The sequence below is a fragment of the Nymphaea colorata genome, chromosome 11, assembly GCF_008831285.2.
Source record: "Nymphaea colorata isolate Beijing-Zhang1983 chromosome 11, ASM883128v2, whole genome shotgun sequence".
In the NCBI taxonomy this organism is placed as follows: Eukaryota; Viridiplantae; Streptophyta; class Magnoliopsida; order Nymphaeales; family Nymphaeaceae; genus Nymphaea; species Nymphaea colorata.
Window position 1 is genome coordinate 10,546,356 of NC_045148.1, and position 67,700 is coordinate 10,614,055.

A 67,700-nucleotide genomic window follows, 5' to 3' on the forward strand; every position below is an offset into this window, starting at 1 on the left:
TTTCCCAAGCTAGCGGAAATGGCTAAGAAAGCCAAGCAAATGGTAGGTGGTCCTTCCGGGCAAGAGGAAGATGCCTCTAGCCATGGAGAGCAGCTAGGAGGAGATTCGGTTGAAATTCAAACCTTCAACCTAGACCGAGTCTCCCTTCTAGAAAGTGAGCTTGCCTTGGTAAGATGTGAGATGGCTAGACTTAAGGAGTTTGACGAAATTAAGTCCATGCTCTAAACCCTAACCGCATCCCAAGCCCCTACCATCACTTTTGGAGATCCAATCGTCCAAGGCCCGAATCCCATCCTCAGTTATCAAGGGCCTAATCCTATAGTTGACTACCACCATCTTAACCCTACCTTTGGTTTAGAGAGAGGCCTTTTAGGGTCAAATCTTATTTTCCCTAACAAGGCCTACACCACTGGTGCCCAAACCACAACCTCTCTTGTCGGGACCAGCCAACAAGGGGCAAGAGTCAACCCAGAACCTTCCCCCTTTGCCTTTTCCAGCCTCCCAAATCGGCCTCCACCAATGCCACAACCCGGGCCAACTAAGGAGAACTTTGTACTGCCACCACCACCCATCCAGGATCCTCCCAACCATAGAAGAACATGGGCAGATGAAGATGAAGAGTACTAGGGAACTAGGGAAAACCATAACCAAAATCAGAATTAGAGGCGTTTCCCTACGGTTAAGTTTGAGTTTCCCCGCTTCAGTGGGTTAGGAATTAAGGAATGGATATACAAGTTGAAGCCGTACTTTTTGTGCCAACATGTTCCCCATGACAAATGGATTATTACAGCCGAAATGTACTTTGAGGGAGAAGCAATGAGCTGGTACCTCTGGTACAGGCACAATCACTCTATGGTGACATGGGAATAACTTAAGGCCGACTTATTGGTCCGTTTCGGAGAGTCAACTCACATCGACTATGATGTAGAGTTGAAGAATTTGCAACAAACCACCACGGTACAAGAGTATCAATGTCAGTTTGAAAAGTTATCTAGCATGGTGAATTGGACCCAAAGTGCCTTAGTTGGAGCCTTCATTGGTGGGCTCAAAGAGGAAGATAGATATGCAGACTTATAGACACACATAATTGGTGGAATGTTTTAACATCGCACGTTCTATTGAGGCCAGGAATAAAAGGAAAAGTGCATTGTACCGGCTCAACCAAAATTTTGAGGCCAGCACCTCTAGGCCAAACTCCGCCAGAGCTTTTCCTACTAGAAGAGAAGTGCCACGGACCTTCAATCGGGAAGAAAATAGGCCTACTTTCTGTGAAAGGGTCCCGATCACCTACATTACAAGGAAAGAGCGGGAAGAGATGATTAAAAACAACAAATGCTTTAACTGCAAGGATAAGTGGCACAAAGGCCACGTTTGCAAGGAATTTCGAGCCTATGAGGTGATAGACAATGACGAAGATGATGAACCTCAAAACGAGAATGAGGAAACTCCTAACCCAGAACCGGAAACACCCACAAAACCGGCTATTGAAGATGGTACATGCCATTCAATGATGGACCCTAACAGGCCCAATGCTATGAAGGTCATAGGGAAAATAAAAGGCAAGAAAATGATCGTATTACTGGACTCTGGAGCCACACATAACTTCATGAGTCTTGAAACAGCTGAAGTCATCGATCATCCCCTTACAGAACAGACCCCTCTTACAGTTGTCGTGGGTAATGATTCATGTTTGTCTTGCACTCACTTGTGCAAAAGTGTAGAGTTGGTGATGCAGAAGTCACCTTTTGTTGTAGATATTTTAGTTTTGCCTTTGAAAGGAATAGACGTTGTCTTGGGAGTCAAATGGTTGGAAACACTTGAAGTAATCTCTTGGGACTTCAAGAATATGAAGATGACGTTTGCCAAGGAGGGAGGTGACGTTCCGTCACCCTCACCGCGGTCAGTACAATGGTGGCACCCAAGGCCGCCCTAAAAGCCATAGAAGCCCAACAACCAGCGTACTGGGTTGTGGCAATGGCAACTGATGTACCGGTAACCAATCCGGAATAAAAAAAAGAATGTCCGATAAGGTGCAACGGGTACTTGATGAATTCAAGGGCGTATTTGATGAGCCTAAAGGATTGTCCCTGAAATGATCATATGACCACATGATAGTATTGAACAACGGGTCAGAACCGGTCAATGTTAGACCATACCGCTATGGCTACCACCAAAAAGCTGAGATCAGAAGACTTGTCAAAGAAATATTAGGAAATGGAATAATTCAATGAGCAGTAGCCCCTTTTTCTCACCAGTTCTATTGGTGAAGAAAAAAGATAATATGTGGCGGTTCTATGTTGATTATAGGGCCCTTAATGAGACGACAGTGAAAGACAGACACCCTATCCCTGTAATAGATGAGTTGCTTGACGAATTAACGGGCGCAACCATCTTCTCGAAATTGGATCTCAGGGCAATATACACCAGATCATAATCTACGAAGGAGATATAGAAAAAACTGCTTTCAGGACTCATGATGGCCATTACGAATTTCTTGTAATGCCATTCGGGTTAACAAACACACCAGCGACATTCCAACGGTGTATGAACGATACTTTCAGAAGCCATCTACGTGATTTTTTGTTAGTCTTCTTCGATGATATTTTGGTTTATAGTCACTCGGTGGAAGAGCATGTCAGGCATCTTACCAAGGTCTTATCCATCCTAAGGGCTAACACACTCTACGCAAAAAGGTCCAAATGCAGTTTTGAACAAACGTCCATTGGATACTTGGGGCATATCGTGTCCTAAGAGGGGGTTAGGGCAGACTCCGAAAAGTTGCAAGCCATGAATGCATGGCCACTGCCCAAGGATCTCAAGGGCTTGAGAGGCTTCCTCGGTCTCACAGGATACTACAAACATTTCATACAAAGATATGGACTTATTGTCACCCCATTGACTCAAATGGACCGAAAAAGCAAGAGAAGCCTTTGAGCAACTGAAATCGGCACTCATGTCTGCACCTGTATTAATGTTGCCCGATTTCAACAAAGAGTTTGTGGTTGAAACTGACGCCTGTGACACGAGAATTGGAGCGGTACTTAGTCAAGAAAAACATCATATGGCTGACATGTCCAAAGCCTTGACCAACCATGCCAAACCTCTGTCCACATATGAAAAGGAATATTGGCCATTGTTCTGACAGTTGAAAAATGGAGGTCATATCTTATTGGTCGTCGGTTTACAGTGAGAACGGATCACAACAGCCTCAGACACATGCTGAAACAGAGGGTGTCCATGCCAAGTCAATAAAAGTGGTTGGCTAAGTTACTGGGATACAATTTCAGCATAGAATACAAACGTAGTCTGGAGGACAATGCAGTAGACGCTTTCTCTCGACTGAGTGAGCAACTGAACACTCCGTCGATGATAGAAATAGACCTATGGGATAGAATATCAAATGAGCAAATGAATGATGAGGGGCTCCGTCTGATAAGAACCTCCATTACCCAAAATCCAGGGTCTATTCCCCATTACACCATGAAGGGGAACGTGCTTCAAAGAAAGAATAGGGCAGTCATTCCCACTGGATTGACCCTTAAAGAAGATCTGTTGCATCACTTTCACTCAACACCTTCAGCGGGTCATGAAGGGGTTGCAAAGATTTTACAGAAGATAAAGACCTAGTTTTGGTGGCAGGGCATGAAATCATATGTCCAATGTTTCGTAAAAGAATACACAGTATGCCAACGTGAGAAATACGATACCATCAAACCGCCAGGCCACTTGAACCCCCTTCCAGTTCCTACGAAACCATGGGTTGACGTAACCATGGTCTTCATCGATACTATGCCCAAGTCAGAAGGCAAGGAAGCGATAATGGTCGTTGTGGACCACTTCACAAAGTACAGTCACTTCGCCCCTTTGCCTAGGATGTATCAGGGACCTCTAGTAGCATCTGTCTACCATGATTACGTCGGGAAGTTTCATGGTATCCCACAGAGCATAGTATGTGACAGAGACTCTATATTCCTTAGCTCTTTCTGGAAGGAATATATGAAGAACATGGAGACTACTTTGCAGTATAGTACTGCCCATCATCCCCAAACGGATGGGCAGACTGAGATAGTTAATAGATCCCTAGAAACCTATCTCATATGTTTTGCCAGGAAAGGCCCAGCACTTGGGCAAAGTACCTATCTGGGCCGAATGGTCCTATAACACAAGCTGGCACACATCTACCGGGATCACCCTATACGAGGCTTTATATGGTTTCCCTCTTCCATTGCTTCCAAGATATGAGGGAGGAACGGTAATAGAAGACGGGGTTGACTGTGAGCTGTAGTTCTGTGAAGAAGTTTTGGTTTCATTAAAAGAGAGCATTATTAGAGCCCAAAACAGGATGAAACAGACATATGATAAGGGACTCAAGGATAGAGAATTTAATGAAGGGGACTATGTCTAGTTGAAGAAGCTGCCCATCAAACAAAAGTCATTACTCAGGTCCAATCGGTCAGGTGGACCGAATGTAACGTTATTCTGTTTTTGGGCAGGTCGGGTTGGATCGGGACCCAGACCCGAAATCCTTGGCGTGAAGGGCCCGATGCGAGAGCCCTTCTCCCTCGCCTTTCCCTCTTCTCCCCCATCTTTTTCCTGGATGCCTCTCGTGCTAGCACAGAGAAGAAGAAGAATACGGTGGTGGTGCAGGGCAGTGACGAGGACGGCGGCGGTGGCGCAGGTAAGCCTCTCTATCTCTCTGCCTCTTCTTCCTTCCTCGCCCTTCTTCTCCTCCTCCCCCTTGCATAGACTTTTCCCTCGCCGTCAGCACCCTCTCTCTGGTTGTCTCCCTCTTTTTTCTCGTGCTCCTCACTTGCACCTCCCTCTACGGTCTCTCTTACTCCCTCTGTCCGTTTCTCCCCAACTTTCCGAACCTTCTCTACTTGCCCTCTCTTCTCTCACTACACTTCCTCTCCATACCGCCAGCCTCCTCCCACTCACAGCTCTCAGCTCTTGTGCTCTCTCTCTCAGTCCCAGCTTCCCTCTCCCTTGTTGTTCCCTGCCTCCCCCAACAAAATCAATCCCTTAGCCGAACTCCTCCTCTTGAGCATAGTTTTACTTTTCTCAGTAGTTGTGGCTGTTGGATTGGAATTGCAGTTTGGGTTTGCATCTTTCTCTTCATAGCAGCGAATAGAAGGCGTTGTGGTGGCGGCATTGCATGATTTTAGCCGTTTGAGGACCTCTCTAACTCGTGAGGTGGCTGCCGGAATGATTGCAGTAGTCTAGACTCTTGTTTTGGATGAGCAAGGCGTAATTGAGTCTATTTTATTGTATATTTTTCTTTGAAACACGTATAATTATTGTTTGAGCATGCTAGAAGGCAGAATTGATGATTTGGGATGCATGTTAGCGACTTTGCTTTTTAGGGAAAGTGTAGGATTATGTTGGAGAAGCATTGATTCATGTCTATAATGATCATTTAAGTATAATGGGTTAATTTTTGAAGCAATAGGGAAGCATGGTAGAGATTTGATGTGGGTGAGAAGATTTAGAATCATTTTGATGAGCATGTGGCACAAGCTTTTGTCAACGGGCGTATTGCGGTGTTAGTTGGAGAAAAACATGTAAATTGGGTGTATTTGTGGGGAAGACGCTTTAACTATAGAAATCATTTAAGAATGTGTTAAGGATGGATTGATCGAAGCATTGGATTTTGACGTTTGGTGGCAATGTCAAGAGGTTAGGAGGAGGCCTATTGGAGGGCTTGTAGGTCGACACTACCCGTCGACACCTTCTTGAGGCAATGACATGTACCTCAATGATTTTGTTTTATGTTTGTTTGGACCGTAAAGGTAACTAGTAGGAATCTTATCTTTGCTTATGTCTGCAGGTACACCGGGCACGTCCCGTCGACCTTGAGCAACCAGTTTCGAAGGTCGAGATATTTTGAAGAGTTTTGTAGGTGCACAACAGGTATGGCAGCATTCCAGGCAAATTCATGTCTGGGCAAATGTGTGAATGTGTGTTCCTAGGATCGTGGGATCCTAGGATTTTGATGTGATTGATGGATTGTTTTGTGAACGAATGTGTGTATGCATGTATGATTTGTTTTGAAAGGCTATTAGAAGCATGTTTTGAAAATGTTACGCATTTGCATGTGCATGCTAGAATTGATAACTGTTTAGGACATATGAGGTGGGGTATCGAGTCGAGTGTCTCCTCGACCCCAATTGTGCATTAGAAAGCATCCTAGAATGATAACTGCATAGGACAGCTACGAGCCAATCAGAGATCGAGACTACTCTTTGTGGTTTGGCTAAGTTTTTCAAAGAGGTGACTGATATGATTATTGATGTGAAGGTTGTGTTTTGTTGCATATACATTGCCGCGGACAATGATGCAAATGAATGAATTGGAGGGTAATTGTACCTGTATTGTATGACGACTAGTTATGACTGTTAAATGTTATATGTAGACCTCGTGTGGAGGAAATTGGGGGTGTGGGTGCATTCGTGAAGTGAACCAACCTCGTGAGCTAGCCAGTCATTTTGTGATTGTGCATTTGTAATGATAATAATGTAAGAATAAGGCATGAGAGACCAGTGGGTTATGGCAATGTGTTTGGAAGATGTCCCGCTTTCGCCACTGGTCTCACCTGTTTGGAGCGCAGGCGGTGCAAGACCCCAGGGTACTGTTGTGTGTTGTGGTTGGAGCGTTTGGCTCCCGCCTTCCCAACTTGGGTGTCCTAGGGAAAGCTAAGTATCTCTCCGTGGAATTCACACACCCATGGATGAGTGCTCTACCGCTGTAGCGGATGAATGGATTCATACTGTTATGGAATGTCACGGGGGTTGTTTCTCGGCTATGGGCCGCCCATGGTGTGCACGTGCCTGTGTTTGCACCTACAGGAACTGTCAATTCACTAAAGTTAATGAAAATGAAAGTATGTAATTGAAATGTGTGTGAACGAATGTATGTGATTGATGGGCTTGAGTGGCCTTTTCATGTGGTGGTCTATGTTAGGGGTTTTCTTGGCAAATGATGTGCCTATGCCCTGACACGACATGACGATAGATTGTTTTTATGATTGTTCTCAGATTTGAGCCCGATCTAAGAGGGTTTGGAATTTTTCTGACTTGTTGTCATACTGTGAAGGCTAAGCCTTCTGTTGTTTCATTTTTTTTCAGGTTTTGGTGGACCAGGGGCAACAGATTGAGCAGATGGTTTTACTCGCATCTTACTAGAGAGGTTTTGGGTCTTTTGTAGTGTCGGCGCGTCTTATTTTGATTGTATTGATGTCTTGTTTTTGTTAGACATCAATTATATGTTTTGGGGCATTTTTGTCATACTCTTAGGTATGATTTTGTATGAATCAAAATTGTTATATGAATGAAAGTTCACTCCATTGTTTTGAATGGCATAGCTCCTTCTTTTGAATCGTTGTGTCATCACACTTCAATGTTTTATGTTAGAAAAAAAAAATGTCTTTGAGTGTCAAAAAGGTTGGGGTGTGACACCAAGCCTTCTCATCTGCTCTACCTCCATAGCTGTTATACTCCAGGGAGCGGCTTGCCGCTGTTTTTCCCTTGGGGCCACTTGCAGATTGCCGAGATCCCCTCGGCCGGTAACTCCCTTGCTTCCCCTTTAGTTTTTGGGGCGGCAATATTTGTTTTATTGCTTTTGTATTTACTGCTTTAACCCAGCACAAGTCATCGCTACCCCACGCGGTTCCTCAGAGGCCTAAGGCCAAAGACACAACTGCAGGACAGCCAGCTACCTACTGGATATCTGGGTGTGCTTTGTATGGTGTGCATGTGTATGTTGAGTGAGTTCTAAGTGTATTGTGAGTGTATTTTTGTAACCGTTAGCGTTTGTAAAGCATATATCTCCTAGTTGTTGTAGTAGGTTAAACTTTTGAGATTTGAGAAAACTTACCTGTATCCCTGTCCTAAGGGATTTGTGCTGGGATGTCTGTCCAACCGAATAGATTTTCTGTAATTAACTTCCTTAGGTTCCAGTTTTAAATAGACTCGAACTCGAAGATCCTGGCTACTAAGAATGATCTTAGCCTAAAATTGGTCTAAGTCGGGGGGGGGTAAATCCTAACAATTTCCAACTCCACACTGCAGTGGCTGCCTATCACCCTTTTAGTCTATTGTTCGATTACAGTTGCCCATGAAGGCTTTCCAATAGGCGATCTTTTATAATATAAAATTGTGCACGAAGGCTTTCTCTCTCCATCAGGTGTGTGCTTGGGTGTGGAAACACACACAGACATAACATATAATATACACACACACACAGAGAGAGAGAGAGAGAGAGAGAGAGAGAGAGAGAGAGAGAGAGAGAGAGAGGTTTTAAACTTAGATACACATTGAACTTTACTGCTCAGTCATCATTTGAGGACAGTTATTCACATGTGGGAGTTGACATTGCTCTCTGAAAACTGAAAAGGCTACACGCTTACACCGGCTCGAGAAAATGCGCTCCTTGTTGACAAGCAGCAGCGATACTGCAATCTTGCGAACGGAAAGCACCATTGGACGCACCGTGCTTCTCTTTGTACAATTTCAACACCCCAGTAAGTGATCATGCACGTTGAACTGTATTCATATCCAAATCGAGGCTTACTTTTCAGTTTTCTTCATCAGAGAAAAATCCTTAATACATTCTTGACATGCCAAACTGAACTGCACCAATTTTCCCAGAAGTAGCAGCAACAGCCATTCCACTCAGCTGTGATCTGGCTTCGAAGTAGTTAGCTTCTCTAACAATTCGGTCCCCACCAACCTCAGACTTCGCAGCTTTTGAGAGGTAGAATGGCAACGCATTCATGTTTATGGCTATGCCATCTGCAGCTCTTGTAACTACTGTATTATTTGAAAGGCCCTGCTGTTTGGTTGCAGTATACTCCATCTCTTGCTTGGCTTTGTCTTTTTCGCCGTATTCTAATCTGCCTACTGCCTGGAGACCATGAGAGACTGGACCTGCATATTGAGGTGGAAATACAGTGCTTCTAACCAGCCTTCTTAGGTCGTATGGATCCTTTGCGCTCCCATTTTCGTAGGGGAAAACCGGTCCAACAACTTTCCCAGGTTTAGCTGCACCATCAGAACAAAGTTTATTATCCTAGAATAACCACGACTGACGGTTTTGACCATATGGAAAATTAAGCCTACAATGCGTTTTTTACATTTTACCAGGTAAAATTTCCATATTGTTTTGTTTTAGCATTTCAAAACTATTGGAAATGTTCCAAATTTTTCAAGTCATTCAAATTCCATTCACACCATATACTTATTATCTAATCCAGATTTTGCCTAAAACATTGTTTTGTCTCTCCATAATTTCATGACACCCGACTATCTTATGTGCTGTTTACCTTGCACATTTCTCTGTGGAATCTGCGAGGTTCTAGATAAAACGGTAGACATTCGGGCTGCATCCATAAAATTCTTGGAAGGTGCATCTCGGCCTTCTGCACATCGATCTCTATATGAAGCCATAGGTGCTTGTTCCTTTGAAGCTGTTGATGCTGAATGAACAGTAGATCTGCAAGTAAAGCAACGTCGATCTTTATCTTTGTCGTCAAAATCTCAACTAGTGAAAAAGAACAAGGCCCAGTGATCAAGCTTGCAACAAAACATGGATCATTGCAGGGGCACATACAAACGTATGAGCAGCATGTGGTTCTTTAGGAGCACAGCGTCTTTAAAGCCCTCCTATATAATCAAATCTACATACCTTGGGAGAGAGACATGCTTCCTTTCTAAAGGAATCACAGGTGCGCTTTTACCACCATTTTCTTCAAGATGAGCAAATTCCTTCTTGAACTGGTCAATGGCACTGTATGCCAGACAATTCAGGCATCATGACCATTAGAACAACATATTTTGCAGTAGTGTTTCAGAAACAGAAAAAGGGGTATGCAAAGACCTGGGGTATAGAAAGGTAGCCCTCTCAGTTCCGCTCATGTAATCCTTCAGAAGTTGAGGATGGTATTCCAGGATTTCACGGAATATAAGATCTCGAATATCCTCTTTTGTTACTCGGCGCCTTTCAAACTCAAACTCCATTTTCGTGATTGGCTGGCAGGATGGTTCTCTTTCTAGTTTTGCTAGGCCTTCAAAGTATGGATCTGCTAAAGCCTGTCCAGCCAAGAGCATCATTAGACTGAAAACAAACAAAAGAGAAAAACTTGACATGCTGTAGAACAAACAGGGACCATTTAGAAAATGCATTCAAACAGAACCTGCAAAAAACAATGCTCACTACATGCTTGTATCGATTGTCATGTGAGTTGAACATTAGGTTACCTCTTCTGCAGTTGGCCGATCCTTGGGGTCAAAAGCCAACAGTCTTTCCAGTAACTTGAGGGCCAAGGGATCAGCATTAGGGAACTTCTGTGCAAAAGGCACCGGGTGTTTTTTCCGCATGGTACTCAAGTACCTACGTGCCTTCTCATTTCGAACCTGGAAAGGCACCAAAGACCATATGAGTACGTCTGATCAAACCAGTTCTATACTATATAGTGCCAGGAGGTACCCGAGTTATTGTATCTAGGGAAGGTGTCCCAAGCAGGTCTGTCATCAAATCTAGCTGGTGAACAACATTTTTCCCAGGGAAAAGAGGTTTTCCTGTTAAAACCTCAGCAAATATGCAACCTATGCTCCAGATATCAATGGCAGGAGTATACTGCAGGAAAGAAACATATCATCATATGTCATGTCAAGTATAGAGAACACATGCATTTTGAATACGCTAACAAAATTGAGCACCAATTTCAATACAGGTACTTGAATGAGACATGAATCTCAACTTGGAGAAGCATTCAACATGCCTTACTGAAGAAGTATCTCTTGATCACTAGACAATAGTTTATAGAAGTTCTGAATAGTTAGAAATGTAGTAGTTTATAAAGCAAGAGGGTTCATGCAATAGAGGATAATAGTACTATTACAAATGATTTACATAAAAGACCACAAGACATGCATTGTAAACTACATGTGTATGAAATAGTAAGGGAACAGAACTTTGAGGTGGAAAATCAAATCCATGATGTAACTGATGGTCAGAAATCATAAATTCCAGAACTACAGGAAGACAACCGAACATTGATTGACAATGCTAAAAAATCTTTTGGAAATCAGGAAAGACATTATCATATTCAAAGTACAAAGGAGGCCATGCAGCCTTCACGCATGCCTTGGTGGGGAACGTCAGCGTACTTTGAAACAGGATAACTTTTAATATAAGTTCCATACCAATGCCCACAATCTATATATTATGATTGAAGACAACCACACAATGACTGAAAATGTTAAAATTCTTCCAGAAATCAGAAAAGACATTATCACATATTCAAAGTACAAGAAGGCCATGCAGCTTCCATGCATGCCTTGGTGGAGCACGTCAGCATGCTTTGAAACAGGATAACTTTCAATATAAATTCTATACCAATGCCCACAATCTATCTATTACGATTCCTCTCGAAAACAACACAAGAATAATTGGCTTAAAACTGCGGAAGTTTGTAGTTTCAAAAGCTAAAAAGTAGTAACGATGAGTTCAATGTGTGCTTCAGTAGGATTGATTCGTACAGATAACTTAAAAAGACTTGAGAATCTGATAATATGCAGTAATTTTAGCCTATCTATGGCTATGCTTGCCATGTCTATGTTCATAGTGACTACTGACGAGACTTACTCTGATATCACTAAAAGTATTTCGATCTTAACAATTCTTTCCTGATTCCCACAATCACAGTTGGTACTACTTCATTTCATGACAGAAGTAAGATATTTTCTCCATCAGCCATACTTTGAAAAAGGAAACTTCAACTGTCTTGTAAAAGGAAACTTCAGCATCCCCAAACTACCCTATCGTAAAGGAAGCTTCAGAAGTCCACCAGAAAGGATGGCATCAAAGTAGGGTATACAAGGAATTAAAATAACATAAAAAATGACTGCTTGTTTGACATCACAAAAAAAAAAGAGTAATAAATTTTTACTTAAAAGAAATATATCCAGTGTGGGATACTATGAGGAAGCTCCAAATATGAATGTCTAAGAAGATGGAAGAAAAGCTACTTTATATGCATTTACATCTAAGAAGCACACTAGATCATACCTTGGAGAAAAAGGATCCACATAGTTCTGGAGCTCTATACCACCTTGTTGCAACATAATCCTGTAAAAGTTTTAAAGTTTCTGTTTAAGATTCACCAATCAAAATAAAGAACCTAATGAAAGTAAAAAAGGAGTAGCAGAGACTAGAAGATAAATGCAAATGGAAAGTAAGGCAAATTGCAGTACAATGTCCAGAACATACCGTCCAGAATATTGTTGTTGGTGTATCATTAAATGCAACTCTAGCCAATCCAAAGTCACAGATTTTGAGTTTGCAGTTTGCATTTGCCAATATATTCTTTGGTTTCAAATCTCTATGATAAACATTTGCTGAAACAAAAACAAAGCACCACATCAGAAAACACCACCACCACCCAGGAACAAGATCATCAGCAAAAAACATGTAAAGAACCCTTCATCAATAAGTGCAATGGTACAAACTAGGACAACGAACTACTAAATACAACAGGAAGTTGCTCTAATTATTAAGGAAATAAACACCAGACTTGAGTTCCACTAACAGATTAACCCAAAAAAAATGTAGATGTGAGAAAACATGAAAACAAAATTATGATCAGAAACCTCAATTAGACGAAATTATGTCCAACTTTTTATCCTTTTCCATTTAACCAATCAACAATTCAACAGATTAATTTCAATTTTTTCCCATCACTGACTGTCATATTTTACATTTTCCAAGTCATTTCCTTTCATTGTCTGATAATTGGTTATGAACTACTTCCATGCACTTTCTGATTCAGCTTTTATTGAATGTTAACAAGGTTACTGCATCCTAATTATGCTGCATAACATGGTGGCTCTACTCTACAATATATGTTGCATGGCTAATGACAAGTGTCAGTGTTGACTCTCCACATTAGTTTTGTGCATGGAGTTTAAAAACACACTCACATGCATAGAGTGAGAAAGCAAAGTTAATCCTCCCATGTTGTGGAAAAAATTCCTAGAGATTGTATTATTGCAATCAGGCGCCCGCACACACACACACACACAAACACACAGAAAAGTGGCACACACACACACACACACACACACTAATTATGTCCAACTTTTATCCTTTTCCATTTAACCAATCAACAATTCAACAGATTAACTTCAATTTTTTCCCATCACTGACTGTCATATTTTACATTTTCCAAGTCATTTCCTTTCATTGTCTGATAATTGGTTATGAACTACTTAAATGCACTTTCTGATTCAGCTTTTATTGAATGTTAACAAGGTTACTGCATCCTAATTATGCTCCATAACATGGTGGCTCTACTCTACAATATATGTTGCATGGCTAATGACAAGTATCAGTGTTGACTCTCCACATTAGTTTTGTGCATGGAGTTTAAAAACACACTCACATGCATAGAGTGAGAAAGCAAAGTTAATCCTCCCATGTTGTGGAAAAAATTCCTAAAGATTGTATTATTTCAATCAGGTGCGCACACACACACACACTACCCTAACATGACAGTGAAGAACGAGATAACCACACTAACATGACAGTGAAGAACGAGATAACCACACCAACGGAACCATATTCAGGAATAAAAAGGACTATTTTGAAAAAATAAGCACTGTAAGCATATCAAAGGTCAGACTTCAAAGCTCTAATAACAGTACAAGAAACCCACAGGGCCATATGCAAGAATCTACACCTAAACTATCAAAAGGTGGTCAATGTATGTTTACCTGTGTGGATGTACTTCAATGCACGAAGCAGCTGATATAGAAAGAACTGAAAATGTGCTTTCGTCAAGTCATCGTTCGCCTTGATAACTTGGTGAAGATCCGACTCCATGAGCTCAAAAACAACGAAAACATCCTTAAAGTCTCTTCCTGATGGTGGCAGCAAGATGTGCTTAATTTCAACAATATCAGGGTGTCGAAGAAGCCTAAGTAGCTTGATCTCCCGTAATATTCGTGTTGCATCAGAGATGTGCTCAAAAATGTTATGTATCTTCTTTATTGCCACCTTTTCCCCCGTATGTGTGTCAATGGCAGAACACACAACCCCATAGCTTCCTTTTCCAATGACTTCTTGAATTTTGTATCTGTTGGCATCTCCATACTCTGTGAAGAAGTCCATCTCCACAGTACTCTAAGGTGATGAAAACCAGCCAGATCAGCCACAAGGAAATGGTAGCAAAGTCATTTATTCTTCAATAGTATCATTCAATGTTGTGACAGTTTCTGTTGTGCATCGGATGCCTAAATACTACAGGATATGAGCCCATATTGGCCATCATGAAAATAACATTCGCTTATTCCTTTGATTAAAGTTTGTTTCTTAAACAGTTAAATTCATCAAAGTTTTAAAAAATTACAACTCTAACACCTAATATGGTCTGATACGGTGTTTATCAAGTCCATATTGGCCGATAAATGAAAGGGGCCAAATCAGGCCCCATTTTTTTGCCATTTGAAGACAAAACCATGTACGCCAATATGCACCACTTTAACAACATTGGTACAGCAGAATTTTTTTCTTTTTTAAAAAAAAGGAAAGCAAAGATGAAATCAAAAAGCACACCAAGGAGGAGCAAAAGTTAATAGAAGTATAACCATGGTTCGTAATGTTACCCTATTGCTGCTTGTTGGGTTATTTATTTTAGGAATCAATTGGTAATTGTGACAAAACAGGATAACACAAAATCCAGTATAATTAGGAAGAAACTTAATGAACTTCACTGACAGTATGAGTCATCATTCATCAGGCATAGACGGCTACCGCCCGTACATCACCAATGGCATCGGCCGCGGGAGTCATCCTGACTAGGACGAGTGAAAGACTATAACCTCTAAAAAGAAAATGGCGCTACAATTGTAAAAAGCAAATGCTATGTAATAAAAAAAAAACCATTATTCTTGTAAGCCTCGGGTCGCGTATGATATAAAATCTGAAAAAAATGTTCAATAAATCTCAAAAGAAGGGAAAAGGAGAATTAAAAACAGAGAAGAAAGGAGCTCTAGGAGGGAGAGTTAAGGACTCAATACGTCGACAATCAATACCAGCAAACAACTGAAAAGGAAGCCATAGATCTCCCTTAGAAATTATAGTACTGAAACTCTCTTTAAAAGCATTAAGAAAAACTTCCTATAAATAGAAAGCCTAGTACAAAATTTATGGAGAAAAAATAAAAAGGAAAGGGTATACAAAAACAGTGGCAATACTTATCTAAAATAGTAAAGACAATTATGATAAGAAAAATTGTATTTCCGAAAATCCCGAAAAGTTTATTGTTCTCCTTCACATATTGCCATCAGGGGTTTAGATGGAATCTGCAGAAGTAGGAATTATTCCAAGAAAAGAACTTGGTAGACCAATAAAAACAATCAAAGGAAGAAGCGTCCGAAGGTATTTGCAACTAGAAGAATGAAACAAAAGGTTCAGCAAAAAGCGCCAAAAAAACAAGAAGAAAACCCTGATCAATAAAAAAAATACACACCATAACTTCAAAAAATCTCGATCTTTGATCCACTCTTACGGAGAAGATGATGAAACTTACCTTCTTTCTCTGATCCTGATACTGCATTTTCTTTAACCTATCAAAGTCCAACCTCCCCGCGTCCACCACTCCCCGAATTCCCAACTGTGGGCTCCAAGACAAGCAGCAACAATTACAATTCTGAAACAGATGGAGAGCAATCAGCAGCAGTCGGAACGGCCACTCAGCCGCACTTCCCCCACCGGCCCCTGCTCCGGATGAACAACCCGCAGTCTCTCTTGGGCAGCGAAAAGCTATTCACCAAGACCACAGGCAGAACCAGACCCTTCATGCAAGCGACGCCGAAATAGACACTGCCGGCCTCAGGATCTCTCGTGCACAGCAATGCTGCCGCCATGGGCTGGTTGCCCTCGTGGATTTCAGATTCCTCGGCATCTCCAATCCCCCCTCTCCTTCCTCTACATTTCAGCATACGACCCCGATACTTCGAAAGTACATGGACTAGATCCAGGTGGCGGCGGGAGTGGTGGTTGTTGGGGTAACCGAAAAAGGACGAATTCTTCGCCCTCAAAATCTCCGAGAAATCCAGAAGATTAGACAGGAAATTATCGAAATTGAGAAAATTTTATTGCTTCTTCTTCTTCTTTCCTCCTCCTCCTCCTCCTCTTCTTCTTCCACCTCTTCTTCTTCAGCACAAGGGAAACCCTAGAGAGAGAGTCCATCGGATCCACGGTCCCCTTTTTGTGGGCGCTCTTCCATTTTTTTTCTCTTACGATTTTTACTTCTCTTGAAGAAATGACGGAAAAAATCTATTCTTTTCCAAAATGACACCTTTATTATCTTTTTAATTGCCTTTAAAATAGTAAGATTTTAAATGTACTCATAAATAGTTTAATTACAATTTTACCTCTGTATATCCATACCCACGGTTTCTTTTTTTCTTTTTTTTTTTCTGGATAAGCTTGCGAAGAAGATCAACTCCTACATTTTCTAGAAATGAACTGAAAGATATTATTTCTAATGATAAAAAGTGGTATTTAACTTTCTTACCATTTAAATTCATAAAAATCTTTTTAGCTGTAGTTCTAAGTTGAACTAATCAAAGCTCTTAGTAGTAGAAAAAGCAAGAAATAACCTTTAAAGATGGTAATTGCAAAAGATCTCATAAATATGATCAAACAAATCCAAAGAAACTTTCCACATGTTTGATCCACAAAGCTGGATTGACAACTTGGATCATTAGCATGTGAAAAAAAACATTATATCAAACCAACCTCTAACTAGTGGTAGGGGTAAAAATTCTCTCTCTCTCTCTCTCTCTCTCTCTCTCTCTCTATCTATATATATATATATATATATATATATATATATATATATATATATATATATATATAGAGAGAGAGAGAGAGAGAGAGAGAGAGAGAGAGAGAGAAACCTATGGCCGTGTTCTCTCTTTCCCTCAAATAATTGCTGAAAGCCAAAGATTTTGAATATAACAAGGTGACATTCGCTTTTAGTGCGTTCTAATCGAACTCGTGGTCGATGTCTTGACATGTTCTTGGAGATACGGAACGTGGCCTTCTTTTGTCATATAATATGTCCAAAACATCTAAAATTTGTACCGCTCATTTTGACGGTGGACAATCAATGTCATAAGAAATGCGCCTTTTTCTAGGGCCCAACATAGCGTACGGTGTGGTTGGAAGCAATCAATCGAAGTTCATAAGAGTCCTTTGAAAATCGTTTTGGAATCGATTTGATTCAAATCGAATGTACCATTTAATGGATGGGATTTTTCGGATGTACACATATTCCTGTTCAAATATGAGTTTTAGTAATGGCTTTCAAATCTGCACGATATGAAATTCAATTTGTACTAAGAAGTAAGTAAGAACATACTTTCAAATTAAAACGCATCGATACTAGATAGAAATTTATATGCATATTAATCAATCAATATTTACTTAAGCCAAATCTAAATCTTAATCCCATTGAATTTAATTCCTTAAAACCAAATTTGATCCAGTTTCTTTGTCAAATGATTTTTTTTTTTCCATATCTGACTTACTTTGAAGTACTTCTGTTAGATATTCTATCAGAATCCTATCCCATTGACATCCCTAAAAGGCGTAACTACTTTCAAAAGTTGAGTTTGGGTCCACTCATCTATCATTTATCTAGTAAATTACTAATGCAATTTGGAGTAGAAACTCACATTTTAGTTGGACAAAAGTAAAATGATAGCCTCCGCATATGACAATTAATATAGAGAATTTTTTATTTTAAACGCTTACTTATAGTAAACACCTTCAATGACTTTTAAAGCTCTCCACTTGTGCTTCTAAGGTTCTAACTTGCTTCGGGGATTGGATGAACCTTAGTATATTTTTCAACTTAAGTATCGCACTTGCTACTCTTTGCAACTCAAAGAAGTAGCGCATCATAACAGTAACTACAGGATTCGAGCTTCGGATCCTTTGAGTGTGAGCGTCTTGCAGCCCATTTAAAGCAGCTAAGATCTTCATGAACAAAATAATAGATCATAGGGCCCATTTGCTATCCAAAAAATCAAATGACACCAGCGTGAGCACGTGATATGCAATCACATAATATAGGTTCACCATGAAATTAATAAAACAGTTTCAAGGTTTTCATCACAAAAAAAGGTGTTGTTGCCCTAACTCTAAAGCAGTCAGACTCTTCTTTTTTACTACCGCATCGAAGTTCACATCGAATCGGGTGCATACCGAACATAGGTGCGGCTTCAACTCACACCTGAACTTAGTTAGAATGTCATATTACTAAATTATTTATATAATATATATTGTTTTGATATTTTTTATGCAATACAATTATTCAAGTATTATATACATTAATCACTAAATTGTAATAATATACTTATTTTGTTATATATATAATAAATTAAAAATAATAATAATAATAAAATATCCTCATCACACCTACATTTTTTTTTTGAGATGTACCGTTCTCCACACTCTTTGACATAGGCAGCCAGCATTAATAAAGAACAAAAAGGAGTAAATGGCCAGGTGACCACGTTTATCTCTCCATCAACGAAAGGTTCCATCAGTTAATGTGCCTTTTGACGACGCTTTACGGGATAGAGGGGAGGGCTCATGTCCCTTCTTAGATCGTCTTTAGCGACAGGCAGTGACGTTATTGCTTCCTTTCTTTTTCTGATGTCTTTTCTTCCTCTCTTCCACCACTAAGATTCTAACAAGTTACCACGCTTGGCAGCCACCTTTGATGGCAGTGTTTCGCCATATTTGGCTGCCTTTTTTTTTTCTCTTTTCCATATATACAAAATTTTACAAAACATGCTCAACTTTTTAGAAAGTACAGACACGAGCACAGCTTGGAAATTTTTTTCATTTGACCATCTGCACAACAACAAAACAGGTCTTAAATTGAAAGAAAGGCAAAGTTAACCATGATTTTGTTGTACCAACAAAATTTGAGCATCTTTTTTAGACATCATTCAATTCAGATAGCCTTTTTCTTTCATTAAATAGCTCTGTGGAGTCCATGCTTTTGAGATTCTTTGTTCTGGAATTAATTACTTGGGAATAGATAATAAAGTCAGGAAAGCAAAAGCCGGTGAGAGGTGGCTGAAGCAAAGGATCACCTTTCTTTAAAGTCATATATATATATAGACTTTCTTCTTCATCTCCAATCTATGATTGGTAGATCTTAGGAAGAGAGAGCAACTTAGATTGTTGTTTAACACTTTTAAGTTTTAATTTGCTTTTTTCACAACCGTCTCCTCCAATCTGAATTTCTAAAAGTTAAAGTGAGTCACTAAATAGAATTGCGAACTCATTACAAAGTGAGTCACTAAATGGAATTCCGAAGTTCACATCAAAGCTTTCTTATGTTCAGTTCATCGGAATTTTTTTCTTCCAAACACTGGCTAACATTTGGGCAGTGTTTGTTAGGCGGTGGATAAATGAAAGAATATTCCAAGTTCCGGTATGCAGCTACTACCCTGCATATTCTGGAGAATCATTGAGTCTGACGAAGCATGGACTTTGACAGACAGAACACAACCGGCAGTGGATCCAAACACGTGATCGGATATGTCCTAAATAATATCTTTTTTTTTTCCTGATATTCATATATTCTGATTCGAGCAAATAAAGAAAAGCGATATCTGAATTCGAATTCAATTTTCATATTTATAACTGAATCTGAATCCGAATTTTGAACCGGATTTTGCCAATTTTTAAAACTTAATAACATTAAATACATGATATTTGTCTAAATATGAATTCGATCCCAATTTGTATTCGTATCTGAATGGATATTTATGAATATCCAAATACAAATCAAATCGGATGTCATTTAGTAAATCGAAATCCGATTTCTTAATCGTATATTAAATTTTTTTCCATATCAGATTTTTTCGAATCAGTTTGATCACGATTCAAATCAGATATATTAACATCCTAGGCAGGTCCACCATCTTTCTTTAACCACCCGTAAAGGTCTGCCGGTAGATTATAAAAAAATATATAGCCATAAGAATGAAATATTAATATTACAAGTGCCATGGAATCAGGTCCACCTCACGAGAACTACAGGGACCAACCTTCTCTACTAATAAACTTTTTCCTTTTTTTTTCCCTTGATAGCTGGTTCTATTGGCGGAGTAATGAATGGCTGGTCCTCAATTCCATTCCTATAGAAGTTACTCCTCTAGACTATAATTGATCCGATACATGTACAGGAAAGCAAGTATAAGTACAGTTATTTTAGAAAAACTGGGTATAGAATACAACAAAGTGTATATGTAAATGCATAATCCGCAAAAATTCTCAAAAATAAAGGAAAAATGAGAGGAAAATATATACAATCCAGGTAAAAGGGAAATAGAAAAGAAGAGAAAATGAAAAATGAAAAATAAAAATATAAATTTTTAAGTTTTAAAATACAGTCATACCCACGTACCCATGTAGTTATACCTGCACAGGTAGTTGGGCAGATCTATATACACCCGTGTGACTTAAATTAGAATTGCAGAGGGAGTTAGGTCTCTGAAATCTCCAATGACTTCATTATATTAACATCATGCGAAGGAGCCCAAAAAGAGATTAACTTGAACGTAGAGCTGGAAGAAGAGAACCAAAATTTGAAGACCACTTTACCATACCGGAATAAGAGGAAGGAGCCGTTTTCATAATAACAACTCTCAGTTTGAAAGGTTTCTGATTAAGAAAAGCCTTTTCTTTTTTAGTTCTTCAATTCAGAGGTTGCTAAATTGTTCGTAACATATTATGTGTCTTGCACCAAGAAATTTTTATTTTCATTAGGTAGTTAATGCATTTTTTATCTTGGTCTATTTGATATATTAGTCATATACTCTTTATTTTTTCAACTCAAATGTCCTATTAACCCATCAAAATCATTTCCGGTGAACAAGAGGTTAACAACCCACTGTCCATAAAAGAGGCCCGAAGCTTCCCGCTCATTTTTATTTTCATTAGGTAGTTAATGCATTTTTTATCTTGGTCTATTTGATATAGTCATATACTCTATTTTCTTCAACTCAAATGTCCTACTAACCCATCAAAATAATTTTTAGTGAACAAGAAGTTAGCAACCCACTGTAAGATGTAAGATGCCCGAAGGCTTCCCACTCCCTCTATTCCCCTTACCCCCAGGGTTCTTCTAAGTTGTATTGAGATGTAGGTGTGGTATAATATGTGTATCAACTAAAGTATCGTGATCTCACCATTTGTCGTGTCAGAAATGCAGGATCTACAAAGATAAGGAGTTCGATCTTGGTCTATTTGATATATTAGTCATTTACTTTATTTTTTCAACTCAAATGTCCTACTAACCCATCAAAATCATTTTTGGTGAACAAGAAGTTAACAATCCACTGTCCAAAAAAGATGCCCGCCCGAAGGCTTCCCATTCTCTCCATTCCCCTTACCCCAGGGTTCTTCTGAGCTGTATTGGGATGTAGGTGGGGTATAATACATGTATCAACTAAAGTATCGTGATCTTACCATTTGTCGTGTCAGGAATGCAGGATCTACAAAGATGAGGAGCCCGATCTTGGTCTATTTGATATATTAGTCACTTACTCTCTATTTTCTCAACTCAAATGTCCTACTAACCTATCAAAATCATTTTTAGTGAACAAGAAGTTAGCAACCCACTGTCCAGAAAAGATGCCTGAAGGCTTCCCACTCCCTCCATTCTCCTTACCCCCAGGGTTCTTCTAAGTTGTATTGGGATGTATGTGTGGTATAATATGTGTATCAACTAAAGTATCGTGATCTCACCATTTGTCGTGTCAGGAATGCAGGATCTACAAAGACAAGGAGTTCGATCTTGGTCTATTTGATATATTAGTCATTTACTCTCTATTTTTTCAACTCAAATGTCCTACTAACCCATCAAAATCATTTTTGGTGAACAAGAAGTTAACAACCCACTGTCCAGAAAAGATGCCCGCCCGAAGGCTTCCCACTCTCTCCATTCCCCTTACCCCAGGGTTCTTCTGAGCTGTATTGGGATGTAGGTGGGGTATAATACGTGTATCAACTAAAGTATCGTGATCTTACCATTTGTCGTGTCAGGAATGCAGGATCTACAAAGATGAGGAGCTCGAACTTGGTTTATTTGATATATTAGTCATTTACTCTCTATCTTCTCAACTCAAATGTTCTACCAACCCATCAAAATCATTTTTAGTAAACAAAAAGTTAGCAACCCACTGTCCAGAAAAGATGCCCGAAGGCTTCCCACTCCCTCCATTCTCCTTACCCGAGGGTTCTTCTGAGCTCTATTGGGATGTAGGTGGGGTATCAACTAAATTATCATGATCTTACCATTTGTCGTGTCAGGAACCCAGGATCTACAAAGATGAGGAGCTCGATCTTGGTCTATTTGATACATTAGTCATTTACTCTCTATTCTCTCAACTCAAATGTCCTACTAACCCATCAAAATCATTTTGGATGAATAAGAGGTGAATAACCCACTATCCAGAAAAGAGACCCAAAGGTTTCCCCTTACCCTCCATTCCCCTTATCCCCAGGGTTCTGAGCTGTATTGGGATGTAAGTGGGGTATAATAAGTGTATCAACTAGAGTATCATGATCTCACCATTTGTTGCGCCAGGAATGAGGGATCTACAAAGATGAGAAACTTGTACATTGATCTCTACATGATAACGCTAGCTGATACCTAAGGATACATGATTTTGGAAAGTGCAAATCCATATGCTAAAAAAGGATGATAGCAATTGAAATCTGATGAATCAATGAGATGTTGTAGCTAGAGATGTCAAGAAAATGAGTTTATACATTTGAAATAGGATTTAAATTGTGAACTTAATATTTGGATTTTGATAAGTACAAACTTTTCTTCGTTTTTGCATTTGAATCCAACTAGTTCAAATCCAAATATGTAAACTTCCGACAAATAGAATATGTAAATGGTACATCTAATCCAAATACAATTGATTGACATCACCAACTACAACCCATTCTCAATGAATGTCAAACTATTGACATTGAGTTTTCGAAAAGTTTAGTCAATCCATTTGTTTCCGAACTATTTTTTAGTCATGGAAGGATCCTCTCCCTTTCTCTTCTACGGCTGTTCAACAGCTCGACTTAAACTGGTTCAATAAACTTGACTTGAATTCAACTTGTTTATTAAATGAGTCCAGCTTGAATTAAGAAACGAATTTGATCACAGAAACAAGTTGAGTTCAAGCTAAATGGCACGACTTCGTTAAGCTCCAGAAAAAAAATATATACAAAATAAGTATGTTCAAGTGAATGTGCACGTGATTAGCAGGTCCGCGTTAGGGGTTCAATGTTCAAGTCCCACAATTATTTCTTTCTTTAAAAGCTCAACTTTTTAATGAAATGTTTGGTTCAGCTCAAGCCAATCCTTAACTTGAGCTTAATCGAGCTGAGTCCAGCTCGAGCTAATGAATTCGAATGCAGCTCATTGTCTCAAGACGTGTCAGCTTGAACTCGCCTCGTGAACAACCCTAGACTCTTGCCCACCTGTATATATATATATATAAGATAATTTGATCCCTGGTCGGTTTGGCCGGAAAATTCCTCTACCCTCTCCCAATGCACGATTTGGGTATATATATATATATATATAAGATAATTGGATCTCCGGTCGGTTTGGCCGGAAAATTCCTCTACCCTCTTGCAATGCACGATTTGGGTATATATATATATATATATATATATATATATATATATATATATATATATATATATATAAAAGATAATTGAATCTCTAATCAGTTTGGCCGGAAAATTCCTCCGCCCTCTCTCAATGCACGATCTCTGGCCAGTTTGGCCGAAAAATTCCTCTACCATCTCACACTGCACGATTTGGGTGCGTGTGTGTATATATATATATAAAAGATAATTGGATCTCTGGCCGGTTTGGCCGGAAAATTCTTCTAGCCTTTCACAATGCACGATTTGGGTATATATATATATATAAGAGAGAGAGAGAGAGATTGGCGCACGCAGACAGCGGCGCAGCATGACAGGAGCAGATGTGATCTATCGTTTTAAAGCAGACACATCTTCAGCCGACCAAAAATATCGAAAGTGATTGTTTGGGTGCAAATCCCTGAAGTCATGACGAGGGACGATTCCCATTGACAGAATAAAATATTATACAAGAGTGGGCAGAGGTTTTCTTCTCCACAAAACTTGTCCCTGTGCACTATTTCTTACAAACTGAAATATTTTCTCCCTGCGCCTGAGCTGGACTCCATCTCATGTGAGCAACTCTGCAGTTCCCTCATTTTAACGTGGAGCATGGGAGGTATGATATCAACAATCATGTTATATTATATACATATCTATCAACTTTCTTTGTTCTAATATATCTTGGCCTTTCTGGGAAAAGAAAAGCTGCAGCTGTGAATAAAGACAATGAAAGACAGTCTGGTCTGTCTGCAGCTGTTAGCTCTCAAACAATATTGCTAAAATGAAACCTAGAAAAGGCTATAAGCATCAGTTGGGTCCCCCTACACCAACTATTAGGCATGGATTCATTGCACATATACCAGAATCGACTTAGCAGGATCTTCCCTAATCTGATTGAAACTCGGATCCAAATCCAAACATGACTTTCTAGAGCCAAATGCAGGTCTAATGGAGGTATGTAATAATGAGTGAGTTTACATGTAATCAAGCTGGATCTTTAGTTGATCTCAGGTTCAAATCCAGATTAGGTTGCCTCAACCCTAAATTGAATATGAGACCCATATGGAAGGGGTCCCGCTCTCTTAACACCAGTGTTTGTGTTTGGGACCCGAACGTTTGCGTCGATGCATCTCACCGGTTTAGCTTTTGGTGTCCCCGAACAGCCAAAGAGGGATAGACACATTATCTAAAGTCCCACAGACTGATTTTTAACTTTAAGCAGAATTTCTAGCAACCAAAACTTAATGGTTTAAAGTCTAAGAATTTTAGTCTCAAGGGGTTTAGCATAGCTTGTCGGAACGGGGTACAGGTTGATAGTCAGACTCTTGTTTGATTCCCGAAGGTGCTGACGGCCGAGATGTCACTAGGCAAGGAATAATTGTCTCTCGACACATATGCAGTTTCCCCATGCAATAAGTTAAAAGAAGGGTTTCTGAAATTTGAAAGTTATGGAATATGCACTTTATGCATTCGTTGTATGAATTCGGAAGTTCTCAATCAGGTACATCCCTATATGCACGACAACAGGTTTTGAAAAAAAAATCTACCAACTGTGATATGATAAGCACATTACGTATAAAGAAAATTTGCAATAATTACAGTGTCCTAGATCCCTGTTCATAATGAGATCTGTGTAGATTAGTTCTAAATAGTGAACAATACGCTCGTATGGCTAGGAATCAAGAACTGACCCATTTGAATTTTGATCAGTTCATGGTGTTTGTTTTGTTCTTCATTTCGTTTGTTTTGTTCTTCATTTCTTATTAGCTAATTTGATTTTTCAACTCGATTTAGCTGGCTTTGAATAGAAAGTTTAGATCTTAATCCTATGCAATTTTTTTTTGGTGAGCAGGAGGTTAAAAACCCATCACTTGCAAAAGAGGCCCAAAAGTGATAGGTAAAACCCCAGCTGATCACATATAATTGTCAAATCTTATGTTAGCTCAAGTGGAATTCAATTGTAAGAGGTAATGTTTAAACCTGAGTTTGCATCCAAATTCCACTGTACAAAAGTTAGGTTAAACTCATTAAAGCATTCTCAATGGTGAAACTCTTCTAAAGATTAGAACCAACTGAAATCCAAACTGATACATAAACATAAACTTTTATTACAAACGCCTTCCATGAGTAGCCGTTTGGCAATGAGAACAGTTTGTTACTGCTTCAAATCTGTTCCAAAGTTTGAGCAGATTCATAAACGCTATGTTGGTTTATGACTTCAGTGTAACATTTGTGTTCTTCAAATATATGATCTTATAATACGTGATCTAGAAACAACATGCTTTCGTCTAAGAAAACATGAAGAGATTATAAATATTGTTTGAGATCCACCAGTGCATGAAGTGAGAGAGAAAACAATTAGTGAGTTTTTGAAACTTGATCACACGTACACGGGTATGATTATTGACAACATGAGCTTCCCTGTAATGTAAGACGATAAGGGCGGCAGGTGAGGGAACCGGCAGACACGGCGGCAGGCACTTACAGAGGAGGTGCGGTGGCCGGATTAGGGGGCAAACCGCCGGACGGAGCGGTGGGATCGCTGCCCAGAATAAAATATAAGATAAAATGGGGCAATGCTGCCGGCAAACTGCTACAGTCTCATACCTGTCGGCTGAACAGAAAACTTCTGAAATTTTTTAAGAGAAGAAGAAAAATTGAAGGGGGAAGGCGCAAAAGAATCCTGCCCACTTTTGATTCTTCTCTGATCTTCTTGGAGGCGAGGGGATCCCCACCACTCAGACGGTCAGCCACAAGATCTCTTACTGTTTCTTGTTTCTCATCATGTGCGTAGCTCATTGTTCCTACCTACTCTCTTGTTAATGAGAAAAAGCAGAGCCAGAGAGAAAGGGGTTCACGTGGGAGACGTAAGCCTATTACTCGTGATCAAATTATTGTTTTATGGAATTTATTCTCTCTCTCTCTCTCTCTCTCTCTTCTTTTGCTTTTGAATGGAAATAATTCTTGTTCTCAACCATCGGTGTGCCAAAGAGAGAGAAGGACAAACACATACGTCAGTATCCATCTTCTAAACAAGTTTGGATCCATGGTTTTGGATCTATGGTTTTGGATCTATGTTAAATCCAAACCCATTTGCAAAGATCTCATTAAATGGATCCATTGAAATTTCTATACGAGGGGCCATTGTAAACCCCACTGCAATGTGTACATGGGATGTTGTCAGCTTGTCTGACTTGGTCCTGACCTGTTGAGAGTCCGATAGGATCTAGACTTGATGTAAACAGAAAAGATCCGGGCAAATTTCTATGTTGGATATCGTGGGTCCGATTAGCAATCCGGCCGGGTAGGGTTTATTTAGTGTTTTTCATATAAAAAACAAGCGTCCTGCCCGAGTTCCAACTAGGATCCACAGTTTTTTTTAATGCAAATAGTGTTTATCTTCTTGGGTTTGAACTGGATTTGGTGGTTGTTTCCAACAGCAGGGGGGTATTTTTGCTCTCATCGAAGACTGGATCAGATCCAGATTCAAATTTGATATGTATCTTTAAAGTGGGTTCAGGTCTTGTTTTGAGGAGTATAGCATAGCTGGTCAAGCTAGTTGTCAGCTTGATTTTCATGGGCGCTACTCATATGAACTGCATCACCAAGTACCCCAAAGATTTGAATCCATATGTTTGCCTAAAGCGTCCAGTCACTGACCAGATTCAGATTTCACTTTCTCGGATTAACAGTTAGATCCAGATCATATGATCAAGAAAATCTGATCCACTGCCACCCTTGCATGATTGCATGAGGAACCAAATCCTACATGGATCTGGATCCTTTTTCACATTTACAAACCAAAACCGTCTCTGACCTAATCCGTCTCCATAAAAATGCTGAAATAGGAATATTTATCTAGTGATCCAATTCTTATTTGGGGTTGGAAAGAAAACGGAGGTGGGTTGACTAGTAAGTATGACAGAGATGTATCTGAATCCAAATCCAAACACATACCAGGTCTGGATCTGAGTCCAAGACCAGATGAATATCCAGTCTGATTGAAATTTCGTATCATGCCCGTGTAGGATCTGTATCCATCGGCAGAATCTAAAGCCGGACACTGAATCCGATTAAGGGAGAGCCTGGAGGCCCTGTGAATCAGGTAAACGGTAGAATATCCAACCCGGTTTACATCCTTTATTAGTTGACAGGCGGAACATATTCTCAAAGAAGTGACCTTCTAGAAGGCCGCATGGGCAATATATATATTATCATGACCGGCTCTTTAATTAAAAACTTAGGTTATTTCTTTCATGAGAATGAAAGGAACCTTCCTATGAACGCAGGTCACTGATTATTTAAGGATAAAGTTTTTACTTTTCCAGATCAAAGTACAAGGAACTATTATGTGCAGATTCTTTTTTTTACTTTGATCTTTGAATGCTTGAATGATCAACTTAAGATCGCCAAGGAGTTGGTGCAATAAACAAAGCAGAAGCTGGTAGGCAACCCGTCTTCATTTCAAGCTTTTGTGGCATCGTCAACTCTCTCTAAAAAAAGGAAAAAAGGGAGTAGGGTGGTAGAATGCACTGATATACAAGTTGAAGCATAATAGTGGTGTCACTTTTAGAGAGCTTCCATCTATCTCAAACTCAAGATCTTCAAGTTCAAGAAGATCAGAGTTTGATCTAGTTAGACTCATTTCTTTTATTGTTTAATTAGGAGAAGCTAAGCTGCTTTCAACATAAAACCCCTAAATCCATATCCTTATACTTCTATGGTTTCTATCTTGCTTTTATCAAGCTATTTTTTATACTAAGAGTTGCTTCGCTTCTTCGTCTTAAGTTCCTCCGACATCCGTTAGGTTTCGTTTATTGGCCCCAAAAAAAACCACTGTAGACTGTGGATAAAAGGATAAAGTTTGGTAGCAATTCTCTACATGTTTAGAAGGATTTGAATCACATTTGAACGGATTTACGTGAATTACAAGCACGAGGTGTTTGATTCATGTTTTGCGGGACACCAGGAATGGAACATCTGGTTCCTAGCATCGCAGGAACAGGGAGAACAAACACGGCACTGAAGGAACCACATAGATTGGATGCCCCACACAACACAACATGGAGTATCCGTTCCCACAGTTACCTCGGAACCTGAAAACGCTGAACAGGATCCCGGTGGGACACAGGCCTACACGTCCCCTGTTTGCATCAGCACAAATCTATCCATCCAAAAGCAGTGAAGGAGACAAGTTCCTGAAGTTTACAACCCATTGTCGAGATTATATGTGAATCCTCCTCAGATCTTTTTGTTAGTGATTCAATCTATTGAAGGTTGAATAACAAGCTTCTGTTTCTTGGGTGGTCCTGCGTGACCTTTTTATGGAAAAGTAGACCTGCACAGCCTTTGAATGATTGACAAGTTGATGATAAAGACCTTTTATAACATCTCAAATTCTCCTCAAGCATCCACCTGAACATTTCTTCATCAACCTGGAAATAGTTATACGAATCTTGGGAAAATGAGCTGTTTCCGGATTTGTTTTTATGCCTCCGCCATGGATCCGGACTCGAATGATTGAATTGTGGCAATTGTTCATGTGCCCACGATGGCAGCAACACGCAAAAGAAAATATAAGAAAAAGGGAAAGGAGAAGAAAAGAGAGGAAGCACCACCACTCCTCCATCACTTGTCCTTATGGCCTTTTCAAGTTATTCAGAAGCCACAGTTGTGCATTATTTCAAGCGAATCAAAACACATGAATGGACTCATCATGGGTGATTTTCCATAGCCAAACCTCTAAATATTCTTCAAATATCATAAATTTTCGAAAGTATACAGTACACGAATGAATTTTGGAATGGATGATCCTTTGAATCATCATCAATGGCTTCTTTTCCTGCTACGGAAGTTCTCTCTGCTCATGTTCCAGGGGAAGGGAAGAAGCACCTCGCATTGGGCAGCGGACCATATTTATTTCAATTCAAAGGATTCCAAATCGTAACAAATAAAGAGAAGAAGACGCGGCAGCGCCAGCTTGCATGAGTAATTGACAGAGACAAAAATCCAAATTGGAAGAAAAAGAAGGAAAAGAAAGGAAGAAAATCCGAAAGGGCAAACAGGAGAACCACCAAAGAACGGAGCAGTGACGCCCTCGCCTGACTCTCGGCAACTTGTACACAGTAATACACACGCTTGAAGCCACACGCGTCGATCTCAGCAGCGAAAAATAAAACTTACAGCACAAAATGGTGCCTTTCCGGAAAAAGGGAAAAGGAGAAATTGGTACAAAAATTTACGGTGAATTTACAGAAACTCGCGCGCGCGCGCGCGAAGGCAGGAGAGAGAGAAACAGAGGGAGACGGACGTGTTAATCGTCGCCGGAGATACGAGATTCCTCGGATTCCGGCCGGAAAAAACGAAGGGTGAGGGAAGAGAGATAGTAAACCAATCAATTGACGAACGGAAGTGGAGAGCCCATTGGACTGAGGCCTGAAATAAACGTAAAGATACAGAGGGAAAGAGAGAGAGAGGAACGAATTGCTTATCAACACTGAGCACAATCATCCTGCCAGAATCGAGTTGGAGAGGAACCCGTCCTTTCAGGAGAGAGCAAGGGAGGCAGGAAGAGAGGTCAACATCGTGCAGCAGCGGAGAGGAGATCGGCGAGGGCGCTCATGACCTTCACCTGCATTTCCAAGGCAGCGATGTAGTCAGTAGCCTCCTCGATCAGCGTCGGAGCCGCGAGCTTCCGTCCTCCTGGAATCAGCCTCCCGAGCGTCATCAGCCGGCTGCCTACCGCGGCACCGCCTCCACCTCCCTGTCCGCGCTTCCGCTTCCGGCGGATCTCCGGCTTAGACGGTGACGGCTCCATCTTCGCCGCCCTCCGACGCGCCGAGACTTCCCTAAGACGCCGCCACTGGAACTTCCCCCGGCGCCGGCGCCAACGGGCAAGGATCGCCCGGCTCCACCGCGACTGGCCCCTTGCCGTTATAGCTAGGGCGGAGTCGGCCGCCTCCTTCACAATCAGCGACGGGGAAACCCCTGGCGGCGAAGCGGCACTCCGTCCTGCTGATCGGAGTGCCCTCAGAAGCCTCCCGGTGTAGCTCCTCTGCTCCGAACCAGTTCTCCAACGAGAGCTTCCTGCCGACGCCTCTTCCTGCCCGTCGACATCCATCTCGCCTTCCCCCGGCTTCGGTGGGGCGTCAGCCGAAGGACTTTCCGGCGTCATCTCTGCCAGTCTCCGTCTCCGGCCTCTGAGAGAGAGAGAGAGAGAGAGAGAGGCGGGGGGAGGGTCTAACGCGTGGCTTTGGAAGCCGTAAACTGTGACGGGACTCTTATTTATATCGGACGGACCTTGAGCCAACGGCGCCGTTCGCTCTATGAGACCCCGCATGACCTTACTGACCCTTCCTTTTCGAAAAATTACCAATACGTCCCTCTCTTTTGCATGAATTGACCTGTACTTTTCATAATTTCGAATCCGCACTTATATTTTCAATAATAAAGAAATCATTTCCTAAGATCGTTGATTAATTTGATTAATCGTTTACAATCTTATAATTTTGATGAATTTCTTATGTTTTTTAAAACCTTACGGCTTTGAAGTTCAAGGTTTGTTTACACAATTGTATGCTTGTAATTATATGTCACGCATGTTCTAGGGGAAAGTGAGCAATTAAAAATGCAACGTGGAGTTTGAATGACATCTCCTTCTAACTCAGTTTTGTAAAAATTAGGTTTAAGACGAATTTAAATGCATTTTTCTAATTTGTACTCAGAAAAAACAAGCTCACAAGTGATATTGAAGCACTTCTTGAGCATATACAAAGTTACAATCTAAGGAATGCGGACCCAAGACAAAGCAGGAGGATGCCAACAATTGAAATTAGACCAAAACTTGGAGTAATTTGAACCAATGGTGGAGCCAAAATTTACCGCGGCCGGCTTTGGTCTCATGGTGGCAGCAGCTCATAAGTCCACTTTTCATTTAGAAACATCAGACAATACGCAACACCAGCCCACATGTAGCTCTGCCGCTCTATGTGTTGATCGAGCTTGCTCCATGTTTATATTTGCGCCTCTTTTCTTGACACAAATTTTTGTGGGTTCTTAATTATGTCAAGCACCATAATACCATCTTTCCATCTGTTGACCTCAAGTGCAACCTTTATAAACTTAGGCGAAGGTGCAGAAGACTCCCTGCAAGATTTCCATCACTCATTTTAAGATATTTCAATGGAAAAATCTTCCAACAGACACCTAACACATACAGAGTGACATCTATGAATCTTGGATCTCAAGAATCTTTCCATACACATATGTGCGTGCGTGCGTGCGTGCGTGCGTGGATGGATGGGTACAAAGGGAAGGGCAAGAATGTAATTTGAGAAAAAGCTGAGACAGATGCGACCCACAGTAAGAGAGACAGCCATTTCTTAGCCCACTAAGGTAGCATGGACCCACCCTTCTTTTTTTTTTTTCTTTTTTTTTCTTAAAAAAAAGAGGTTTGTATTTTTTAGATTAAGCGAATAAATTTATTAGTTTACTGGAGTTAAAGGGAGGTCGGAAAGTTGGCCGGAGTAGGTAAGGAATCAGGGGTTGATGTTCGCCACCCAATTTAGACTATTTTAATAAACGAAAGAGAGAAAGGGGAGGTGCTTAGTCTTCACTCCGAAGAAAGACGAAAATGGCATTTGACTGTAAAATGACAAAAATACCCTTTAATTCCTTGACTGTAAAATGACAAAAATACCCTTTAAGGCGGTCGCTTTTCCTTAGGTATTCATCTCTTAAAGTAGCAATATGAACTAAATCTATTAGAAAAGGGGCTGCCAAGATGATGATTGAGACTAGATTAGAAGTTTTGGAAATGTGGGTTTTCACCTTTTGATCGATCTTAAATAGGAACATGAACTAAATCTCTTGTTGGATCACTAGAAAAGGGGCTACCAAGACGATGACTGAGGCGAGATTTGACATTTTCGAAATGCAGGATGCAGACTGATGAATCCTTTATGTAGGTAAATTTATGTAAGATATGATTTGAGACGAGATTGGCATTTTTTTAAATGTGGGATGAAAATGGGTATGGCTTCTAAGTAAGTTGACGCAAAACAGTAGCAGCAGAGTTACGTGTGGGCTGGTGTGGGCAGTCGCACACACACCTGTTCTTGAAAAATTTTTTATTAAGAAGGAGTTGAACCTAGGTCCAATCGGTCAGATATAGTGCCCACACCGGACTTACGTCAATTTCGCATAGGCACTAAACCCACTAAAATAAGTGCCCGTCTGATAAAATTTTTTTGGCTCTGCCACTGCTGCAAGATGAACGGGATGAGATCCGGCATTTTTGAACTGTATGATGCAACTGGATTGTACTTCTGGGTAAATTTATGCACTCCAAGATCTAGTTCAATATGATTTTATATAGTTGACTGGATTTGGTTCTAGAGTGGAATGCAACCTTTGACGCGGTTTAATATTATCTATTTTGATCATCAAGCCCCCATTAATGGGGTTCAAATTCAAGTCAATTATCCAATATATCAGACCCATTTGCATCCCTAGCTATTGAGATGATTGCTAAAAAAAAAACACGTCTTTCTTTTCTTTTTATTGTAGAAGTGCAAGCAAATTTTATTCAAAGGAAGATGCATTGTCGGTAGGGGCGGAGCTAAGAATTTTTTATGAGGGAAGCCGAATTAAAGTTTCTAAATTTCGATACGGGTAAAAATATCATTTTTTAAAATTTTTATACAGGACAAGTAAAATTTTCTAAAATTTACATGTAATTTTCTAAAATTTCCCTGATTGTCGAAATATGATAAGGGACGTAAAATGGTTCAGCTTCAAGTCAAGTTAGATTGTTTACCAAATTCGACTCTTAATTCAGATTTTGCAACTGAATTTGGATTTTGATTCGGATCCCCATTCTTAATGCTGAATTTGAACCCAACTACTATGTGATCTACATTCGTGCATTACCAAGTTGGTTTTTAATTAATGGGGTTCTACTTGCATTATCAACTTCAGATTTAATGAAGCTCTATTCTGAATCCAATTAATAGTTGGATCAAATTTCAATATCAGATCTGACTAAACAAGTTAAAAATAAGATCAGGAATCGGATATATCCAATTTTTTTACATCCTTGAAGAGGACAACGGCTTTGTTAAGTCCCTTTCCGTATATTGCTGACCACGTTCTCCACACTGCTACCACACCTATGTTCCATCGTCCTTGTCCTCATTTATCTTGAACTCCAAACTTTGTGCTCGACCAAGTTCAGTGAACTTGTCTCTCTCTATGCATCTTCTCAATATTCTCATCCAAATCCATTTGAAAGGAAAATCTAGGGTTTGTGAACTCCCCGGAACGCCGGCACACTTGGGCCGGATGCCGGAGTACTCTCGGAGGCCACCCTAAGGAACACTGTTCCGAAGTATGATTACATTGTATTCTTGGAACACATGTTTTTACGAGACGATATTCAGATCATACATTCTTATCCTAGGAGTTGGTTTTGATTCGATCGAAAAACAGCAGTGATAAGCACACCATGTTTCCTTAGAGCGGATCTTTTAAGAATATGTGTTCCAAAAACATAACGTTCTTCTCCTAAATACGCTTTTACATTTAAAGAAGTATTTGGGTACCGACCGGATAGTACTGTATTGCTCTCGCCCGTCCTTTCCATGCACCTCAAAAGGAAAATACTTTAGAAAGGCAATATGAATAAAGTGTACAGGGTCAGTATTTTTGTTGCTTAGTGTATGTGTATATGTGTGTGTGTGTATATGCATGCATGAATGCACCGGGTTGCCGACGGGGCTTCAACAAAGCAAATGTAGGTCCCTTGAGTGCCTTTGTAGTTAAAGCTGACTAATATCTTAGAATGAAACCAACGAAAGCTGCTTGTGCTTTATACCCTTTTGTCAGTCCAGATTAACAACAGAAAAGTAGCTGTCTTTTCTCTTCTTTACTTCTCAATATTCCAGTCTTTCCATATACAAAAGGCAATTGACAAATTATAAAATGAGAAAGCAAAAGTTTTCCTTACCAAATTCATCCCTAACTCATACCCATTTGAGAAATCGATCCATGCTTGATTGCTCAATTTCATAAATATATCCTTGATTATTTCACATTCCCATCAAATTTTGCAGCCTTATGATAGTTATATGGGCAGCAAACAAGTTTATGTGATCTGAAAATATGAGCTTCATAAATTAAACTCATTTGGTATGCAAAACCAATTGCTGGAAAGATTGAAAAATACATATCCAGCTATATTGAAGAACAAGAAAAGATTGTGGTAGATCACCAAGGGAAGAAGACTGAACTTGAAACTTCATTGCTTTCCTTGGTCGTGTTTCTCTCATTCATTGACAAGAAACTTTATGAAATTCATAGGATGACATCACAAGGCCACTGAAAAAGGGGTCCATGATCAGGTGGTTGGGGTTAATGATTTGCAAAATGGGAGACAGTGGTAGACCTTTGGCTTGGCTTATTGATATGAGCATCTATTGATTATATAAAACTTAGCGTCACATGACAAGATAGGGGTCATGTCACATCATACCTTACGCGAAAATTTAAATAAAAAGCATTATGTTCCTGTTAAATGCCTGCTGAGGGTAAGCCTCGGACTTTTATTTTCAAAAAGTTGAAATTAAAATTAAAATAACAGATTTTTTTACTTAATTTATAGTATTTTTTTTCTTTTCCTTTGGGGGAGAAAAGTACAAAAGTTTACCCTTACCTTCCTCACACCCTTTCATGCAAAGGGTATTTTGGCCTTTTATAAATTGCATTTAGTTCTTTCTTTTCAAAAAAAAGGCAATTTAGTCATGGCATTTAATCTGCGACGGCGTTGACAATGCTTAATTAATTTTGACACAGCCGATCTTGCATATGCAGTCATGAGAGGCCTTGTCTGGGACACAATATCACTTTTCCTAGTTGCATTCGTATCGTAGTTGGCAAACTCACTGAGCTTACTCGAGAGCCACCCAACTCAACTCAGTTCATCAAGAAATACGGCCATGAGTTAAGGTTGGCCCGACTCGCCCGATCGATGATTTACATTATGGTTATTTGAATATTTGATGGAGTCAAGGAGTCAACTTGCCGATCCAATGACCCGCCGATCTCAGTCTAAGTCATGGGTTTGCCAACTATGATTCATATTGAGTCTGTTTTTTGGAGCATTACGTTCACGGTGAAGCTGCTGTATTTTTGAGATTGAATATCTCAAATTATTTGTTGTGCCGTCTAGTCCACCCATTCAAACATGGCATACATGAACTTAGGTAAGAGCTTTTCATGATTGCCAATGTAAGATTAAAGTTGAACCAGTACAAGAAAAAGGGTAGATAAACGCATCACTAATATTTTTAAGATTATAAATAAAATCATTGCAGTAAATGAAAAAAGGTAGATAAACGTCTCGTTTTTTTCACTTTTTTCATGTTTTTAGTTTTTTTAATGTGAAACAGTTTTCTTTCATTTTCTATTTTTTATTTGTTGCAAATCTACTTATTTTTTAATGTTTGTGTTATTAATTTCTCACTTATTTCATTTTCTCCTATTTTTAGTTTTTTTAAATTTTAAAAAATTTACCATATTTTTCTTATTTTTTTTAAGGTCGTCCGTATTATAACCGAGAAAACCTCACTGTTTAACACTCGAAGATGTTATTTGTGGCTACGATTCAACGTAAAACTTTAGACCTGGCTCGGTCTATCGATTTAAGGGCATTTGGTAACAAGAACATTGTACTAGAGTTTGGACAGATTTATGAAACACCAATGTAACATTCTTGAGTTACTAAATGCCCCCTTTAATGAACCAGACTAAGTTAAAGCGCAGGCCCCTCATGAGAGAACAAATTATGGGTCAGTTTAATGGGTCGACTCAGCCCGACCCAATGCCCGGTCTTAGTTCTTAATTTTTTAAATCACATGATTTCAACATTGGGAAACTTTTATGCTGGGCTAGCAAGGTTTAACTAAAGATTAGATCATAGTTTATATATATAATATGCATATAATGATGCAGACATTGGTAGGCACATGCACATATATTCTTTGTTGACCCACTGACTGATTGATGTAGCATCTGCCACTAGGCTTATTTTGGAGTCTATCTCCCGTCGGACGACAATATAATTAAAACCATAGTTTATAGGAGCCCGAATAACATGGTTTTTTTTGTTTATAAATTGCTCCCCCCCTTAGTTTCTTAGCGCACTCAAGATAATGTGTGGACAAAAGAAGGCCATGAAGGTCGCTCTCGTGTCCACCATGATCTAAAAGCGACGCTCATTTTATGCTCAATAAAATAACCCTAGTATTCGAGATGATTGTTGCAAATTTGGCCCTTTGCTTCCCTTTCCATTATAGGCAATCTAGGGTTAGGTCCAGGTGCACTCTCTACAGAGAGAGAGAATATATATATATATATATATATATAGAAAGAGAGAGAGAGAGAGAGAGAGAGAGACCATGCATAGATTTCACGGCAAAGGCAAAAGTTGGTGTTAGTCAGACTCCTATCATTTGAAAGAGTTAATAAGCCTTGAAAATCGTGCTCCACCCCGGCATTTGATGTATTCAAAATCATAAAATTTTAAAATCGAAACGCTCATTTTTTAAGAACTTGGATTTCCTAAACAAACAGGACATTTTGTTTCTAGAATTAAGAAATTGAAGCCTGGAATTTTGATTTCATTCCAGCTTAAGGAGTTATGATTGTGGAATTTTGATTTTTTGAATCAAAATTTTAAACCGTCAAATGCCCCCTAACTCTACTATACCGAATCATGTGGACTTGTGTGGGCAGTTGCCCACACTGTCCTATAATTGTTTTCCGCCACATTGGTGCTTTCGGTTATCTTCTCGTTTGTATATACCGGTGCCCTTAAAAGTTTATTTTTCTAATTAGTGCCCTTCAACCCAAAAGTTTTCTGGCTCGGCCACTGGTTGTTGAAAAGAAGTCTTGCACCCGACTTGATGGCCTTAGGTTCAACCCCCACCCCGCCCCCCCCCCCTGCTCACCTGCTTCTATCGGAAAAAGATTCGGGTGGCATGGTCTCTTGTTGTCAAATATTTCACCATTTGTCGAACGAGAATGCATCCACGTGTGCATGTCTGTCACAAAGCAAATGTGACCAAGTATTATTAGTTTTGGAAGTAATATATATATATTTTTTATGTCGCTTTTTATGTATATATATGTGTATGCATGCAACTGAAAATTTGCGGGGCGAGTCCTTAGCACATGCACCACGCCCACAACCAGTCAAATTGTGCTCAAAGGAGCAACAAAAAGGTGTTCTATTATTGGCTGGTAGGACCCAACTCCATGAAAACGTTGTCCCCAAAAAGAATCATTCAAGAAAAAGAAAGATAGAGACATTTGACTCTTGTCTGTCTTTCCTTCAGGAAAGAAAAATCCCCTGGTGAGCCCTAACCACAAAGCGCTGAGGACAACACCAAAGAAAAAAAAAATCGATATATCTTTTTAACCATTTAGTAACTTTAGTTCCATATTATTTGTTAATAAACCAAAGTTCGTCAATTAGTTTTGGTGATTTGTCGATCATTCTTATATGATCTCGTATCAAAATGATTGGAATGTGACTCTGTGCTGCAAACGGGGATTCACCGATGTGTAAGTTGAAGTACGAGAAGAACGACATCTCAAAGCATTGAAAGTAGGCTTTATACCCTATAAGCCTTTGAACAGTATGATAAAATACTCCTTTTATTCACTTCAAAACATGTGGTAAAATGAATCTTTTCTTTTTTGTTCATGTTTTTTCAAACGTGCATGAAAACTTGTTTTCACAGCGACCAACATAAAAACCAAGATCAGATGAGCACTCTTCCTTTCTCATCTTCTATCATATAAATGAAAAGAATGGGAGAGTACCTGCCATCGTCCATTAAATTGGATTATGCGCTAACATGTATACATACACATAACTTATGCTTTACATTGGCAATCTTGACAAGTACTTTGTGTTGCAGAAGCAGAAGGTTCATTGTGGTATTAGTAGAGATGAAAATCACATCGCGAAGCAAATATTTTTCATTTTGAAACAGTTAGGTGAAGAACTGAGTTTAGGTTTAGGAAGGGAACTACAAGACAGTCAGGGCGGGCATTGCCCACCCTAAAATAGAAGTAAATGTGTGGATCTTTTAGGTTAGAGTAGAAAAATCAACATGGCTATGCCATTATTGCTTGTTTATGACAACGATGATGATGATGATAAGGACAATGATATGAAGAAGAAGAAGAAGAAAAGTGTAAGCTTTTCTTTCTCCACATTTGATTGCTATGCAAGGGAGCACGTGCATCATTGCACCGTCGCAAATGACCATATTCACTGGAAAAAGAAAAAGAAAAGATTGTGCCTGCAAATCTAAGACATTCACTGACACAACCAATGGACAACATGGGGGGTGCTATCAATAGTGGCGGTAAAAAAAACTGCCAGTAAACTGACATCTTGACTGGCATTACATGAGAATGTGCCAATTAAGCTCGGACATGTACTGGCGCATTCATACACAATGTGTTAGAGAAGGTCTGATCGAAGGCGGCTTCTATAGTGAAGCAACGATGCATGCGTTGTTAATGGTCTACTCTACCTTCATCACCAACGCTACGTCTCAGCGTGTAAGAGAAGCGTTTATCACTTTATCTCCTTCGGTAGCTTATGAGTAATTGCTGGCCAAGGTATCTGCTGCATCACATATGGTCGCTCCATCTCTGACGCATTCTTTCCTTGGTGATCTCTCTTGAGGTTGATGCAACACAAAATCTGTCCATATACTGTAAACATCCCCTAAAGTTAGTCTTATAAGAACAATATACAATAACAAAAATGGCACTTTAAAGTCTAATCTAAGCCTATGAAGACTGTTACAAATTTTTCTTTATATGTTGAATTCTTGTAGCCATTTTCTCCTTTACATATTTGGTGCCCATTGAAGATCTAAAACTAGAAACATTAGTACCCATTCGCTGGAAATTTATGGTTTTACCTTTTCATCAACTTATTTTTTATTTTATAAAAGTTCATCCAAAATTAATTTGAAATTTTGGGAAATAAAATAAGCAAAGAGTAGTGTGCAAACTTACTTTTGTTTCAGACATGAGAGATTAATGGTATGATGCAAGTTTGAAACTCAAGGCTAGATTCGAGTCTTCAACTTCACACCCTTCAGTAGTGGAGCTACTATACCCAGGCCAGCTCCTAAAATCTTGCATTGTGATTAAGGTGAACCTAGGTTCAGGTAGGTCTAGCCGCACATGGTACCTACATCAGACCTGAGTCAGTGCCATGCAATCACTCATTCTCTTCAGCGAGAGATCAGTTAGTTCCTCTAAGCCAAAATTTTCTGGCTCCACCACTGACACCCTTCATCGCATTCTTCTTTTACCATATACCAACTTAGTAAAACTTGAAATCTAAGGATGAAAGCCGACTCACCCTGATCTATACCGGCCGATACTGCAAATGGGGATTCACCAATGTGTAAGTTGAAGCACGACAATAGCATCACCCCAAAGCACTGAAAGTATGCCTTACACCTTATGAGAACAGGAGGTTGAGTGAAAACTTCAGCTCTCCTTTAAGCAGTACCATGAAATACTCCTCCTACTCACTCCAAAACATGTGGTAAAATGAATATTTTTTTTTTAGTCATGTTTTTTCAAACATTTATGAAAACTTGTTTCGACAGCGACCAACATAAAAACCAAGATCGGTACTCTTCCTTTCTCATCTTGCATCATATGAAGGGAGAGTCATTTAATGAAAAGAAAGGGAGAGTACATGTCATCGTCCATTAAATTGGATTGTGCGCTAACATGTATATATACACATAACTTATACTTTACATTGGCAATCTTCACAAGTATTTGTGTTGCATAAGGTTCATTATGATATTAATAGAGATGAAAATTACACAAGAAAGTTTGTAAAGCAAATACTTTTTATTTTGAAAAGTTAGGTGAAGAACTGAGTTTAGGTTTAGAAAGGGAACTACTCGACAGTCATGGCGGGCATTGCCCACCCTAAAATAGAAATAAATATATGGATCTTTTAGGTTAGAGTAGAAAAATCAACATGACTATGCCATTATTGCAAACTCTGGCCTACTAGTTGTTCATGACAACGATGATGACTATGATGATAATGACAAAGATATTAGTGCTAAGAAGAAGAAAAAAAAGAAGAGTGTAAGCTTTTCTTTCTCTACAATTGATTGCTATGCAATAGGGCACATGCATCATTGCACTGTCGTAAATGCCATATTCACTGAAAAAAGAAAGAAAATATTGTACCTGCAAATCTAAGACATTCACTGACATAGTGGCGGTCCAAAAAACTGCCAGTAAACTGACATCTTGACTGGCACTACATGACAATGTGCCAATTAAGCTCGTGCATGTACTGGCGCATTCATACACAATGTGTTAGAGAAGGTCTGATCGAAGGCGGCCTTTATAGTGAAGCACCGCTGCATGCGTTGTTAATGGTCTACTCCACCTTCATCACCAACGGTATGTCTCAGTGTGTCAGAGAATGTCTCAGTGTGTCAGAGAAAGCGTTTATTTCCTTCGGTAGCTTATGAGTCTTTGCTGGCCCAAGTATCCGCTGCATCACATGTGGTCGCTGCTTCTCTGACGCATTCTTTCCCTGGTGCTCTCTCGAGGTTGATGCAATAACAAATCTGCAGTTGACTGCTTAGATTGAGCTGGATAATATAGAGTACCGTTTGGCAAGGATAACAGTAACAAATTGTTCAACTAATTTGCTCTAAAGATTACAATAACTTTATGAAATACTGTGACAAAAAATCTGTTCATATACTGTAAACATTCCCTAAACTTAGTCTTATAAGAACAATATTCAATAATAAAAATGGCACTTTAAAGAGTTGTAAGCCGCCTATGAAGACTGTTACAAACTTTTATTTATATATTGAATTCTTGTAGCCATTTTCTCCTTTACGCATTTGGTGCCCATTGAAGATCTAAAACTAGAAACATTAGTGCCCTTTAGCTGGAAATTTATGGTTTCACCTTTTCATAAACTTATTTTTTGTTTTTATTCATTTAGAAAGCACCTACAAGTTCATTCAAAATTAATTTGAAATTTTGGGAAATAAAATTAGCAAAAGAGACTTTGTTTGGGACATGAGAGATTAATGGCATGATACAAGTCTGAAACTCGCGACTAGATTCTAGATTCAAGTCTTCAACTTGACACCCTTCAGTAGTGGAGCTACTGTGTGACTGGTGTGGACAGACGCCAGCTCTTGAAATCTTGCATTGTAATTAAGTTGAACATAGGTTCAGTTAGGTCTAGCCGCATGTGATGCCCACATCAGACTTGAGTCAGTGCCCTGCAATCGACATCCTTAATCGCATTCTTCTTTTACCATATGCTAACTTAGTAAAACTTGAACTAAAATCTTATCACAGCTACAAACCAACTATTTATTTACAACAAACAGATGAAATGATTAAACTATATCAACCAACAGACAGATGACAAGCTTTATTTGATTTATGAAGAAGCCTGATTGGTGCCCAACCAAGAGAGGGAGTCAGGAGAGATGCTCATGCACCCTATCATATAATCCATCTTACCGGACTGCATCAAACTCCCATCCTGAAACAAGGTGAAATCCTCCCACCATTTGAATTTTTGCTATGCTTGGGCAACGGGCCCGTTTAATAGTTTTTTATTTAATAATAATATATATTTTATTATTTAAAATATATTTTATATTTAAAATTTTTTATTTTATATTTAAAACATATTTTTTTATTTTAATCAAGCTGGGCCCAAGGTCTGGTATTGGACCTGGGCTTGGGTTTCGAGCGTCGGGTCGACCCACGCCCGACTCTTATCAGGCTGCCAATGCCCACGTCTAAGTTTTGCCCATTGCCCGATACAATGCACAATACAATAGTGTGCTATAAGAGGTTAGATGGTTTCTCTGTCTTTGTTCAAACCCGAACTCGGATGAAGGAATCTAAAAGCCGACTCACCGTGATCTTTACCAGCCGACACAATCCAATTCGTCGTGTCATTCAGCCAGTTTAGGCCTGGGCGTCGGGCTGGGCCGCCCTCGGGACGGCCCGGGCCTGGGCCGTGAAAAACCTGGCCCAGGCCGGGCCCAATAGGCCCGCCCGGCCCGTTAAGCCCATTTAAATTAAAGAATTAGTTTTTTAATTTTTTTGTTTTAATAGTATATATTTATTATTAATAAACATATTTTATATTTAAAAAATATTTTATAATTAAAAATTGTTTTTAAATTTTAAATTGGCTAGGCCTGGCCCAGGCCAGGCTCACCGGCCAGGCCCGATGCCCACCCTTTGCAGCTCAGCAACGAGACTCACAACCATCTGAATCGGATCAAAATGGCGCCTCTTTTTCACAAGAAGCATCAAAATTTGTATTAAAACTTAAAAGAGTTCTATCATGTCCCCATTTTGATCAACCCTCGATTTTCGTCAGCATAACTTGTGAGACAATTCCCTTGGAGACGCTTTTCCTGCAAATTGGGAGAAACAGATCTGTATAAATTACTTAATACTATTTTTTTCCTTTTTGAATTGATAAGACGGGTTAGGCAGATGTGTCTACCAAATTATGTTAAAGAAACGCGTACCCTGAGCATCGAACTCTTGACCTTTTCCAGCTTTATTGCCGTATGAAGAGACCCCGTTGCACCCTACGAAAAGTGAACCGAACTCTTGTTGGCACATTTTTTCGAAAAATGAGTCGACTCTCACGGAAAGTCCATTTCATTTTCCTAATTAATCAAAACCGGAGAAGAAAGCCCCGAAAGAAAGAAAAATCTCTTTTTCTTGGGTAGAATTTCACCAAAAGTGAAAGATCTAACTTTGAATTTCATGATACAGAAGAAACGCGCCTAACTTTGAATTTCTTTCACTTAATTGCTTAATTTCGTTCATAGTTTAAGGCTGTGTTTGTTTGCGTACCAAGGAGATCTGAGATCAAAGAGAAACTCGTGTCCAAGGATCCCAGATTGGATCGATCCCCTCTCATCCCTCTCTCTCAGTCCGCGACCTCCGATCTAAGGTTTCCGAACCAAACACGGATTTGAGATCGACATTTTACGCTACCCAATGATATTACACATACATACATGCACGCATATATAGGAAACTTGGACCCCGTTAGTTGTTCAAAGGGTCGATGACGACGGCGATGACAATGGCGATCATATTGAAAAGGTTCTTTACTGACATGATGTGAGATTGCATTTGTGAAGCTTATTTTCCTGACTCCATACAGGGGCGGAGGCAGGTGTGGGCTACCTGTAGAAATTGCCACACAAATCTCAAAAAAACTTCTCATTTTTATATTGACTTTTTTTAGCAAATTTTGTCATTTAATTTAAAGATAGAATTTTCTAGCTCCGCTTCAGACTCACTCCAAATGAACAAAGTTTGATGTGTAAATTTTCATTCAATTGTTCACATTAAGTTAATTTAAGAAACCATTCGGTAATGTAAAAAGTAACAAATTGCTTCATGAATCTATCATAAAAATTGATACATATTCATGAAACACTTCTTCTATACACAGAATTTCACCACTATTTGGTGAAAAGTTATGAAAACATGATCAACTTCTGAGTTAATGGTATGATAAAAACGATCTTAAGTTTGAATTTGTTTCATTTAATTGCTTATTTTCCTACCTAATTGAAGGAGCATATTTAAAAAAAAAAAAAATTTGTGTAAACTTTTCACTTTATAAGCATGTCGTGCCTATCTGCTAAAAATGCTTCTTCAGTCGGTGTTTGGTAGCATAAAATTTCAAGGCTAGTACCTAAAATTTGACTAATTAACTAGAACAAGTTAAAAACATAAAGAACACACCTCCATCGGACTCGGTTTGGTTCCACTCTGATCGAGCTGAGTTTGGTCAGATCTAACCTAACCTAATCAGACTCAAGAGAATCCTACAGAATTATTATGAAATTGTGGTGCCATTTGGACTCCATATCTAAAATTGCACGTGAATCCGATTGGTGGTTGGATCTATAGTTGGCAAACCCGTTACTCGAACTCGGATCGACAAATGATCGGGTCACCGGATCAGTGAGTTGACTCGTCGACTCGGTCAGTGGGTTTACTCATCGACTTGATTCAAGTTTTAAAATAATCTGAATCGAACCAGTTAGGACAAGTTAAGGCTGAATCGAGCCGAGTCAGAGCACGTCAGGTCAACCTTGACTCGCGATCAGGTTTTCTAACCATGAGAACTGACTCGACAAGTCAGCCAACTATGGTTGGATCGTGATTCCAATCTAAAGCCAACTCAGATTTGAGCCGACGGTTGACATAGCTGACCAAGTTGGTTGGTGGATGACAGGTCATCGTGGACCCGATAGTCCATGCCGCCTCTAAAAAACAGACAAAAAAATAACAGATCGAGTTTCACTCCAGGGCCTATCTTTTGACTTGATCTCCAAAAGCCAGCACAATTTCAGTTAATTCCTAGAAACCCACATTCTTTATTGCAACTGCTAAATTGAGCTTCAAGTTATTCAAGTTACAGTTTTCACATTCTAAAGGCATTTTTTTTCCTTTGATTGTTTCTTTCATCCTTTCAAGTTGAAAAACATTATTTTTAACTTAGGGTGCCTCGGTGAGCACCGCATTGTTTAAGGAGTCTTTTGTGAAGCAGCGATGAGAACATAAAATAACTTCTTTCAAACGTCCTCTAAATTGCCATAGTCACTAATGTTTTCGATATAATTTTGAAATCATGAACATTAAATGTTTCAAGACATTTTCTTCCATGTATCATATGATAAGGTTGGTGTTTGAGATGATTGAAAGCCCTTGAGAGGAAGGTCTCCTTCTTTGTTTGGGTGAGCTAGAAGTTATTTTGGTACAAAACTGCTTCTATTGTCTTGGTGTGATGCCTCTGTGATGCTTCAACACGTTGGTTGTCTTTTTCTTTTTGAAGCACTAAAGATTGACCACTTACTAGCCTTCGTCTCGACTATTGCACCAATCCTCTCAGGAATACAATTCAGTAGGAAGGAATGAAACAATAGAGTACAAAAAAGAAGCAGAATTTGAGATTTTGAATGAAATAGCTTACGAAAAATTTTGTTTACTCCATTCAAAGATCTCTTTGTTATTTATCTTGTTTTTTGCAAACTCAACCTCAATCTCAACTCTATTTTGGCTTCATTGTGATCAACAGTGAGAATGACTGGCACATAAGCTGGCCTTCTAGCGAAAGTTGACACATGTCAAGATCAAATTTCACAGGAGAGTAACCTTGAAAATTTTGTACCTTGAGTGAGTGACAAAGTGTCTCAACCTAACTTAATGGAGAAAGTGAGTGAGGGTCTCCAAGGAGTATAAACTTCTTAGTTTCTAAAGTTTGCCAATTTTGGAGATAAGCATCTCTTTTAAGATTGTTAACAAAAGTGTGCCGCTTTCAGAAATCAAAAAACGTGAGGTGTCTTTTTAAGATTATGGCTGAAATTGGCCAATGAGGAGGAAATTTCGTTTTATAAAAGGGCAGCGCGGTCGGTGGAGCGTGACAGGCAGAAGAGAAGGCGGGAGAGGCAGCGAAATCGGGGAAATCAATATGTTGCAGACTGAAAATCCTTTCAATTTCTTCGATTGGAATGTCTCGCTCGGTGGAGGACCTGCAGGCGGAGGTGGCAACGCCGGCGACGACGACGATTTCGGTGACTTCAAGTTCGTGCCGGCCGCCGCTGCCTGGAATGATCACCGCCATGCAGACCCTGCTCCTCCTCCGCCGGCACCGTCATCGTCAAATTCGGACGACGAGTGGGGTGACTTCGTCGATTGCTTCCCTTCCGATTCCTTCCCTGCCGCCCCTCTTCCTTCCGATCCTTTTCAGGGCCCTAGCTTCATCGATCCCTTGGGGCATCGAACGGATCAATCATCCCGCGACCCTAAACCCTCTTCGCCTGCGGGAGGCGTCTCCCCGAGGCCTATCCCGCTCTCAATTTTCGGCGAGGATGAGCTGGAGCTGTCGGAAGAGGCCAGTCTGCAGGTTGTCGAACGATCTGCCGCGGGAAATGGGTTTTCTCCGTCTTACGTTTCGAAGGAGAATCCGGTGTTGGCCTTCAACGACCTGATTGCGAACTTGTACAGTCAGGCAGAGCAGATGAAGCGGGTCGCCCCGGAGGCCAATTTGCCCGGTAGGATTTCGGATGACGAAGGCGATCCCGACGATAAGGATTGGGAGTTCAAGGATGCGTTCTCGGATAATAGGCTGGATAACTATGAAACCGAGTCTGGTCTGGGCGGTGTCCAAATCGAAGGCGGATCTGCCTCTTCAACGGACGGAGATGAGGAGTCCAACTTTAGGGATTTCTTTGTTTTGTACTTCCGTTTGAAAGAAGTTGTCCGGAAATACGTTCTTCAACACCTTGACACCCTTGAGGTAAAGGGTCAATTCCCGCACGAATCGCTTTTCTGAAAGAGGTTTTGGTTTTCTTATCCGGTTAAAATATGATGCAACGCTGGCTAAACCTTTTTTCTGTTCTTTTTTGCAATTTATTCCGCATGAAAGAAAGAGAGAAGGGCTGCTGATCCTTCTCATGACCAAGCAAAAGCGATGGCGCTCAACGAGGAGATTCAGGTAATTCATTAAGTCGTTGTGTGGAACCCATAATTCTGTGGCCATGTTATATGTGACTGTAATTTGCAGAAGTATCTTGCTTTCTGTATTGCTAATTTTGCGAGCACACGTTGGGGGTTTTGGCGAACGAGAAAGATGAAACAAATGCATGTGAAACACTTGCTAATTGATCTAGGAATATGAATGATAAATTCTTCAAATGCGAAGGAAGGTCTCTTTGTAAATGTGATGCTTAAAAGGCACCTGATCATTATTGGAATGCTATAATGCCATTTTGAGTTTGACATGGCATCTGACTTGTCGACACGACTGTAATAGTTTCAGGGAATATTGTTATATCTCATTATGTTTCTATGAATCCGAGGCTCCTACTGTTTTTCCCCAAGCATTCCTGCAGAGAATGAACATGATGGTTTTTCATCCTCATCTGTGTGTTCAAGATTTCCAGTTCTAACCTATTTCAGGCAGGCTATGCAATGCTGCACGAAGAAGAGAGGCACTTATCAAATGGATCACTTGAGAATCATCCTCTCAGAAGTGCTGGCGATGTAGAACTTGTAAGAGCAATCAATGACCCGAAGTTCCAACATTTGGAGCTAGAGTACTGCCTGTCGGACAAAATATTGGCGGTAAGTGTTCTCTATTTCATGTGTACTTAACCATGTAATCTTTTTGTTCCCTTGCAAATTATGGTTGAAGTGTGATAGCATGCCTAGCGTGATTCTTTAAGGAAATAGAATATGGACCAGCCGAGATATTTGCTTACCTTTTCAAGTATGATTTTTTTTTTTTTTTTTTTTTTTGGGAGCTTAGTTTGTTCAAATGTGATGAAAATGTATATAGCGCTTTTGTTTTGTTCCCAATTATCTTCTCCTTTACTGGGGCTTTCAAGATGTAAAATGTGAAGCTTTGAACCACGATCTTACTTTAGTATTGGCTATAGTATGAAAAGATTGATTTAGGTTTTAGTCTTACTAGGTTGAAGATCTGTCTTTGAGAATACAAATTTGTGTCCTAGAGGCTTGGTTTCAGCTAGAAGTCGATTGGAGGTGATTTGTTCGTAGCATCAGTTTGATGAAAGCCAGATGGGGACCTAAACCAAATCTACAAAATAAAAAATTTCTTAGCCCAGAGCAAGCACAAGATCTTTCAATATGTTGAGACTAAAAAGGGTTTGGCCTTTTTACTTCCGAGAAAAAAAACAATATGTCAAATTGATGCTGTATTACATGTTTTCAAGTAGTCATAAAACCTCGAATAAACCTTGTTGACTGAAGGAGGTAAACCAACAATGCGCAAGGAGTGAGAGTTGAAGAGTAACCGTCTGTCCAACAGGAATACTTCACCTTACTATGCTAAAAGTCTGGTTTTCAGTTGTGCCATTCTAGTTGCTGTACCTAGAACTGGAAGTGGGAAGCAGAAGAAGAATCAGAATTGAAGTTAGGTGCTATGTCGGTCCAGCTATAGTTAGGGTTTTGCATACATTATGCTTGATAGAGGTCAGGTCTGAGTATGCATTTACCTGCACAGCCAGATTTGCATACAATATGAGATGGAGCACAGATTTATGTGTACATTAAGTTACCTAGACATAACGTTGATATAAAGCAATTTTACGCTGAATGCAGTTTCTGTTACTAATGATTTTACATTTTTCCAGAAGAAAAAAATTGCAGCAGATTTTCAGTATTCTAAGTATTCTTGAAATTGTTGTGATGCCAAACCAAGATTATTGAATAGCTTAAAGTTGCTGAATGAATTTCTATTCTTAATGGTTATAGGCAAAAGACTCTTTGAGTGCGGCATTGGCACTATTTAAGCATACCACCTCAATGCTATGTATCATGACCTTGGCGACTGTCCACGAGCAATTTGCTTATGTAAGTGCATGGTCTAAGATCATTTCAACATGTAGCAAGGAACTGCAACATGGTGCTTTCATTTGGAGGAGAGCTCAGGAGAATCAGGTGGATAAAGCAATCCTCGATGATATCCGAGGTAAGTCAAGTCTGTTGAGAGTGGAAAGCTCTGATCTATTTTAAACTCATATAAATGGACTTGAACATCCCAAGGAGTTGGTGCTTACAATGTTTTCTGTGTTGCCTCTCTTAGCCGATATTGTTACTGATAAATTTTGTCATTGGTATAGGCATGAACTATTTTCTCTCCCTTGGAGAAGTCTACAGAATCTCAGAGGTGCTGAAGGTAACATGTGAATTATACAGACCATGGCTCCTGCTAAACAAGGGAATCTCTAAAGACATAATCACCCTTATCAAGGAATGTTCCTCATCGTGGAACAACTCTGGACTAAAAGAAGCTGTTACTAGAATTTGTTGTCTCAGTTTTGAAGACGAAGAGAAGAAAAGACTGTTGTTGGAATCCATTGAATCTCTTCCCCGTGTAGATCTCATTTCTGTTCAAAATTCTGTGATCAGACAGCCACATCATCTATGTCATCTTTCTTTGCTGCCATTGAATTGTTTACATGGTATTCATGGAAACCAGTTGCTTAAAATTTTGGATTACGTCATGCAGAAGATTTAGTCATTGTGATTTCTCCTTGTTCAGGTATGGAATCGGTTTTATGGAATGGGCAGCAATTCTTTCTGAAGCTGGCAAACTTGTGGGCAAATCTGATCTCACCTGAACGTCCGCAGTTGCCTCAAATTCATCTTGGCAAATAAATGTTGGTGACGTTAAGATGTTATTAGCAGCAGTGGCACATGCCTAATGGCCTGTCTGGAATTGCAGTTCTTGAGAGTTAGGAATGATATTTGAAAGGACATAAATCGCTCGCTCAAAGCATTGAGCAGTTTAGCGGCATTACTGGTGAGTCTGCTCATCATCAGCATCAGCAGAAGCATTTTGAACCATACAACAGCGAGAAAGGCTGTGATTGATTCCACATTCATTATTATTCTTACACACTGGTATTCGAAGTGATTGGTAGAGGTTGTATCATTCTTTGTAATATTCTTTGTTGAATCTGTTATATATGTCTGATCGTTCGGGACTAATTAGCGACACATATTTCGACGGTTTGAAACACATTGTCCTTTTGGTTCGTAAGCAGGACTTTTTTAAGGAAAAGAACATTTTTTCTATTTGAGCACACATCAATCATTTCGTCAGCTTTAAAGATATTCTTCAATTTGTGGTTGATTGGTTTCGGTTTATTAGCGTCTCTTATTTTAAATCAGAAAACTAGCGAACCAAAGAGGTCTACTTACCCGAAGATCGGTGGTTGCATTCCTTCAGCACTTGGCCACCAAAGCTGAACGGCCAAGCACTGCACTCCTGTTCAATCCCAATTGGCATAAATCTGCATTGATGTAAAGCATAGTAACCCGAAATTTATTTGCTTCAGTTACTAGCTGCGAAAAATTCGGAATGGTAATCTTAAATTTCCATAGTGCTTTACATGAAAAGAGGATAGCAAATTGCAATTTCTGCATATAGTTCGAGAGATTTCCTAATTTAGAACAGGGATACGGTCTACAGTGTCAGATTTGCAAAAACTTCCAGCCGGGAATTGAAAAATCCGTAAGCATACTCCATGGTTCCTTTCTACTTGATCTAACGAACCGACTAGGTTGCAAGCAGTCGGGAGTAACAAGGTTACTACCGCACGTGTGTTGCCAGTCACTTTCTGAAGAACGGAGGGTTACCCACCGACATTTTAGAACGGCGAGCATCATAAGCTGAACTTTCTAGGATAAAAAGTAAGCTGATTTCTGTGGACTGTAACGCTCCTCTATTTGCAGTAAATACAGCCTATGGGAAGGAACGGAAACATCTGCCTGAGAAGCTTCACGGCTCATGATGCAGCGACTCCCGAGGCAAGTTAGTATAGGTTAACCTCCGTTCAGAAAATGGATTCTCAGGCAAGTCGAGCCGTTACCCTTTCCACCAACCTGTCTTACCAATACATACATATGCCAATCGACCACCTGCCCCAAAGAAAAAGATCAGCAGCATAATCAAACAAGAATGCCTTGGGAGAGACCAAAGAAGTGTCATTGAAATGAAATTTCGGTTAACTACCTGTTCTCTAGTTCAAGTGTACATGTTCCCCTGAAAGGTAGATCCAGAAAACTACACACCATAGCGCTTCAGAACTTCATTCAGTGACGGCATCACGTTATATGCTTGATAGGATCTTCTCAGTTCTATGATGGAACCAACCTGAAAAAATGCAATAATTTTTATGCACAAACATTATATATTGGCTCAAGATAACAGTTCTACCAGACCTTTTAATTCTGTGCATGTGTCATTTATTAGCTTTTGCTGTTCCTGATAAAGAACTGACACTGCCATAATATAGAACCCCCAGGATTTCTGGTTTTGTTGCTTATAGGTCCTTGTTCATAGTTTTGAATTATTCCGGTTTATATATCGACAGATTTGTGTTCCATGTAAACCTCAGAGCATGTTTTCCCTCGTTCAAGAGGGATAGGCGCAGGACAATTATTCATTTAACAGTCATGTTAGTCATGGCAGGACACAGGATACCCTAGTGGCTATCTAGCAATAACAGGAATCAGAAACCCACTGATTGGAGGATAATTGGAAACTCCCTAACAACATCAATGCCAAACATCATATCCCAATCAAAAACGAAGGAATTCCTATTATAATTAAATCTAAATTTAGAATGAAACCTACAATTATAAGAACTGATGTGAAACCAATGGCAAACCCCTCGTTGATACGCCTTAAATAATGATCAAGCATGGTGGATGAAGTGGCCAAGATGCTCAGTAGTAATCCCCCTGCATCATTAATATCATGGTCAAACAGAACCAAGTAACTAGCCATATTTCTGCACTAATAAATATCATGACAGGAAAAAAACTACAGATATATACATATAGATAGACAAACACTAACAGACAACTGAATAATAGAACACAAAAGTATGTTTCCTTCAAGCTTTTGTGAAAAGACTAACCCCAGAATCGGGTGGAAGCTTGTATCTTTGTCAAATACTCTACACTAGCCTTTCCAGGTTTTACATTTGGAATTCTAGCACCCATCTTGGTCATGTAATCTGCAATCTCCTTTGGCATATTAGCCTGCAGCATTTATTTGACTAGACTTCAGCAAGCTAGCCACAAAGAAAACACACCCACACACAATAAAGAAACGGAAGAACCATCATGGAAAAGAATTTGCCAACTTGATTGTATCAACCAGTTACAGTTAGATATGCATAAAAATGACAAGCCATCAGATAAATATTTCAAACAGCAAAGTAGACAAGTTCTGAAGCAAAATAAACTGCTTTAATTTATAGTAGATGCAACAGAAAGTAGCACAGAAAATGAAAATGTAAAATCCAGAAGACCATGCTTCCATCAAAGAAGCCTCAAAATCTTCTGAATGGATAAGTGCTTGAAGGACTACACAATTTACACAAGCATGACTCAATTGCATGGACGAAACAGACTACAGGAACCTTTCAAAATTTTAGGATAATAAACATCGTCCATTAATACTATCTAGATGAAAAGACGAGTATCAACAGTGGCTGTGGGCACAGTCAGGCACATCAGTCTTGAAAGAACTAGATCTGCAGATGGCTGTATCTGGTACTACAAAGATCATTACTTTTCAACATATAGTTAATGTTTGAGAAAACAAACGCACATTTTTTGTTGAGGGTTTATATACAACCTAACAGGAAAAAAAAAAGCTTAGACGTGACAATTTGGAATCTCCACCACATAATATACCACATAAAACCAAAAGGTATTGCACCCTGCGGTACCAGAACCTGCTTCTTGGACACAAATATTATTGGTGCAGTAGCCCTTTTCAGTGCATGCAAACATGATAGTCAGACTAACTTCAACATATCAAACGTGGTGACAAAACCAGAACAAGAACAAATTGGTTTATGCTTGGCAATGATCAGTTGATATGGTGGTTTAGGGATTTGATGAATTGAAATGAACAGTATTGCCCCCATTTGTTTAGATTTTACTTTTGTTTATTTTATCCTTAATTTGGAATTTGGGTTTCACATGTCCCACTAGACCTGCCCTTGATCACATTCTTTGACTGAACTATCATTAACGTCTAATTTTCAAGGCCTTTGCTGCAGAATACTACAGTCTACAAATGATAGAACTACCGAAAAGAGGATGAAGAAGCATACAATATCAAAAATGTTGAAAACAAACACAAGAAATGCATAAACTGTGTAGAAAATCCATGGCTTCGCTCCAGGGGCTCCAGGGCTTAAAATCTCTTTCACTTTTTCCCAAAATGATGAACCAAGAACACTGCAAACGACTAATTTCTGTCAGTTGTTTGAAATTCTCGCAGATATATGCAAAAAATTGTGTTGTCGTCGGCAACTTACACTGCAAGAATGCTTGGAACAGCCAATAGATAGGAAGTAGTGAGTACAGGCTGCATCCCAGCCGGATTAATATTGAGAGGTATGTAAGGCTCCACCTCAGCAATTGATGAATCATCCCTGCAAACAAAAGAGAAAAAGAATATTAGTATAGCACCACAAGTTATGTCAAAAGTAGCAACTTTCTCCTAAGTTCAGACTACATGTTACCAAACCTCTATAGTCAAAACCCGCCTACGCATCTAGTCCTGCCTAGGCCCCTTAGGTGCTGGTCAGTAGCCTGAACACGTAGGCTGAGCCACCTAGACAGGCCAAACAAAAAGTATATTATTCTTTAACTCCTAAGTCTTAACCCTAAATATTTATTTTTCCTTTATGAAATTTTTACAAAACCTTCAATTGACTGTTTTTTCTTTTTCTTTTTGCTTTTTATCTTTCTCTATCTTTTCTCCATTGAGCAGGAGTGCCTATGCCCCAACTAGGTAGCACCTAGGCGTTTTTGTGAGGTCTGCTGGTTATGCCCACCTAACGTCTTCAAGTACATGAAAACTAACTAGAATAAACCAGGCATCAACCTAAAAATTTAGTTTATGAAGCTGCACAGTGAAGAAGAATCAAACTTAAAATTTGGTGCACTGGTCATCAACCATGTGAGAACATGCTCATTTCTAACTACTCTTGTACCAGTAGGAAAACCAATAATAGCTGATCTCAACTAGTATACAGTATGTCAGGAGCCAAATACATGCCAGGAACAAGACTTTTAAATGAATCTCCCGGCTACTTACAAGGACCATACAGCGCCTTATTATGATCAGGCAGATCGTTGGGACAAGACCAGCAACTTATGGAAAGGCTTGGATGGTAACAACTTGAACTAAACCCTGGTCACTGTTAACATCAAAATAACTTGGCAAATCCTAATCTCCTACCTTCTTCAATTGAAGCAAAGAAACAGAAAATAGATTACAATGGAAAAGAGAAAAAAATAAAATCAAGATACACAATCAAGTTTTCGCCCATAACACCAGCAAGTACAATCAGTAATACCACTAAAAGGCTTTACCTAGAAGAAGGTGCAAGCTTGAAAGCATAGTACTGCAACCTGATCTTCCGACAACCCTCTGTAACTAATACTGCCCACATAGTCACGATGGTAAAGAGTACCACTACAGCAAACATATAAGGCCACCAGTTCATAGTGCTCCCTGCATGTTCAAAGGTTAATCAATTGCAAGGATGTGCAAGAACATCGTATCAGACAAATATCATATCAACAGCTCAATCCACATTTTTATGGAATAATATTCACCACCATACTAAGTGCACCAGCTATGAAACAGCCTTGAACAGTCACTGGCAAAAGAGTATTTATAGCAGATTAAGTTTCTAGGCAAAGGAGAAGATCAACCCTCTCTCTATCCTTCTTCACCACCCACCCACCCCACCCCCCCAACCAAAAAAAAAACAAAAAAAAAAAACCCAAACTCCTCCCTCCAACATATGTATATACATAAACCTGCATGTACATATATGTATCTATGGTATATATGCAAGTATGATGAAAAAAGTGATTCTCAAGAAGTTCTAGAAGGGTTACATTATTATGTCTCCAAATGGTTACAAGCAGTCAGAAAAAAAACAAGACAGTAGAAAAACAAAAGAAGAAGGATGCAAATCTGTGGGTGACCTAAACCCAGCTTGCTCACCTCCCCATTCAAGTGGAGACAAAAGGGGAGAAGCATAAGGAAGCTGCAGCCTTGTCCACTAGCCTGCCCACCTCCTTAGTGAAGTAGAGACAAAAGGGGAAAAGCATAAGGAAGCTGCAGCCTTGTGCACCCTTCTACAAGGATATTGGAGTTTGTAGAATAATGTCAGCCTCACATGAGGAAGCCAGCTAAGAGAATTAACTTTAGATGTTTCAGCTAAGATAACAACTTTGAAAACTGAAACCAGTCAGAAGATTGACTGGATACTCAGAAAGCCAAAGGGAGATGTTCTTTGAACCCGACATGCATCATCAACTCCTTCCTGGAAAGATGTCATGGAACAAACAGGCCCTTCACCTATATCTTTTAAGGCTTAATATGGCTTTGAGGCTTTAGCATTCCTCACAGCCAACTGAGCAACAGAATCTCTTGCATTTTCCTCCCTAAATCAGATTTACCTATTTTCTTGACGATAACCCACTCGCAAATTCCTAATAACCCACAGTTGGGTCCCCCTGTTCAAGTCAATCCTGGACAAGATTTTGAATTGCTATCAGAAATTTCACTGGTTCGCAATGCAGACGTAACAGAGGTGGATGGAAGCTTACGAAATGATGAACCAGATATAGCTGCAACCAACACAAACCATCAGAAGAAAACTTAAAGCTTTGATGTGACAGATTATAAAAGACAGGATACTTGACGCTCATTAGCATCTACTTAAGATTGAACTGTTTACAATCTCTAGGGAAATGTATCTGATCATACAAGGAGATTCATAATGGACCAGACAAGATCTGAAAAACAAATTGTGGAAGTCTTGGAAAAGAATTCTGTGAAGACCAATTATCATGTTCTATGTTCCGTGATAACCATCATCTATGATTGCCAAGTACCAACTCCTCTGATAATCTCCATACTGTATTGAAAACAACACTAAACCAAATAACTTTTAGAAACATATCTACATTATCATACTAAATCATTTATGCATCAACGTATGTTTCTAATTTGTTGTGTACATACTTGTGGAAGCCATGCATGGAGGAGTAGCTAGGCACCAAGTGTTTGACATCAAGGAAAACATAAAAGAAAATGTGACCTTAGAAAGTCTTACCTAAAACCTGTGTTATCATCTTGTGTAAAGTCTCTGTATAGCCAGTCAATATACCAATGCATATTAGCAGTGACGATCCCTGACCTGACCAAAAGAATGAAACACTAAAACGAGTAAAAAACCCATAAACATGAAGTACAATATCACTTGATCTCGTGTTGCAGCACAAAGAAAAAAAAAAAAGCAAGGCAGTGAAGAACTTATTGCGTACAGCTATAGTAAGTTACTAACAAGCTCAAACTTCGGAATTTTTAGGACAAGTCTACCCTAATGCCGAAGTATAAGCATTTATCGCCAGAAAAGGTGATACAACATGAATTATGTTCCATATACTATTGACATCCAGCCTAAAATCAAGAACAGGCATTCTTCTCCATGATGAGTTCTTCTCAGACTTCTCCTTGAGGCACTCAGAGAACTGACCTCTCAATCACTGACCATCCTCCTGAGCATAAGCAACTATGGCTGACCGGTTTCAACCAGACTGCCAGTTACTTATAACACCTAAAACTCAATGGACCAAAATCCAGACCATATCAGAGAAAAGGTGATCTACGTTGTCATTCTGCCGTTCTACTGCTCATACCCTTTCAGGAAAAAGCAGACACGACACATTATATACCTGGTAATGGAGACACTAGTACTGCAGCATGTCTAATGCCCTAATGGATAAGAGGAGTTTGGCATTGAGGATACTTTAGTCATTTTCATGTAATTAGTGTTGAATATACATTGGAACTTTACCTATCCCATCAGACCACACATTTCTACATAAGCCTCTCTTTTCTACCTTTATCATTCCCACATTGCCTTACCTCTAACATTCTGACATTGCCTCCTTTCTCATCCCTAATTGTGTCCTTTGTGAATTGAATCTCTGGGATTCCAGCCTAAGATCTCAGAGAGCCAAACTCAAGATCTATGTAGTCAAAATCATTAGGCGGGTGATGGACCTTCAGAAAAGCCTAGTCAGATGCTCAAAAATAAAAAAGAAGAAGAAGAAGAAGAAAAAAAAACTGTTATACAATTTTATGCAATATTTATATGAAACATAGCATTCAACTAGCTGTGAAAAAATTAACATTTATCTAGTATAACATTGGACAATACTACATATATTTGAAATATGACGCAAGAAGCATAATTAAAAGAAAACTCGAATTGTTACATAGGTACGGTAGCATAGGTAAAAATAATCTAGAGTGTGCCAGGTGTACCTTTGCCTAGTACAAAGCACAAGATCTTCATTTATAAGCACTGACCTTCTCAAGCAGAAATAGTTGGGACCAGCAAGTATAGGTGATGGACAAGAGGCTCAGAACATAGATGCCGAAGTCAGCTCAGTCCATTTAGAATATTAACGAAGCTTTGCTACTGAGTAATTTATATGATAACCAAAAGCCTAACATGCATGCATGCAAATAGATGTATCCAGAAACAACCATTGCCACACCACACCATATTTAACAAATGAACATCAAGGATAAATGGGTAAGAAAAAAGCTATCAATACAAGGAGCCAACCCAAAAAAAAAAACATTAAAGAGAGGCTGAAGTCAATAACTGCTGGAAAATTACCAAACCCTGCTTCCGATATTTTATCACAAATCCATGTTGTTATCATTGCCCCAAAAACCAACAGGCAAGTAGTCACTGCAACATGGCTTATCCTGCCAATGAGGGAAAAGTGAATTCATAATCATTAGCAAGTCCCAAGCTTGCTATAGCAGGAGGTACCATGAAAACAAAGATGAATAGCCACCAATTTACAGCATATAACATTTGTAGAAAAAAAAATGCAAAAATGTCATGCCCATATTTTCAGTCTTCAAGACAAGCCAGTTGCCTTTGGATGTGCTTAAAGCTGAACTTAGGAAGTGAGCAGACAGAGAAAATAGGAAATGAGGAGAGATAGCAAAATGACAAAAAGAAGCAGAATACATGAAACAATTAAAAATGAAATGAAGCACAACTATTAGATATAGCAAATCAATTATCAAAAGCTCAAACATATCACGTTTTGATGTCTTATTTCACACCTTAAGATTGGTTCATGTTGTCATGACAAGTAGTACTCATTCTTCATGGTCAAGTGATAATCACTTGTGATACTTTAATGATAATCAAATCAACAAGGAATACATGATGCATTATTATCCTGATTTTGATTAGAGAAACTTGTTCAAGACTCATTAGGGCAATGGTCGACAATTGAACGAGAACAAGAAAGATACAATAGAAAGAAGGGAAAAGAGAGAGAGAGAGAGAGAGAGAGAGAGAGAGAGAGATATGGAGAGATCTTTATTCTCCTTTTTTACATTCTTCTAATGGGCTTATTTATACTATTGGGTCCATTCAGTAGGACTGGGTCTTTGAACAGGAACATTTATACCCAACCCAGGACCTTTTCCTTACATAGATCCACATCCTTTTTATCTTCCAAAACCCTCATCCCTGCTCTGACCTTATGCATTAGTAGTCTGAGATGCAACAGATAGGCAAACAGCAAAACTTATATTATTTTTGCTCACAAGTAATTGCAAATCAGAATAGTACGTATGAACTCAGTCTGTTCCTATGTCACATGGGTGCAGGTAAGGGTACAGGTACAGATGTACAGGCACGGCAACTTTGGAAAATCTGGGTATGAGAGTATGGCAGGGTATATATATGCAAAATACAACAAAAAAATTGAAATGAAAGCAACATATAAATAAAAAAGTAACACAAATAAAAGCAGTACGCGTTAATGACCAAGAACTCTCAAAAACAGAATGAAAACTGAGTTAGATATAAGCTAAATCACGAAAACATAAGTAGTTAAAAACAGATTTGATCCAAAAAGTACCCAAGTGTGTTCAAGGACCCCCTTTGCTGTGGCGGTACAGTGACACAGGTACGGAGACCCGACTAAAGTACGCATGTGACTTGGTCAGTCTGTTCTAACTCACATTTTTACTTCTAATTTTGCTTACAAAAATGCCAGTTCAGAAAAAAATGCTCCAACCATTTGAAAGCATAATGAAACTTAGCTGGAAACAACTAATGCAAGAAAAGCAATGATCATCCAAATAATGGAGAAATAACAACCTGCTAGTAGCAGCATAGATAGAATATTGAAGTGATGAGCATGCAACAACCACACCCTCCAATATCGCAAAGCCCAATGCAATCCACCATCTAAATCACATACAGAAGATAACAGTTATCAAGCAATTCAACTGCCAAGATAAAAGAAATCATAGTTACATCTTAAATAAGGAGTTGCCTCACTGCTTAAAAAATTAAACACACATATAGCTTTTGATCTTCTCATGACCATCTAAGCCCTCTTTGCGCAGCTTCACTAAGGAAGGGACAAGGTGGCAGAGTACCTATTAAAGGACATTATCTTCAGTTACCTACTAACTCAACAGAGACTGTTAAAGGAGTAAAGCAACACCAAGAGTTGTCTAGCATTTGATGCATGCAAGTTACAAAAATAAAAAAACAAAAATGAACTGCCAGTCTTTTAATAGATTAAAGTAAGGATGAGTTCCCTATTACCAACAGCAAACCTTTTACAAATAAACAGAAATTGAGAAAAGAAAAAAATAACTAAGCCACTCATTCCATAATATTCAGATGTTCTGAACCACATCAAAGAACAATGGTATCAATTAACCAGCAAATAGCCCAGGTACAAATTTATCATTCAGTTAGAAATTCTATCCAAAATTCTTAAATCGTGTTATAAATTGATAAATATCTCAATGACTCATAATGGTTATGCATTACCTGTGCAACCAATGCCATTTCCTTTCTGGATGACTTTAGAAGCTAACAAATGATATTTTCATATTTGAAAGAACATCTGAAATAAATACTTGTGTACATTTATTACATTTCTCTGAATTGGATACACTGCAGAGAATTAAGCATGAATTAGCTTTTAAGTGCTCTCTATTGGGCACCTTTACACGGTTCTTCCTGTCACTCTGCTGCAAGGCAGATTATCTCCATAATGGACAGCCATAACTTTGCTAAACAACATTTGATACAAGAGCCCAAAAACTCGAAAAGCTTGTCAAAGTTGCACCTTAGAACCAAATAACAGCTAATCCTTTTCTTCCATTCCCCAACTGGGGTTAGGCAGAAACTGATAAATTACACCAAAGGCCTAAAACAAATAACCTGAGTACCGACCCTTTTATCTCCTTCAGACTGACAATCTTAAAGTCCAGCACCTTGTCTGGGTAAATGGAACTCCTGTCTACATTAGCATCATCCTGGTGGAAGGTTAATATGACATATCTCTCTAGGTTGGCTTTTATCACTTGAGGTATTAGAGTTGAGTCATTATCAAGAATCAGTTAGGACCAAACCCTAGATTACATAGTGATCACTTTCACTTCTTGCCAATAGAACATTTGCTAATCCAGACTCAAACCATTGCTCATGCTTCATGCATCCATGCATGATATGACACCAATAGTAAATACAGCTATGAACTTAACGCCAGATCATACACAAACACAAAAAACTTCTAAACAAGATTAAATGTCGGTAACTTATCAAGATTAACCGATACTAATCAATTTCTGCAAGCATCATAACTATGCATTGAGTTCATATTTTATAATGCCAAAAGGTAAAGCGCTCTAAAATCCTCAACAAGCTTGTAAAACAAAGGACTTGCAGCTTAAACTTGATGAAAGAAAGCAGCTCCTAAAAGAATACGTTCAGCATAAAATTTTTATAAAATCATATACAGAGGCAGCATATAAAAAACCTGCATGAGAATGGATGCCGCTATGTGTGGACTAATCCCAAGCTGAAAAAGTGAAAGCTTAAGTTCTCCAGTGAAATCACCAAGCTCCTCTACAAGAGACATTTAGAAGAAAAAAATGTCACAGAACAGAACTATCAATTATGACATATCCCAGCTGCATATTTCATAATGTAAGTAATAAAAAAGATAACATGCATGTGCACCAATTGACAACAATAAAGCAAGTCTAAATGAGATAACAAACTTTAACAGTCCCACCAGTGAAACTGTTCTATTATCACTCACATGGTTCACATCGAGAGAGAGAAAATTGTAAAATTCTGATCATTATATGCTATGGAACTTCAGAAAACTGAGGAGACCAAATCTACATGCATACACCTTCATCATTCACAGTACTGGCTCTTTGGCCTCACATCAACCATGCTGATGCATCTGATGATTTTTATGAGAGTCAACAACAGAACCCAATTTACAGAGGACTGCAGTTTCCACCAGAACCACCAGGAGAGGTCGAACCTAAGTGAAGGCAACAAAGTGGATTCATGATAACAGAGACAACTGTTGGCAGACTGACAGACATCTTGCCACCAGAGTACAACATTAGTCCAACATTAAGATCCAAAACAGTCAGAAGCTATGGGATCCCAAAAAAAAAAAATTGGTTTCCCTTATCAACTCGAAATTAAGCCAACCAGCTCAGCCTTCTTAATTTAGAAGCTTTATGGAATCCCACGAATGTACCACTTCTTGTAACTGGCCACCAATCAAGAGCTTTGGTGTTTTATCTACATCATTATAACTGTAGGAACAATAAAATGTCTCCATCCCCATACAAGAACCCATCAGTTTTGGGGCATCTAGAATTAACGTACTTATTTTTACTCCTAAAGTACAATTTTTTTTAGGAACGCAGAATTCATAGACCAAGATACCTGATCTATACGGCACAATCTAAAGAAGACATTTAAAGACTATTTATTTCATATGTTATATAGAGTTCACCATATAAGCAACGAAATAATTAGATAGAAAAACTCACCTACAGAATTAGAAACAAAACTAAGGTAATCTTTGGGAATTAATCTTCTATCAAACCCAGGCAAAGGAATGAAATAGCCAATCCGACTGGCTACGATCAACACGGCAGTCACAAACAACCTCCGACGTATTTCACTTTTGAAAAATGATTCAGCAGCATCATTAACCAGAGATCCAATGCGAACAAAATTCAACAGTCTATTTTTGTATCGAGCAGGTTTTACTGGAAGCGAAGGAAATTCAATCTCATCGAGCGCAACAGTCGAGCTTTCTTCCTCATTGATCACTTCTGAACTTGATTCGGACTGAGACGATTGCAAGAGCGTCGGATCTTTCAAGCAGCCTTCCGAAGAATGTTCAGTGGAAAAAACAACAAACTTTTTTGGCTTCTTTGATTGCATGTATTCTGGTTTAAATATCGAATGTCCATTGAACGATGCTGATGGTAGGAGCTCCCCAGAACAACAGAGGCTCGCATGCAAAGAAAGCCTTGAATGGGGAACCTGCAATTTCTTCGCACCTGCTTGCATGCATATAAGAACGCAAGAATAAAAACGTATGCAAACCAATAACAAGAAACTCCGAAAATTTACGAGATGTAACAATCGCGTTGAATCTACAATTAGAACCAACCCAACTTAAAACAGCCATTAGAGACACACTAAACATACAAATTCCATCAGTTACTGCTGTATTCGTCTTCTTGGCCCACCAGAAGAACAAAAGGTGGGAAAGGGAGAAATGGGTACCTGGAATTCTCCTGCGTGGCAGAGAAGCGGCGGGGGAGACGTGCCACGGTCGACAGCTCGCCTGCATTTCGAAAACGTTGTCGTTGGTGCTGGTGCAGTACCATCTAACACCCGAAAGCATCATCAACACGCAAAACCCTTGAACCTCTGCCCTCAAAGAGATACGGCATTAGATAAGCTTCGTCGCCGGCTGAAAAATCGGCAATAAGAAACGAGGGTTACAATTCGACGAGGGATCATTGGGTCATCCCTGTAAATATCTACACTGCTACGAGTCACTCGCGGGAAAAGGGAGAGGGCCTTCTTGAACTAAACGAGCCAAGCTTGGCCCAGTACATTGATTCATCGCTGAACCCACTATTTTGAACTGTTTACCATGGTTGAATTTAAAATCCGTTTTCTCTTTTCTTAGGATAATTTTTATTAGTCGTTTATTAAGATGAATCAAACGATTATCATGAATGAATTTTGTGGCTCTAAACGAGTCATCATTCATTCATTCACTCGTGTGGGATTTATGAATTTTTTCATCCTGGTTTAGACGGAGAAATCCTCTCCCTCATAGGCAGTACGATGCATTACATTGAGTAATATGTTTAGTCACACTTACACTAGACGGTAATAATTAAATAGAGTTTAAAATGGTTGAAGGAGTTATATATATATATATATATATATATATATATATATATATATATATATATATATATATATATATATATCAATTAAAATGACATATTAAAACATTTTTTTGCAATATATCCTTATAGATATGATTTTAAGAGTAATTTAGTGAGAAACATATACCAAGTAAGTTATTTGGTACTCTAATAATGTTATTTTAATAAGTTAAAAATGAACAACTCTTATAACATCAAAATTTTTATAATATAAAGAGCCATCTTCTTTATAAAAGTAATTTGAACTAAGACATAATTCATATTAAATTAGTGATGATAAATATCTTATGAGGTTTGAGTTTTGGTTAAAATACTTTTCATACAAATTTAAAGCGTCCTGTTTTCATACCCTATACAGATGGTCTAGTATCTACTTTTCTCTCTCTCTCTCTCTCTCTCTCTCTCTCTCTCTCTATATATATATATATATATATATATATATATATATATATATATATATATATATATATATATATATATATGTTCACTTTGATTTTGACACCAACAATCACACAAAGCAATTCAACAAGACCAGAAAAACAGAGATCGATAATATGTTTTTTTACCCCAAAATTTTGATGCCTTTTTTGTAATCTGACTAATAAAAAATACATTGAAGATTCAAATAGCTGAACCCAGTAAACCAACCCCCTTTATATCCCAGGTCGGATTTAAGCAAAAAAAGAAAAATCTCTCCCTCTGGAGAATGTCTCAAGGAAAAAGAAATGAATATGTTTCCAACTATATATGTCGAGGGAATTGATTAGATTTCATGTAATTTTATTCAAAATTATATGATATTCTGAAAACCGATTCTGACCCGGTCGATTCTTTATCAGATTTTTTTATTTCACGTCGCTAGTTTTTAAAAAAGGTTCGTTTGTAACAGTCGATGCATTTATTTCTACTCTATGCGAATTCACGAATTGTGCACTTCTAAGATTTATATCATTCTTTTTGTAAATAGGATCAGCAGCTTATTATAATCATGCATTTAACTTGTCCAGATTTTGTCATTTAAAAAATACTTGTATATCGTTCCATTGAGTTGCACATATCTCTCCATCTCAAGGACACCTTTGTCCCCTTTGTTGAAGGAAGAAAGGGATGTCCTCGTATTTATGTTCAAGGATTAATCTGGAAAATTGAAAAGAAAGATGGACAAGGTTGAAAATAGTAGTGAGTTTATGATGGTTTTCAGAGTTGTTAAGATTTTCCTGCTAAAAGATATATTTCATGCTAAGAATCAAGTCATTTTATTTTATTTTCTCTCGACCATCCACCTTAAAAAGAACAATGGGTTAAGATGACTTCTTATAAATATGGTACCTACCAATTTGTCTATAATTGTAATATGGTGATGCCCAATATTGCTGATAGCTAAAAATTTAAATATTATGCACCATAAATTGTTACTGAAACGATCTGGTTGCACCATAAACAGTCGCTAATTCTCGTGACAATGTTCTTTAGCGACAGATTTTCAATCAAACATGCTTATTCAAAAATGCAGCAGCTTTGAAACCCCTTATACAAGGAAAACATAAAAAACTAACTATATAAAAAGTCAATAAAAAAGTTGCTACTGTGTCATTGAAATGAATATTCTCTTAACTGAAAGGGGATGGCCTCAGGTCGACTTTGATACTGTGCTGCCTTAGAGCTTCTCAAAACTATTGCTTTGATACATCCAACGGATGTAGAATTGTGCAGCCAATGCCTTGGCCAACACAGCCACCTTTTTTGCGAGCCGTTAAGAGGGTTGTAAATTTTTCTGTTCTGTTCTGTGGGGGTGTAGTTCAGTAGTAGCAGGCATGTGCAGGACTCCATGACTCCACCATCTCTCTCGCATAAATGAAAGTTTCAATATCTTAATTAATTTGCTCTTTCTAGTTGAAAGGTAGCAGGAGAGAGAGAGAGGAGGGTGGGGGAGAAGGGGTGTTAAGGTGTTAAAACCAAACCATATTAGCTTCAGAACAAAGAACAGCAACCCTCAATTCAAATAACACTCCTCAATACCATCAAGAGAGTACCCTCCGATGACATGCATTTAATACGCCACCCCACCCGACCAATTGCACTAACGACCCTCCACCTCCCAACCCCTCTCTCTCTCCCATACACACACACATGCATGCACACACACAAAGAGAGAGAGAGAGAGAGAGAGAGAGAGAGAACTGAAGATTGACCGTCACAAGTCTGTTCTGAGATTCCTGGAGGGACATTTGATGCGGTGAACTTACCTAAGTCTATTCACCCAGAAGAATACTCCCAAAATTTTCTCACCTGACAACCAAACACCCCAGAAAATGAGACGGAAGCATGGGCTTAGCTAGAAATCTCCACTAGTTTGGGCATTAGCGACTGACATCACCACTTACACTAGAAGGCTGGAGGGGGTGACCGGAAGCCATGAAAGATAGGTCTTTCTTCTTTTACTCTTTTCTACAGCATTCTGCATTAGGTAAACCACAGATGTCAGGGTATTCAGATCTTTGCTGGCCCATATGCTAAGATATTTAGATGCCATTTATTGAGATGTCCCCAGTCAAGAGAAACGGGATGAGGAAGTGTTCCACAATAATAGTATGACAGATGACTGGACAGACCTGTGACCTGCATCGTCTGATCTTGGCACTTGCTGGTTTTCAGTTTTGATCTTTGAAACCATGGCTACAAGCCTGGGCTGGGGATCATAAAATCAAACACCGGCTCAAAGGATCGCCACGGAAATGGGAAAGCCAATAGAATGTGGAAAAAAGGGGTTGCGGTACATAGAAGGGATGGTATGAATTGTTTACCTGTTTCCAACCACTTCTGCGGAAGCCCATGCTCTCTTTGCTGACTTTGGTCATCCATCTTTTCTTTTTTCCAACAGTCTCATTTTCTCAATAAAGATAAAAAAGAAGCAACCAGTAAAAGTAATACTTTTAATCTAGCATTAAAGTAATAAAGTTTCTGTCTCAAATTCAACCGTATGGATGCAAAGTTCATACTAAACTTGAGAAGGGAACAATCTAAGGCCAGTTATTTTCAGTTTTAGTCGCTTGACAAGTTTGGGATATTTGATTCTTTGACCTTTATAAAATCGTATTGCATATTGAAATAATCTGAACAAAGGCCGGACTTTTGAAGCTCTGAACTCGATAAACATAGGATTTGAAAAAATATTTCAAAATTCTATTTCCTCAACTGTGTTGCTTAAAAATTAGGCAATTACACTCCTTCGGATTCATTCTCCCTATTGACACATCCGTATGGTAGCTTTTAGCGTCTAACAAACTACAATGCACGTACGTGCAAGCACAAAGACTGCACACACATACACAGGCACAAAGACGAAATTTGCAGTGAAAACGTAAACAGAGTTTTTCAGTATTCACCCTGCTATCTCAGATGCGGCTATCTGCCAATAAACATTTTCGAAGGGTATTACATCGTCATCTCAAGTTGGGCTCATCCAACCATTTCCAATACAACTGGTGGGACCAGCTCAAAATTCAATCATAGATGTTTATAATAGTGATTCAATCATCATGGATGGTGAAGTTTACAAATATTTTTCAAGATGTGATTTGGCAGATTCTGTGGTCTGTTGACCAAATTCTGAGTCACTGTTTTTTCTATTCTACGTAGCAAAGAACCTAACGAAAATTCTGGCTGGCTTTATAATTGAAAGGTGAAAAACTAACAAATAGCAACCACGCACGTTTGGACATGGAAAAAAATATCACATAACTTAAGACAACAGAGAAATAGGGATCAGAGATAAAGACCAGCAAACATTCCCCTTATTTGGCCGACAACCACAAGACCTCAGAGCTCATCCATTACCATAAAAGTAAGAGGAATCAAGGAAGAA

The 67,700-nt window shown here is 39.1% G+C and overlaps 4 protein-coding genes across 4 annotated transcripts; 1 reads left to right on the forward strand and 3 right to left on the reverse strand.

The window, feature by feature from the left end:
• Positions 1-8,290: 8,290 nt before the first annotated feature.
• LOC116264254 (mitogen-activated protein kinase 10-like) lies at positions 8,291-16,250 on the reverse strand. The gene is made up of 10 exons (XM_031644378.2): positions 15,587-16,250; positions 13,770-14,178; positions 12,268-12,395; positions 12,067-12,126; positions 10,483-10,632; positions 10,254-10,409; positions 9,874-10,085; positions 9,682-9,783; positions 9,320-9,489; positions 8,291-9,038 (listed from the first exon to the last, which is right to left on the reverse strand). The coding sequence occupies exons 1-10, from the start codon at positions 15,611-15,613 to the stop codon at positions 8,599-8,601; spliced, it is 1,854 nt and encodes a 617-aa protein (XP_031500238.1). The 5' UTR covers positions 15,614-16,250; the 3' UTR covers positions 8,291-8,598.
• A 13,238-nt stretch (positions 16,251-29,488) lies between these two features.
• LOC116263876 (transcription factor bHLH149-like) lies at positions 29,489-31,023 on the reverse strand. The gene has a single exon (XM_031643689.2). It carries the CDS (start codon positions 30,923-30,925, stop codon positions 30,329-30,331), a length of 597 nt encoding a protein of 198 aa, XP_031499549.1. The 5' UTR covers positions 30,926-31,023; the 3' UTR covers positions 29,489-30,328.
• Positions 31,024-46,332: 15,309 nt separating this feature from the next.
• LOC116263552 (uncharacterized) lies at positions 46,333-50,505 on the forward strand. Its single transcript, XM_031643289.2, has 6 exons — positions 46,333-47,200; positions 47,330-47,398; positions 47,863-48,027; positions 49,180-49,396; positions 49,548-49,889; positions 49,970-50,505. The coding sequence occupies exons 1-6, from the start codon at positions 46,373-46,375 to the stop codon at positions 50,083-50,085; spliced, it is 1,737 nt and encodes a 578-aa protein (XP_031499149.2). The 5' UTR covers positions 46,333-46,372; the 3' UTR covers positions 50,086-50,505.
• A 267-nt stretch (positions 50,506-50,772) lies between these two features.
• On the reverse strand, positions 50,773-63,468 carry LOC116264924 (preprotein translocase subunit SCY2, chloroplastic). Its single transcript, XM_031645385.2, has 14 exons — positions 63,156-63,468; positions 62,408-62,926; positions 61,366-61,454; positions 59,889-59,968; positions 59,685-59,774; positions 58,173-58,264; positions 56,595-56,678; positions 54,835-54,976; positions 53,772-53,888; positions 53,565-53,691; positions 52,356-52,479; positions 52,070-52,176; positions 51,446-51,586; positions 50,773-51,351 (listed from the first exon to the last, which is right to left on the reverse strand). Exons 1-13 carry the CDS (start codon positions 63,277-63,279, stop codon positions 51,497-51,499), a joined length of 1,785 nt encoding a protein of 594 aa, XP_031501245.1. The 5' UTR covers positions 63,280-63,468; the 3' UTR covers positions 50,773-51,351; positions 51,446-51,496.
• Positions 63,469-67,700: the final 4,232 nt, after the last annotated feature.

Bases quoted from the DNA above. Each gene is read 5' to 3' on its own strand.
- LOC116264254 (XM_031644378.2), bottom strand. From the start codon at position 15,613: ATGCAGTATCAGGATCAGAGAAAGAAG. The intron at 10,410-10,482 runs GTACCTCCTGGC...GTGCCTTTCCAG, and splicing joins CCCTAGATACAATAACTCGG to GTTCGAAATGAGAAGGCACG. The intron at 10,086-10,253 runs GTAACCTAATGT...TTGGCTGGACAG, and splicing joins ATCGGCCAACTGCAGAAGAG to GCTTTAGCAGATCCATACTT.
- LOC116263876 (XM_031643689.2), bottom strand. From the start codon at position 30,925: ATGACGCCGGAAAGTCCTTCGGCTGACGCCCCACCGAAGCCGGGGGAA.
- LOC116263552 (XM_031643289.2), top strand. From the start codon at position 46,373: ATGTTGCAGACTGAAAATCCTTTCAATTTCTTCGATTGGAATGTCTCG. The intron at 47,201-47,329 runs GTAAAGGGTCAA...TCCGCATGAAAG, and splicing joins AACACCTTGACACCCTTGAG to AAAGAGAGAAGGGCTGCTGA. The intron at 49,890-49,969 runs GTATTCATGGAA...CTCCTTGTTCAG, and splicing joins GCCATTGAATTGTTTACATG to GTATGGAATCGGTTTTATGG.
- LOC116264924 (XM_031645385.2), bottom strand. From the start codon at position 63,279: ATGATGCTTTCGGGTGTTAGATGGTACTGCACCAGCACCAACGACAAC. The intron at 58,265-59,684 runs GTTGTTATTTCT...CCTCATTGGCAG, and splicing joins ATCTATGCTGCTACTAGCAG to GATAAGCCATGTTGCAGTGA. The intron at 52,177-52,355 runs GTTAGTCTTTTC...TTAATGATGCAG, and splicing joins AGCTTCCACCCGATTCTGGG to GGGGATTACTACTGAGCATC.